Genomic DNA, 72,089 nt, shown 5'->3' on the forward strand with positions numbered 1-72,089 from the left:
TTGCCGACAATCAGTGATGCCCTGGTGTTTGAAATTCATTCCTATTTCGTGCATGGGACCTAAGCATGCACCCAAGGACACATATTTGATTTTTCAACCAATTTATATGCACATAAATGCATTGAAGACCCAGCTAATGCATAAAAATGTCTAAACGAACCCTGAACCTGCCCCAAATGCAAGAATATTTGTACCACGGCATGTTGATGCCGCTCCATGATAGCATGCAAAGTTTCATGAATTTCAGACGAGTTTTGGATTTACTATAATTTTGAAACCAGGCATCTCAATGTTTTGCCGGCAATCAACCGTGCCCTGGTGTTTGAAATTCATTCCCATTTCTTGCATGGGACCTAAGAACGCACCCAAGGACACAGATTTGACTTTTTGCCCAATTTATATGCACTGGAGCATGTGCATGTAGTTCGAATTTGAATTATGCACATAAATTCATTGAAACTCAGGTAATGCATAAAAATGTCGAAACGAACCCCGAATAATCACAAAAATTCACACAACACTTCTGTTGTTCTAAGTTGACACGAGAAAAAAAATTGAAAGCAATAAGAGGCAATGGATATCGTTTCATCCCCAAAGGTGGGACGTTCCCTACCGAAAACCATCATGCTTGTTGTGAGAAGTTCCGGTTTGTGAGATGCATATACCGAAACCTGCCCCAAATACAAGAATATTTGTACCATGGCATGTTGATTCCACTCCATGATAGCATGCCAAGTTTCATGAATTTCAGACGAGTTTTGGATTTACTAGAATTTAAAAACCAGGCATCTCAATGTCTTGCGGCAATCAATGGTGCCCTGGTGTTTGAAATTCATTCCTATTTCTTGCATGGGACCTAAGCATGCACCCAAGGACACATATTTGATTTTTCAACCAATTTATATGCACTGGAGCATGTGCATGTAGTTCAAATTTGAATTATGCACATAAATGCATTGAAAACCCAGCTAATGCATAAAAATGTCCAAACGAACCCCGAAAAATCACAGAAATTCACATAACACTCCTGTTGTTCTATGTTGACACGAGAATTTTTTTTAAAGCAATAAGAGGCAATGGATATCGTTTCGTCCCTAAAGGTGAGACGTTCCCAACCGAAAAACATCATGCTTGTTGCGAGAAGCTCCGCTTTGTGAGAAGCATATACCCAAACCTGCCCCAAATGGGACAAAATTTGTACCACGACATGTTGATGCCGCTCCATGATAGCATGCCAAGTTTCATGAATTTCAGACGAGTTTTGGATTTACTAGAATTTAAAAACCAGCCATCTCAATGTTTTGCCGGCAATCAACGGTGCCCTGGTGTTTGAAATTCACTCCCATTTCTTGCATGGGACCTAAGCATGTGTACCCAAGGACACAAAGTTGATTTTTGAACCGATTTATATGCACTGGAGCATGTGCGTGTAGTTCAAATTTGAATTATGCACATAAATGCATTGAAAACCCAGCTAATGCATAAAAATGTCCAAACGAACCCGAAAAAATCACAAAAATTCACACAACACTCATGTTGTTCTATGTTGACACGAGAAAAAAATTTTGAAAGCAATACGAAGCAATGGATATCGTTTCGTCCCCAAAGGTGGACGTTCCCTACCGAAAACCATCATGCTTGTTGTGAGAAGCTCTGGTTTGTGAGAAGCATATACCCAAACCTGCCCCAAATGGGGAGAAAATTTGTCCCACAGCATGTTGATGCCGCTCCATGATAGCATGCCAAGTTTCATGAATTTCAGACGAGTTTTGGTTTTACTAGAATTTAAAAACCAGGCATCTCAATATTTTGCTGGCAATCAACGGTGCCCTAGTGTTTGAAATCATTCCCATTTCTTGCATGTACCTAAGCATGCACCCAAGGACACATATTTGATTTTTCGACCAATTTATATGCACTAGAACATGTGCATTTAGTTCAAATTTGAATTACACACATAAATGCATTGAAAACTCAGTTAATGCATAAAAATGTCCAAACGAAAGCCGAAAAATCACAAAAATTCACACAACACTCCTGTTGTTCTATGTTGACCCAAACCTGCCCAAATGGGACAAAATTTGTACGACGACATGTTGATGCCGCTCCATGATAGCATGCCAAGTTTCATGCATTTCAGACGAGTTTTGGATTTACTAGAATTAAAAACCAGGCATCTCAATGTTCTGTCGGCAATCAACGGTGCCCTGGTGCTTAAAATTTATTCTCATTTTTTGAATGAAACCTAAGCATGCACCCAAGGACAGAGATTTGACTTTTCGACCAATTTATATGCACTGGAGAATGTGCATGTAGTTCAAATTTGAATTATGCACATAAATGCATTGAAAACTCAGTTAATGCATAAAGATGTCCAAACGAACCCCGAAAAATCACAAAAATTCACACAACACTCCTGTTGTTCTATGTTCAGACGACAAAAAAAAATTAAAAGCAATAAGAGGCAATGGATATCATTTCGGCCCCAAAGGTGGACGTTCCCTACCGAAAACCATCAAGCTTGTTGTGAGAAGCTCCGGTTTGTGAGAAGCATATACGCAATACTGCCCCAAATGGGACAAAATTTGTACCACGACATGTTGATGCCGCTCCATGATAGCATGCCAAGTTTCATGAATTTCAGCCGAGTTTTGGATTTACTATAATTTAAAACCAGGCATGTCAATGTTTTTCCAGCAATCAACGGTGCCCTGGTGTTTGAAATTCATTCCCATTTCTTGCGTGGGACCTCAGCATGCACCCTAGGACACAGATTTGATTTTTCGAGCAATTTATATGCACTGGAGCATGTGCATGTAGTTCAAATTTGAATTATGCACATAAATGCATTGAAAACTCAGTTAATGCATAAAAATTTCCAAACGAACCCCCAAAAATCACAAAAATTCACACAACACTCCTGTTGTTCTATGTTGACACGAGAAAAATTATTAGAGCAATAAGAGGCAATGGATATCGTTTCGTCCCCAAAGGTGCGACGTTCCCTATCAAAAACCGTCATGCTTGTTGTGAGAAGCTCCGGTTTGTGAGAAGCATATACCCAAACCTGCCCCAAAGGGGACAAAACTTGTACCACGGCATGTTGATTCCGCTCCATGATAGCATGCCAAGTTTCATGAATTTCAGACGAGTTTTGGATTTACTAGAATTTAAAAACCAGGCATCTCAATGTTTTGCCGGCAATCAATGGTGCCCCGGTGTTTGAAATTCATTCCAATTTCTTGCATGGGACCTAAGCATGCACCCAAGGACACATATTTGATTTTACAACCAATTCATATGCATTGGAGCATGTGCATGTAGTTCAAATTTGAATTATGCACATAAATGCATTGAAAACCCAGCTAATGCATAAAAATGTCCAAACGAACCCAGAAAAATCACAAAAATTCACACAACACTCCTGTTGTTCTATGTTGACACAAGAAAAAAATTTGAAAGCAATAAGAAGCAATGGATATCGTTTGTCCCCAAAGGTGGGACGTTCCCTACCGAAAACCATCATGCTTGTTGTGAGAAGCTCCGGTTTGTGAGAAGCATATACCCAAACCTGCCCCAAATGGGACAATATTTGTACCACGGGATGTTGGTGCCGGTCCTTGATAGCATGCCAAGTTTCATGAATTTCAGACGAGTTTTGGATTTGCTAGAATTTAAAAACCAGGCATCTCAATGTTTTGCGGGCAATCAACGGTGCCCTGGTGTTTAAAATTCATTCCCATTTCCCGAATGGGACATAAGCATGCACCCAAGGACAGAGATTTGACTTTTCGACCAATTTATATGCACTGGAACATGTGCATGTAGTTAGAATTTGAATTATGCACATAAATGCATTCAAAACTCAGTTAATTCATAAAAATGTCCAAACGAACCCCGAAAAATCACAAAAATTCACACAACACTCCTGTTGTTCTATGTTGACAGGAGAAAAAAATTTGAAAGCAATAAGAAGCAATGGATATCGTTTCGTCCCCAAAGGTGGGACGTTATCTACCGAAAACCATCATGCTTGTTGTGAGAAGCTCCGGTTTGTGAGAAGCATATACCCAAACCTGCCCCAAATGGGACAAAATTTGTACGACGACATGTTGATGCCGCTCCATGATAGCATGCCAAGTTTCATGCATTTCAGACGAGTTTTGGATTTACTAGAATTTAAAAACCAGGCATCTCAATGTTCTGTCGGCAATCAACGGTGCCCTGGTGCTTAAAATTTATTCTCATTTTTTGAATGAAACCTAAGCATGCACCCAAGGACAGAGATTTGACTTTTCGACCAATTTATATGCACTGGAGCATGTGCATGTAGTTCGAATTTGAATTATCCAAATAAATGCATTAAAAACTCAGTTAATGCATAAAGATGTCCAAACGAACCCCGAAAAATCACAAAAATTCACACAACACTCCTCTTGTTCTATGTTGACACGAGAATTTTTTTTAAAAGCAATAAGAGGCAATGGATATCGTTTCGTCCCCAAAGGTGAGACGTTCCCTACCGAAAACCATCATGCTTGTTGTGAGAAGCTCCGGTATGTGAGAAGCATATACCCAAACCTGCCCCAAATGGGACCTAAGCATGCACCCAAGGACACATATTTGATTTTTGATACAATTTATATGCACTGGAGCATGTGCGTGTAGTTCAAATTTGAATTATGCACATAAATGCATTGAAAACCCAGCTAATGCATAAAAATGTCCAAACGAACCCCGAAAAATCACAAAAATTCACACAACACTCATGTTGTTCTATGTTGACACGACAAAAAAATTTGAAAGCAATACGAAGCAATGGATATCGTTTCGTCCCCAAAGGTGGGACGTTACCTACCGAAAACCGTCATGCTCGTTGTGAGAAGCTCCGGTTTGTGAGAAGCATATACCCAAACCTGCCCCAAATGGGACAAAATTTGTACCATGGCATGTTGATGCCGCTCCATGATAGCATGCCAAGTTTCATGAATTTCAGACGGGTTTTGGATTTACTAGAATTTAAAAACCAGGCATCCCAATGTTTTTCCGACAATCAACGGTGCCCTGGTGTTTGAAATTCATTCCCATTTCTTGCATGGGACCTAAGCATGCACCCAAGGACACATATTTGATTTTTCGACCAATTTATATGCACTGGAACATGTGCATTTAGTTTAAATTTGAATTACGCACATAAATGCATTGAAAACTCAGTTAATGCATAAAAAATGTCCAAACGAACCCCAAAAGATCACAAAAATTCAAACAACACTCATGTTGTTCTATGTTGACACGAGAAAAAAATTTGAAAGCAATAAGAGGCAATGGATATCGTTTCGTCCCCAAAGGTGGGACGTTCCCTACCGAAAACCATCATGCTTGTCGTGAGAAGCTCCGGTTTGGAAGAAGCATATACCCAAACCTGCCCCAAATGGGACAAAATTTGTACCACGACATGTTGATTCCGCTCCATGATAGCATGCCAAGTTTCATGAATTTCAGACAAGTTTTGGATTTACTAGAATTTAAAAACCAGGCATCTCAATGTTTTGTCGGCAATCAACGGTGCCCTGGTGTTTGAAATTCATTCCCATTTCTTGCATGGGACCTAAGCATGCACCCAAGGACACAGATTTGATTTTTCAACCAATTTATATGCACTGGAGCATGTGCATGTAGTTCAAACTTGAATTATGCACATAAATGCATTGAAAACTCAGTTAATGCATAAAAATGTCCAAACGAACCCCGAAAAATCACAAAAATTCACACAACACTCCTGTTGTTCTACGTAGACACGAGAAAAATTTATTAAAGCAATAAGAGGCAATGGATATCGTTTCGTCCCCAAAGGTGGGACGTTCCCTACCGAAAACTGTCATGCTTGTTGTGAGAAGCTCCGGTTTGTGAGAACATATACCCAAACCTGCCCCAAATGGGACAAAATTTGTACCACGGCATGTTGATGCCGCTCCATGATAGGATGCCAAGTTTCATGAATTTCAGACGAGTTTTGGATTTACTAGAATTTAAAAACCAGGCATCTCAATGTTTTGCGGGCAATCAACGGTGCCCTGGTGTTTGAAATTCATTCCCATTTCTTGCATGGGACCTAAGCATGCACCCAAGGACACATATTTGATTTTTCGACCAATTTATATGCACTGGAGCATGTGCATTTAGTTCAAATTTGAATTACGCACATAAATGCATTTAAAACTCTATTAATGCATAAAAATGTCCAAACGAAGCCCAAAAATCACAAAAATTCACAGAACAATCCTATCATTCTATGTTGACACGAGAAAATAATTTGAAAGCAATAAGAGGCAATGGATATCGTTTCGTCCCCAAAGGTGGGACGTTCCCTACCGAAAACCATCATGCTTATTGTGAGAAGCTCCGGTTTGTGAGAAGCATATACCCAAACCTGCGCCAAATGGGACAAAATTTGTACCACGGCATGTTGATGCCGCTCCATGATAGCATGCCAAGTTTCATGAATTTCATACGAGTTTCGGATTTACTAGAAATTAAAAACCAGGCAACTCAATGTTTTGCCGGCAATCAACGGTGCCCTCGTGTTTAAAATTCATTCCCATTTCTCGAATGGGACCTAAGCATGCACCCAAGGACACATATTTGATTTTCCGACCAATTTATATACACTGGAGCATATGCATGTAGTTAGAATTTGAATTATGCACATAAATGCATTGAAAACTCAGTTAATGCATAAAAATGTCCAAACGAACCCAAAAAAATCACAAAAAATCACACAACACTCCTGTTGGTCTATGTTGACACGAGAAAAAAAAATTGAAAGCATTAAGAGGCAATGGATATCGTTTCGTCCCCAAAGGTGGGGCGTTCCCTACCGAAAACCATCATGCTTGTTGTGAGAAGCTCCTGTTTGTGAGAAGCATATACCCAAACCTGCCCCAAATGGGACAAAATTTGTACGATGACATGTTGATGCCGCTCCATGATAGCATGCCAAGTTTCATGAATTTCGGACTTGTTTTAGATTTACTAGAATTATAAACCAGACATCTCAATGTTTTGCGGCAATCAACGGTGCCCTGGTATTTTAAATTCATTCCCATTTCGTGCATGGGACCTATGCATGCACCCAAGGACACATATTTGATTTTTCGACCAATTTATATGCACTGGAGCATGTGCATGTAGTTCAAATTTGAATTATGCACATAAATGCATTGAAAACCCAAGTAATGCATAAAAATGTCCAAACGAACCCCGGAAAATCACAAAAATTCAGACAACACTCCTGTTGTTCTATGTTGACACGAGAAAAAAATTTGAAAGCAATAAGAAGCAATGGATATCGTTTCGTCCCCAAAGGTGGGACGTTCCCGACAGAAAATCATCATGCTTGTTGTGAGAACCTCCGGTTTGTGAGAAGCATATACCCAAACCTGCCCCAAATGGGACAAAATTTGTACGACGACATGTTGATGCCGCTCCATGATAGCATGCCAAGTTTCATGCATTTCAGACGAGTTTTGGATTTACTAGAATTTAAAAACCAGCCATCTCAATGTTCTGCCGGCAATCAACGGTGCCCTGGTGTTTAAAATTCATTCCCATTTATTGAATGAGACCTAAGCATGCACCCAAGGACAGAGATTTGACTTTTCGACAAATTTATATGCACTGGAGCATGTGCATGTAGTTCGAATTTTAATTATCCACATAAATGCATTGAAAACTCAGTTAATGCATAAAGATGTCCAAAGAACCCCAAAAAATCACAAAAATTCACACAACACTCCTGTTGTTCTATGTTGACACGAGAAAAAAATTGAAAGCAATAAGAGGCAATGGATATCGTTTCGTCCCCAAAGGTGGGACGTTCCCTACCTAAAACCATGATGCTTGTTGTGAGAAGCTCCGGTTTGTGAGAAGCATATACCCAAACCTGCCCCAAATGGGACAAAATTTGTACCACGACATGTTGATGCCGCTCCATGATAGCATGCCAAGTTTCATGAATTTCAGACGAGTTTTCGATTTACTAGAATTTAAAAACCAGGCATCTCAATGTTTCGCCGGCAATCAATAGTGCCCTGGTGTTTGAAATTCATTCCCATTTCTTGCATGGGACCTAAGCATGCACCCAAGGACACAGATTTGATTGTTCGACCAATTTATATGCACTGAAGCATGTGCATGTAGTTCGAATTTGAATTATGCACATAAATGCATTGAAAACTCAATTAATGCATAAAAATGTCCAAACAAACCCCAAAAAATCACAAAAATTCACACAACACTCCTGTTGTTCTATGTTGCCACGAGAAAAAAATTTGAAAGCAATAAGAGGCAATGGATATTGTTTCGTCCCCAAAGTGGGACGTTCCCTACCGAAAACCATCATGCTTGTTGTGAGAAGCTTCGGTTTGTGAGAAGCATACACCCAAACCTTCCCCAAATGGGACAAAATTTGTACCACGGCATGTTGATGCCGCTCCATGATGTTATGCCAAGTTGCATGAATTTCAGATGAGTTTTGGATTTACTAGAATTTAAAAAGAAGGCATCTCAATGTTTTGAGGGCAATCAACGGTGCCCTGGTGTTTTAAATTAATTCCCATTTCTTGCATGGTACCTAAGGATGCACCCAAGGACACATATTTATTTTTCAACCAATTTATATGCAGTGTAGCATGTGCATGTAGTTCAAATTTGAATTATGCACATAAATGCATTGAAAAGCCAGCTAGTGCATAAAAATGTCCTAACGAACGCCGAAAAATCACAAAAATTCACACAACACTCCTATTGTTCTATGTTGACACAAGAAAAAAATTTGAAAGCAATAAGAAGCAATGGATATCGTTTCGTCCCCAACGGTGGGACGTTCGCTAGCGAAAATCATCATGCTTGTTGTGAGAAGCTCCGGTTTGTGAGAAGCATATACCCAAACCTGCCCCAAATGGGACAAAATTTGTACAACGACATGTTGATGCCGCTCCATGATAGCATGCCAAGTTTCATGCGTTTCAGACGAGTTTTGGATTTACTAGAATTTAAAAACCAGGCATCTCAACGTTCTGCCGGCAATCAATGGTGCCCTGGTGTTTAAAATTCATTCCCATTTTTTGAATGAGACCTAAGCATGCACCCAAGGACAGAGATTTGACTTTTCGACCAATTTATATGCACTGGAGCATGTGCATGTAGTTCAAATTTGAATTATGCACATAAATGCATTAAAAACTCAGTTAATGCCTAAAGATGTCCAAAAGAACCCCGAAAAATCACAAAACTTCAGACAACACTCCTGTTGTTCTATGTTGACACGAGAAAAAAAATTAAAAACAATAAGAGGCAATGGATATCATTTCAGCCCCAAAGGTGGGACGTTCACTACCGAAAACCATCATGCTTGTTGTGAGAAGCTCCGGTTGGTGAGAAGCATATACCCAATCCTGCCCCAAATGGGAGAAAATTTGCACCAGACATGTTGATGCCGCTCCATGATAGCATGCCAAGTTTCATGAATTTGAAACGAGTTTTGGATTTACTAGAATTAAAAAACCAGGCATCTGAATGTTTTGCCGGCAATCAACGGTGCCCTGGGTTTGAAATTCATTCCCATTTCTTGCATGGGACCTAAGCATGCACCCAAGGACACAGATTTGATTTTTCAACCAATTTATATGCACTGGAGCATGTGCATGTAGTTCATATTTGAATTACGCACATAAATGCATTGAAAACTCAGTTAATGCATAAAAATGTCCAAACTAACCCCGAAAAATCACAAAACTTCACACAACACTCCTGTTGTTCTATGTTGACACGAGAAAAAATTATTAAAGCAATAAGAGGCAATGGATATCGTTTCGTCCCCAAAGGTGGGACGTTCCCTGTCGAAAACCGTCATGCTTGTTGGGAGAAGCTCCGGTTTGTGAGAAGCATATACCCAAACCTACCCCAAATGGGACAAAATTTGTACCACGGCATGTTGATGCCGCTCCATGATAGCCTGCCAAGTTTCATGAATTTCAGACGAGTTTTGCATTTACTAGAATTTAAAAACCAGGCATCTCATTGTTTTGCCGGCAATCAACGGTTCCTTGGTGTTTTAAATTCATTCCCATTTCTTGCATGGGACCTAAGCATGCACCCAAGGACACAGATTTGATTTTTCAACCAATTTATATGCACTGGAGCATGTGCATGTAGTTCAAATTTCAATTATGCACATAAATGCATTAAAAACTCAGTTAATGGATAAAAATGTCCAAACGAACCCCGAAAAATCACAAAAATTCACACAACACTCCTGTTGTTCTATGTTGACACGAGAAAAAAATTTAAAAACAATAAGAGGCAATGGATATCGTTTCGTCCCCAAAGGTGGGACGTTCCCTACCGAAAACTGTCATGCTTGTTGTGAGAAGCTCCGGTTTGTGAGAACCATATACCCAAACCTGCCCAAAATGGGACAAAATTTGTACCACGGCATGTTGATGCTGCTCCATGATAGGATGCCAAGTTTCATGAAATTCAGACGAGTTTTGGTTTTACTAGAATTTAAAAACCAGGCATCTCAATGTTTTGCGGGCAATCAACGGTGCCCTGGTGTTTGAAATTCATTCGCATTTCTTGCATGGGACCTAAGCATGCACCCAAGGACACATATTTGATTTTTCGACAAATTTATATGCACTGGAGCATGTGCATTTAGTTCAAATTTTAATTACGCACATAAATGCATTGAAAACTCAGTTAATGCATAAAAATGTCCAAACGAACCCCAAAAAATCACAAAAATTCATAGAACACTCCTGTCGTTCTATGTTGACACGAGAAAATAATTTGAAAGCAATAAGAGGCAATGGATATAGTTTCGTCCCCAAAGGTGGGAAGTTCCCTACCGAAAACAATCATGCTTGTTGTGAGAAGCTCTGGTTTATGAGAAGCATATACCCAATCCTGCCCCAAATGGGACAAAATTTGTACCACGGCATGTTGATGCCGCTCCATGATAGCATGCCAAGTTTCATGTATTTCAGACGATATTTGGATTTACTAGAATTTAAAAACCAGGCATCTCAATGTTTTGCCGGCAATCAACGGTGCCCTGGTGTTTGAAATTCATTCCCATTTCTTGGATGGGACCTAAGCATGCACCCAAGGACACAGATTTGATTTTTCGACCAATTTATATGCATTGGAGCATGTGCATGTAGTTCAAATTTGAATTATGCACATAAACTCAGTTAATGCATAAAAATGTCCAAATAGACCCCGAAAAATCACAAAAATTCCAAAACACTCATGTTGTTCTATGTTGACACAAGAAAAAAAATTGAAAGCAATAAGAGGCAATGGATATCTTTTCGTCCCCAAAGGTGGGAAGTTCCCTACCGAAAACCATCATGCTTGTTGTGAGAAGCTCCGGTTTGTGAGAAGCATATACCCAATCCTGCCCCAAATGGGACAAAATTTGTACCACGACATGTTGATGCCGCTCCATGATAGCATGCCAAGTTTCATGAATTTCAGACGAGTTTTGGATTTACTAGAATTTAAAAACCAGGCATCTCAATGTTTTTTCAGCAATCAATGGTGCCCTGGTGTTTGAAATTCATTCCCATTTCTTGTGTGGGACCTAAGCATGCACCCAAGGACACAAATTTGTTTTTTCATCCAATTTATATGCACTGGAGCATGTGCATGTAGTTCAATTTGAATTATGCACATAAATGCATTGAAAGCTCAGTTAATGCATAGAAATGTCCAAACGAACCCCGAAAAATTACAAAAAATTCACACAACACTCCTGTTCTTCTATCTTGACACGAGAAAAAAATTTGAAAGCAATAAGAGGCAATGGATATCGTTTCGTCCCCAAAGGTGGGACGTTCCCTACCGAAAACCATCATTCTTGTTGTGAGAAGCTCCGGTTTGTGAGAAGCATATACCCAAACCTACCCCAAATGGGACAAAATTTGTACCACGACATGTTGATGCCGCTCCATGATAGCATGCTAAGTTTCATGAATTTCAGACGAGTTTTGGATTTACTTGAATTTAAAAACCAGGCATCTCAATATTTTGCCGGCGATCAACGGTGCCCTGGTGGTTGAAATTCATTCCCATTTCTTGCATGGGACCTAAGTATGCACCCAGGGACACATATTTGATTGTTCGACCAATTTATATGCACTAGAGCATGTGCAGGTAGTTCGAATTTGAATTATGCACATAAATGCATTGAAAACTCAGTTAATGCATAAAAATGACCAAACGAACCCCGAAAAATCACAAAAATTCACACAACACTCTTGTTGTTCTATGTTGACACGAGAAAAAAAATTGAAAGCAATAAGAGGCAATGGATATCGTTTCGTCCCTAAAGGTGGGATGTTCCCTACCGAAAACCATCATGCTTGTTGTGAGAAGCTCCGGTCTCTGTGAAGCATATACCGAAAGCTACCCGAAATGGGACAAAATTTGTACCACGGCATGTTGATGCCGCTCCATGATAGCCTGCCAAGTTTCATGAATTTCAGATGAGTTTTGGATTTACTAGAATTTAAAACCCATGCATCTCAATGTTTTGCCGGCAATCAACGGTGCCCTGGTGTTTTAAATTCATTCCCATTTCTTGCATGGGACCTAAGCATGCACCCAAGGACACATATATGATTTTTCAACCAATTTATATGCACTGGAGCATGTGCATGTAGTTCAAATTTGAATTATGCACATAAATGCATTGAAAACCCAGCTAATGCATAAAAGTGTCCAAATGAACCCCGAAAAATCACAAAAATTCACACAACACTCCTATTGTTCTATGTTGACACGAGAAAAAAAATTTGAAAGCAATACGAAGCAATGGATATCGTTTCGTGTCCCAAGGTGGGACGTTCCCTACGAAAACAATCATGCTTGTTGTGAGAAGCTCCGGTTTGTGAGAAACATATACCCAAACCTACCCCAAATGGGACAATATTTGTACCACGAGATGTTGACGCCGCTCCATGATAGCATGCCAAGTTTCATGAATTTCAAACGAGTTTCGGATTTCCTAGAATTTAAAAACCAGGCATCTCAATGTTTTTTCGGCAATCAACGGTGCCCTGGTGTTTAAAATTCATTCCCATTTCTTGCGTGGGACCTAAGCATGCACCCAAGGACACATATTTGATTTTTCGACCAATTTATATGCACTGGAGCATGTGAATGTAGTTCAAATTTGAATTATGCACATAAATGCATTGAAAGCTTAGTAAATGCTTATAAATGTCCAAACGAACCCCGAAAAATTACAAAAATTCACACAACACTCCTGTTGTTCTATGTTGACACGAGATAAAAATTTGAAAGTAATAAGAGGCAATGGATATCGTTTCGTCCCCAAAGCTGGGACGTTCCCTACCGAAAACCGTCATGCTTGTTGTGAGAAGCTCCGGTTTGTGAGAAGCATATACCCAAACCTGCCCCAAATGGGACAAAATTTGTACCACGACATGTTGATGCCGCTCCATGATAGCATGCCAAGTTTCATGAATTTCAGACGAGTTCTGGATTTACTAGAATTTAAAACCCAGGCATCTCAATGTTTTGCCGGCAATCAACGGTGCCCTGGTGTTTGAAATTCATTCCCATTTCTTGCATGGGACCTAAGCATGCACCCAAGGACACATATTTGATTTTTCAACCAATTTATATGCACTGGAGCATGTGCATGTAGTTCAAATTTGAATTATGCTCATAAATGCATTGAAAACCCAGCTAATGCATAAAAGTGTCCAAACGAACCCCGAAAAATCACAAAAATCACACAACACTCCTGTTGTTCTATGTTGACACGAGAAAAAATTTTGAAAGCAATACGAAGCAATGGATATCGTTTCGTGCCCAAAGGTGGGACGTTGCCTACCGAAAACCATCATGCTTGTTGTGAGAAGCTCCGGTTTGTGAGAAGCATATACCAAAACCTACCCCAAATGGGACAATATTTTTACCACGAGATGTTGACGCCGCTCCATGATAACATGCCAAGTTTCATGAATTTCACACGAGTTTTGGAGTTACTAGAATTTAAAAACCAGGCATCTCAATGTTTTGCCGGCAATCAACGGTGCCCTGGTGTTTGAAATTCATTCCCATTTCTTGAATGGGACCTAAGCATGCACCGAAGGACACAGATTCGATTTTTCGACCAATTTATATGCACTGGAGCATGTGCATTTAGTTCAAATTTGAATTACGCACATAAATGCATTGAAAACTCAGTTAATGCATAAAAATGTCCAAACGAACCCCAAAAAATAAAAAAAAATTCACAAAACACTCCTGTTGTTCTATGTTGACACGAGAAAAAAATTTGGAAGCAATAAGAGGCAATGGATATAATTTCGTCCCCACAGGTGGGACGTTCCCTACCGAAAACCATCATGCTTGTTGTGAGAAGCTCCGGTTTGTGAGAAGGATATACCCAAACCTGCCCCAAATGGGACAAAATTTGTACCACGGCATGTTGATACCGCTCCATGATAGCCTGCCAAGTTTCATGAATTTCAGACGAGTTCTGGATTTACTAGAATTTAAAACCCAGGCATCTCAATGTTTTGCCGGCAATCAACGGTGCCCTGGTGTTTGAAATTCATTCCCATTTCTTGCATGGGACCTAAGCATGCACCCAAGGACACATATTTGATTTTTCAACCAATTTATATGCACTAGAGCATGTGCATGTAGTTCAAATTTGAATTATGAACATAAATGCATTGAAAAACAGCTAATGCATAAAAGTGTCCAAACGAACCCCGAAAAATCACAAAAATCACACAACACTCCTATTGTTCTATGTTGACACGAGAAAAAAATTTGAAACCAATACGAAGCAATGGATATCGTTTCGTGCCCAAAGGTAGAACGTTGCCTACCGAAAACCATCATGCTTGTTGTGAGAAGCTCCGGTTTGTGAGAAGCATATACCAAAACCTACCCCAAATGGGATAATATTTGTACCACGAGATGTTGACGCCACTCCATGATAACATGCCAAGTTTCATGAATTTCACACGAGTTTTGGATTTACTAGAATATAAAAATCAGGCATCTCAATGTTTTGCCGGCAATCAACGGTGCCCTGGTGTTTGAAATTCATTCCCATTTCTTGCATGGGACCTAAGCATGCACCCAAGGACTCAGATTTGATTGTTTGACCAATTTATATGCATTGGAGCATGTGCAGGTAGTTCGAATTTAAATTATGCACGTAAATGCATCGAAAACTCAGTTAATGCATAAAAATGTCCAAACGAACCCCGAAAATCACAAAAATTCACACAACACTCCTGTTGTTCTATGTTGACACGAGAAAAAAATTGAAAGCAATAAGAGGCAATGGATATCGTTTCGTCCCCAAAGGTGGGACCTTCCCTACCGAAAACCATCATGCTTGTTGTGAGAAGCTCCGGTTTGTGAGAAGCATATACCCAAACCTACCCCAAATGGGACAATATTTGTACCACGAGATGTTGACGCCGCTCCATGATAGCATGCCAAGTTTCATGAATTTTAGACGAGTTTTGGATTTAATAGAATTTAAAAACCAGGCATCTCAATGTTTTGCCGGCAATCAGCGGTGCCCTGGTGTTTAAAATTCATTCCCATTTCTTGCATGGGACCTAGGCATGCACCCAAGGACACATATTTGATTTTTCGACCAATTTATATGCACTAGAGCATGTGCATGTAGTTCAAATTTGAATTACGCACATAAATGCATTGAAAAATCAGTTAATGCATAAAAATGTCCAAACGAACCCCAAAAATTCACACAACACTCCTGTTGTTCTATGTTGACACGCAAAAAAAATTGAAAGCAATAAGAGGCAATGGATATCGTTTCGTCCCCAAAGGTGGGACGTTCCCTACTGAAAACCATCACGCTTGTTGTGAGAAGCTCCATTTTGTAAGAAGCATATACCCAAACCTGCCCCAAATGGGACAAAATGTGTACCACGACATGTTGATTCCGCTCCATGATAGCATGCCAAGTTTCATGAATTTCAGACGAGTTTTGGATTTACTAGAATTTAAAAACCAGGCATCTCAATGTTTTGCCGGCAATCAACGGTGCCCTGGTGTTTGAAATTCATTCCCATTTCTTGCATGGGACCTAAGCATGCACCCAAGGACACAGATTTGAATTTTTCAACCAATTTATATGCACTTGAGCATGTGCATGTAGTTCAAAATTGAATTATGCACATAAATGCATTCAAAACTCAGTTAATTCATAAAAATGTCCAAACGAACCCCGAAAAATCACAAGAATTCACACAACACTCCTGTTGTTCTATGTTGACACGAGAAAAAAATTTGAAAGCAATACGAAGCAATGGATATCGTTTCGTCCCCAAAGGTGGGACGTTGCCTACCGAAAACCATCATGCTTGTTGTGAGAAGCTCCGGTTTGTGAGAAGCATATACCCAAACCTACCCCAAATGGGACAATATTTGTACCACGAGATGTTGACACCGCTCCATGATAACATGCCAAGTTTCATGAATTTCACACGAGTTTTGGATTTACTAGAATTTAAAAACCAGGCATCTCAATGTTTTGCCGGCAATCAACGGTGCCCTGGTGTTTGAAATTCATTTCCATTTCTTGCATGGGACCTAAGCATGCACCCAAGGACACAGATTTGATTTTTCAACCAATTTATATGCACTTGAGCATGTGCATGTAGTTCAAAATTGAATTATGCACATAAATGCATTCAAAACTCAGTTAATTCATAAAAATGTCCAAACGAACCCCGAAAAATAACAAAAATTCACACAACACTCTTGTTGTTCTATGTTGACATGAGAAAAAAAATTGAAAGCAATAAGAGGCAATGGATATCATTTCGTCCCCAAATGTGGGACCTTCCCTACCGAAAACCATCATGCTTGTTGTGAGAAGCTCCGCTTTGTGAGAAGCATATACCCAAACCTGCCCCAAATGGGACAAAATGTGTACCACGGCATGTTGATGCCGCTCCATGATAGCATGCCAAGTTTCATGAATTTCAGACGAGTTTTGGATTTACTAGAATTTAAAAACCAGGCATCTCAATGTTTTGCCGGCAATCAACGGTGCCCTGGTGTTTGAAATTCATTCCCATTTATTGCATGGGACCTAAGCATGCACCCAAGGACACATATTTGATTTTTCAACCAATTTATATGCACTTGAGCATGTGCATGTAGTTCAAAATTGAATTATGCACATAAATGCATTCAAAACTCAGTTAATTCATAAAAATGTCCAAACGAACCCCGAAAAATCACAAAAATTCACACAACACTCGTGTTGTTCTATGTCGACACGAGAAAAAAATTGAAAGCAATAAGAGCCAATGGATATCGTTTTGTCCCCAAAGGTGGGACGTTCCCTACCGAAAACCATCATGCTTGTTGTGAGAAGCTCCGGTTTGTGAGAAGCATATACCCAAACCTACCGCAAATGGGACAATATTTGTACCACGAGATGTTGACGCCGCTCCAAGATAGCATGCCAAGTTTCATGAATTTCAGACGAGTTTTGGATTTACTAGAATTTAAAAACCAGGCATCTCAATGTTTTGCCGGCAATCAATGGTGCCCTGGTGTCTCAAATTCATTCCCATTTCTGGCATGGGACCTAGGCATGCACCCAAGGACACATATTTGATTTTTCGACCAATTTATATGCACTGGAGCATGTGCATGTAGTTCAAATTTGAATTACGCACATAAATGCATTGAAAACTCAGTTAATGCATAAAAATATCCAAACAAACCCCAAAAATACACACAACACACCTGTTGTTCTATGTTGACACGCAAAAAAAAATTGAAAGCAATAAGAGGCAATGGATATCGTTTCGCCTCCAAAGGTGGGACGTTCCCTACTGAAAACCATCAAGCTTGTTGTGAGAAGCTCCGGTTCGTAAGAAGCATATACCCAAACCTGCCCCAAATGGGACAAAATCTGTACCACGACATGTTAATTCCGCTCCATGATAGCATGCCAAGTTTCATGAATTTCAAACGAGTTTTGGATTTACTAGAATTTAAAAACCAGGCATCTCAATGTTTTGCCGGCAATCAACGGTGCCCTGGTGTTTGAAATTCATTTCCATTTCTTGCATGGGACCTAAGCATGCACCCAAGGACACAGATTTGATTTTTCAACCAATTTATATGCACTTGAGCATGTGCATGTAGTTCAAAATTGAATTATGCACATAAATGCATTCAAAACTCAGTTAATTCATAAAAATGTCCAAACGAACCCCGAAAAATAACAAAAATTCACACAACACTCCTGTTGTTCTATGTTGACATGAGAAAAAAAATTGAAAGCAATAAGAGGCAATGGATATCATTTCGTCCCCAAAGGTGGGACCTTCCCTACCGAAAACCATCATGCTTGTTGTGAGAAGCTCCGCTTTGTGAGAAGCATATACCCAAACCTGCCCCCAAATGGGACAAAATGTGTACCACGGCATGTTGATGCCGCTCCATGATAGCATGCCAAGTTTCATGAATTTCAGACGAGTTTTGGATTTACTAGAATTTAAAAACCAGGCATCTCAATGTTTTGCCGGCAATCAACGGTGCCGTGGTGTTTGAAATTCATTCCCATTTATTGCATGGGACCTAAGCATGCACCCAAGGACACAGATTTGATTTTTCAACCAATTTATATGCACTTGAGCATGTGCATGTAGTTCAAAATTGAATTATGCACATATATGCATTCAAAACTCAGTTAATTCATAAAAATGTCCAAACGAACCCCGAAAAATCACAAAAATTCACACAACACTCCTATTGTTCTGTGTTGACACGAGAAAAAAAATTGAAAGCAATACGAAGCAATGGCGTTGCCTACCGAAAACCATCATGCTTGTTGTGAGAAGCTCCGGTTTGTGAGAAGCATATACCCAAACCTACCCCAAATGGGAGAATATTTGTACCACGAGATGTTGACGCCGCTCCATGATAACATGCCAAGTTGCATGAATTTCACACGAGTTTTGGATTTACTAGAATTTAAAAACCAGGCATCTCAATGTTTTGCCGGCAATCAATGGTGCCCTGGTGTTTGAAATTCATTCCCATTTCTTGTGTGGGACCTAAGCATGCACCCAAGGACACAAATTTGTTTTTTCATCCAATTTATATGCACTGGAGCATGTGCATGTAGTTCAATTTGAATTATGCACATAAATGCATTGAAAGCTCAGTTAATGCATAGAAATGTCCAAACGAACCCCGAAAAATTACAAAAAATTCACACAACACTCCTGTTCTTCTATCTTGACACGAGAAAAAAATTTGAAAGCAATACGAAGCAATGGATATCGTTTTGTCCCCAAAGGTGGGACGTTCCCTACCGAAAACCATCATGCTTGTTGTGAGAAGCTCCGGTTTGTGAGAAGCATATACCCAAACCTACCGCAAATGGGACAATATTTGTACCACGAGATGTTGACGCCGCTCCAAGATAGCATGCCAAGTTTCATGAATTTCAGACGAGTTTTGGATTTACTAGAATTTAAAAACCAGGCATCTCAATGTTTTGCCGGCAATCAATGGTGCCCTGGTGTTTAAAATTCATTCCCATTTCTTGCATGGGACCTAGGCATGCACCCAAGGACACATATTTGATTTTTCGACCAATTTATATGCACTAGAGCATGTGCATGTAGTTCAAATTTGAATTACGCACATAAATGCATTGAAAACTCAGTTAATGCATAAAAATATCCAAACGAACCCCAAAAATACACACAACACACCTGTTGTTCTATGTTGACACGCAAAAAAAAATTGAAAGCAATAAGAGGCAATGGATATCGTTTCGCCTCCAAAGGTGGGACGTTCCCTACTGAAAACCATCAAGCTTGTTGTGAGAAGCTCCGGTTTGTAAGAAGCATATACCCAAACCTGCCCCAAATGCGACAAAATGTGTACCACGACATGTTAATTCCGCTCCATGATAGCATGCCAAGTTTCATGAATTTCAAACGAGTTTTGGATTTACTAGAATTTGAAAACCAGGCATCTCAATGTTTTGCCGGCAATCAACGGTGCCCTGGTGTTTGAAATTCATTCCCATTTCTTGCATGGGACCTAAGCATGCACCCAAGGACACAGATTTGATTTTTCAACCAATTTATATGCACTTGAGCATGTGCATGTAGTTCAAAATTGAATTATGCACATAAATGCATTCAAAACTCAGTTAATTCATAAAAATGTCCAAACGAACCCCGAAAAATCACAAAAATTCACACAACACTCCTGTTGTTCTATGTTGACATGAGAAAAAAAATTGAAAGCAATAAGAGGCAATGGATATCATTTCGTCCCCAAAGGTGGGACCTTCCCTACCGAAAACCATCATGCTTGTTGTGAGAAGCTCCGCTTTGTGAGAAGCATATACCCAAACCTGCCCCAAATGGGACAAAATTTGTACCACGGCATGTTGATGCCGCTCCATGATAGCATGCCAAGTTTCATGAATTTCAGACGAGTTTTGGATTTACTAGAATTTAAAAACCAGGCATCTCAATGTTTTGCCGGCAATCAACGGTGCCCTGGTGTTTGAAATTCATTCCCATTTCTTGCATGGGACCTAAGCATGCACCCAAGGACACAGATTTGATTTTTGAACCAATTTATATGCACTTGAGCATGTGCATGTAGTTCAAAATTGAATTATGCACATAAATGCATTCAAAACTCAGTTAATTCATAAAAATGTCCAAACAAACCCCGAAAAATCACAAAAATTCACACAACACTCCTGTTGTTCTATGTTGACACGAGAAAAAAAATTGAAAGCAATACGAAGCAATGGATATCGTTTCGTCCCCAAAGGTGGGACGTTGCCTACCGAAAACCATCATGCTTGTTGTGAGAAGCTCCGGTTTGTGAGAAGCATATACCCAAACCTACCCCAAATGGGACAATATTTGTACCACGAGATGTTGACGCCGCTCCATGATAACATGCCAAGTTTCATGAATTTCACACGAGTTTTGGATTTACTAGAATTTAAAAACCAGGCATCTCAATGTTTTGCCGGCAATCAACGGTGCCCTGGTGTTTGAAATTCATTCCTATTTCTTGCATGGGACCTAAGCATGCACCCAAGGACACATATTTGATTTTTCGACCAATTTATATGCATTGGAACACGTGCATTTAGTTCAAATATGAATTACGCACATAAATTTATTGAAAACTCAGTTAATGCATAAAAATGTCCAAACGAACCCCGAAAAATCACAAAAATTCACACAACACTCCTGTTGTGCTATGTTGACACGAGAAAAAAATTGAAAGCAATAAGAGGCAATGGATATCGTTTCGTCCCCAAAGGTGGGACTTTCCCTACCGAAAACCATCACGCTTGTTGTGAGAAGCTCCGGTTTGTAAGAAGCATATACCCAAACCTGGCCCAAATGGGACAAAATGTGTACCACGACATGTTGATTCCGCTCCATGATAGCATGCCAAGTTTCATGAATTTCAGAAGAGTTTTGGATTTACTAGAACATAAAAACCAGGCATCTCAATGTTTTGCCGGCAATCAACGGTGCCCTGGTGTTTGAAATTCATTCCCATTTCTTGCATGGGACCTAAGCATGCACCCAAGGACACAGATTTGATTGTTCGACCAATTTATATGCACTGGAGCATGTGCAGGTAGTTCGAATTTAAATTATGCACGTAAATGCATTGAAAACTCAGTTAATGCATAAAAATGTCCAAACGAACCCCGAAAATCACAAAAATTCACACAACACTCGTGTTGTTCTATGTCGACACGAGAAAAAAATTGAAAGCAATAAGAGGCAATGGATATTGTTTCGTCCCCAAAGGTGGGACGTTCCCTACCGAAAACCATCATGCTTGTTGTGAGAAGCTCCGGTTTGTGAGAAGCATATACCCAAACCTACCCCAAATGGGACAATATTTGTACCACGAGATGTTGACGCCGCTCCAAGATAGCATGCCAAGTTTCATGAATTTCAGACGAGTTTTGGATTTACTAGAATTTAAAAACCAGGCATCTCAATGTTTTGCCGGCAATCAACGGTGCCCTGGTGTTTAAAATTCATTCCCATTTCTGGCATGGGACCTAGGCATGCACCCAAGGACACATATTTGATTTTTCGACCAATTTATATGCACTAGAGCATGTGCATGTAGTTCAAATTTGAATTACGCACATAAATGCATTGAAAACTCATTTAATGCATAAAAATATCCAAACGAACCCCAAAAATTCACACAACACACGTGTTGTTCTATGTTGACACGCAAAAAAAATTGAAAGCAATAAGAGGCAATGGATATCGTTTCGTCTCCCAAGGTGGGACGTTCCCTACTGAAAACCATCAAGCTTGTTGTGAGAAGCTCCGGTTTGTAAGAAGCATATACCCAAACCTGCCCCAAATGGGACAAAATGTGTACCACGACATGTTAATTCCGCTCCATGATAACATGCCAAGTTTCATGAATTTCAGACGAGTTTTGGATTTACTAGAAATTAAAAACCAGGCATCTCAATGTTTTGCCGGCAATCAACGGTGCCCTGGTGTTTGAAATTCATTCCCATTTCTTGCATGGGACCTAAGCATGCACCCAAGGACACAGATTTGATTTTTCAACCAATTTATATGCACTTGAGCATGTGCATGTAGTTCAAAATTGAATTATGCACATAAATGCATTCAAAACTCAGTTAATTCATAAAAATGTCCAAACGAACCCCGAAAAATCACAAAAATTCACACAACACTCCTGTTGTTCTATGTTGACATGAGAAAAAAAATTGAAAGCAATAAGAGGCAATGGATATCGTTTCGTCCCCAAAGGTGGGACCTTCCCTACCGAAAACCATCATGCTTGTTGTGAGAAGCTCCGCTTTGTGAGAAGCATATACCCAAACCTGCCCCAAATGGGACAAAATGTGTACCACGGCATGTTGATGCCGCTCCATGATAGCATGCCAAGTTTCATGAATTTCAGACGAGTTTTGGATTTACTAGAATTTAAAAACCAGGCATCTCAATGTTTTGCCGGCAATCAACGGTGCCCTGGTGTTTGAAATTCATTCCCATTTCTTGCATGGGACCTAAGCATGCACCCAAGGACACAGATTTGATTTTTCAACCAATTTATATGCACTTGAGCATCTGCATGTAGTTCAAAATTGAATTATGCACATAAATGCATTCAAAACTCAGTTAATTCATAAAAATGTCCAAACGAACCCTGAAAAATCACAAAAATTCACACAACACTCCTGTTGTTCTGTGTTGACACGAGAAAAAAATTTGAAAGCAATACGAAGCAATGGATATCATTTCGTCCCCAAAGGTGGGACGTTGCCTACCGAAAACCATCATGCTTGTTGTGAGAAGCTCCGGTTTGTGAGAAGCATATACCCAAACCTACCCCAAATGGGAGAATATTTGTACCACGAGATGTTGACGCCGCTCCATGATAACATGCCAAGTTTCATGAATTTCACACGTGTTTTGGATTTACTAGAATTTAAAAACCAGGCATCTCAATGTTTTGCCGGCAATCAACGGTGCCCTAGTGTTTGAAATTCATTCCTATTTCTTGCATGGGACCTAAGCATGCACCCAAGGACACATATTTGATTTTTCGACCAATTTATATGCATTGGAACATGTGCATTTAGTTCAAATTTGAATTACGCACATAAATGCATTGAAAACTCAGTTAATGCATAAAAATGTCCAAACGAACCCCGAAAAATCACAAAAATTCACACAACACTCCTGTTGTGCTATGTTGACACGAGAAAAAAAATTGAAAGCAATAAGAGGCAATGGATATCGTTTCGTCCCCAAAGGTGGGACTTTCCCTACCGAAAACCATCACGCTTGTTGTGAGAAGCTCCGGTTTGTAAGAAGCATATACCCAAACCTGGCCCAAATGGGACAAAATGTGTACCACGACATGTTGATTCCGCTCCAAGATAGCATGCCAAGTTTCATGAATTTCAGAAGAGTTTTGGATTTACTAGAATATAAAAACCATGCATCTCAATGTTTTGCCGGCAATCAACGGTGCCCTGGTGTTTGAAATTCATTCCCATTTCTTGCATGGGACCTAAGCATGCACCCAAGAACACAGATTTGATTGTTCGACCAATTTATATGCACTGGAGCATGTGCAGGTAGTTCGAATTTAAATTATGCACGTAAATGCATTGAAAACTCAGTTAATGCATAAAAATGTCCAAACGAACCCCGAAAATCACAAAAATTCACACAACACTCGTGTTGTTCTATGTCGACACGAGAAAAAAATTGAAAGCAATAAGAGGCAATGGATATCGTTTCGTCCCCAAAGGTGGGACGTTCCCTACCGAAAACCATCATGCTTGTTGTGAGAAGCTCCGGTTTGTGAGAAGCATATACCCAAACCTACCCCAAATGGGACAATATTTGTACCACGAGATGTTGACGCCGCTCCAAGATAGCATGCCAAGTTTCATGAATTTCAGACGAGTTTTGGATTTACTAGAATTTAAAAACCAGGCATCTCAATGTTTTGCCGGCAATCAACGGTGCCCTGGTGTTTAAAATTCATTCCCATTTCTGGCATGGGACCTAGTCATGCACCCAAGGACACATATTTGATTTTTCAACCAATTTATATGCACTAGAGCATGTGCATGTAGTTCAAATTTGAATTACGCACATAAATGCATTGAAAATTCAGTTAATGCATAAAAATATCCAAACGAACCCCAAAAATTCACACAACACACCTGTTGTTCTATGTTGACACGCAAAAAAAATTGAAAGCAATAAGAGGCAATGGATATCGTTTCGTCTCCAAAGGTGGGACGTTCCCTACTGAAAACCATCAAGCTTGTTGTGAGAAGCTCCGGTTTGTAAGAAGCATATACCCAAACCTGCCCCAAATGGGACAAAATGTGTACCACGACATGTTATTTCCGCTCCATGATAGCATGCCAAGTTTCATGAATTTCAGACGAGTTTTGGATTTACTAGAATTTAAAAACCAGGCATCTCAATGTTTTGCCGGCAATCAACGGTGCCCTGGTGTTTGAAATTCATTCCCATTTCTTGCATGGGACCTAAGCATGCACCCAAGGACACAGATTTGATTTTTCAACCAATTTATATGCACTTGAGCATGTGCATGTAGTTCAAAATTGAATTATGCACATAAATGCATTCAAAACTCAGTTAATTCATAAAAATGTCCAAACGAACCCCGAAAAATCACAAAAATTCACACAACACTCCTGTTGTTCTATGTTGACATGAGAAAAAAAATTGAAAGCAATAAGAGGCAATGGATATCGTTTCGTCCCCAAAGGTGGGACCTTCCCTACCGAAAACCATCATGCTTATTGTGAGAAGCTCCGCTTTGTAAGAAGCATATACCCAAACCTGCCCCAAATGGGACAAAATTTGTACTACGGCATGTTGATGCCGCTCCATGATAGCATGCCAAGTTTCATGAATTTCAGACGAGTTTTGGATTTACTAGAATTTAAAAACCAGGCATCTCAATGTTTTGCCGGCAATCAACGGTGCCCTGGTGTTTGAAATTCATTCCCATTTCTTGCATGGGACCTAAGCATGCACCCAAGGACACAGATTTGATTTTTCAACCAATTTATATGCACTTGAGCATGTGCATGTAGTTCAAAATTGAATTATGCACATAAATGCATTCAAAACTCAGTTAATTCATAAAAATGTCCACACGAACCCCGAAAAATCACAAAAATTCACACAACACTCCTGTTGTTCTATGTTGACACGAGAAAAATATTTGAAAGCAATACGAAGCAATGGATATCGTTTCGTCCCCAAAGGTGGGACGTTGCCTACCGAAAACCATCATGCTTGTTGTGAGAAGCTCCGGTTTGTGAGAAGCATATACCCAAACCTACCCCAAATGGGACAATATTTGTACCACGAGATGTTGACGCCGCTCCATGATAACATGCCAAGTTTCATGAATTTCACACGAGTTTTGGATTTACTAGAATTTAAAAACCAGGCATCTCAATGTTTTGCCGGCAATCAACGGTGCCCTGGTGTTTGAAATTCATTCCCATTTCTTGCATGGGACCTAAGCGTGCACCCAAGGACACATATTTGATTTTTCGACCAATTTATATGCATTGGAACATGTGCATTTGGTTCAAGTTTGAATTACGCACATAAATGCATTGAAAACTCAGTTAATGCATAAAAATGTCCAAACGAACCCCGAAAAATCACAAAAATTCACACAACACTCCTGTTGTTCTATGTTGACACGAGAAAAAAATTGAAAGCAATAAGAGGCAATGGATATCATTTCGTCCCCATAGGTGGGACGTTCACTACCGAAAACCATCACGCTTGTTGTGAGAAGCTCCGGTTTGTAAGAAGCATATACCCAAACCTGGCCCAAATGGGACAAAATGTGTACCACGACATGTTGATTCCGCTCCATGATAGCATGCCAAGTTTCATGAATTTCAGAAGAGTTTTGGATTTACTAGAATATAAAAACCAGGCATCTCAATGTTTTGCCGGCAATCAACGGTGCCCTGGTGTTTGAAATTCATTCCCATTTCTTGCATGGGACCTAAGCATGCACCCAAGGACACAGATTTGATTGTTTGACCAATTTATATGCACGGGAGCATGTGCAGGTAGTTCGAATTTAAATTATGCACGTAAATGCATTGAAAACTCAGTTAATGCATAAAAATGTACAAACGAACCCCGAAAATCACAAAAATTAACACAACACTCGTGTTGTTCTATGTCGACACGAGAAAAAAATTGAAAGCTATAAGAGGCAATGGATATCGTTTCGTCCCCAAAGGTGGGACGTTCCCTACCGAAAACCATCATGCTTGTTGTGAGAAGCTCCGGTTTGTGAGAAGCATATACCCAAACCTACCCCAAATGGGACAATATTTGTACCACGAGATGTTGACGCCGCTCCATGATAGCATGCCAAGTTTCATGAATTTCAGACGAGTTTTGGATTTACTAGAATTTAAAAACCAGGCATCTCAATGTTTTGCCCGCAATCAACGGTGCCCTGGTGTTTAAAATTCATTCCCATTTCTTGCATGGGACCTAGGCATGCAGCCAAGGACACATATTTGATTTTTCGACAAATTTATATGCACTAGAGCATGTGCATGTAGTTCAAATTTGAATTACGCACATAAATGCATTGAAAACTCAGTTAATGCATAAAAATGTCCAAACGAACCCCAAAAATTCACACAACACTCCTGTTGTTCTATGTTGACACGCAAAAAAAATGAAAGCAATAAGAGGCAATGGATATCGTTTCGTCCCCAAAGGTGGGACGTTCCCTACTGAAAACCATCACGCTTGTTGTGAGAAGCTCCGGTTTGTAAGAAGCATATACCCAAACCTGGCCCAAATGGGACAAAATGTGTACCACGACATGTTGATGCCGCTCCATGATAGCATGCCAAGTTTCATGAATTTCACACGAGTTTTGGATTTACTAGAATTTAAAAACCAGGCATCTCAATGTTTTGCCGGCAATCAACGGTGCCCTGGTGTTTGAAATTCATTCCCATTTCTTGCATGGGACCTAAGCATGCACCCAAGGACACAGATTTGATTTTTCAACCAATTTATATGCACTTGAGCATGTGCATGTAGTTCAAAATTGAATTATGCACATAAATGCATTCAAAACTCAGTTGATTCATAAAAATGTCCAAACGAACCCCGAAAAATCACAAAAATTCACACAACACTCCTGTTGTTCTATGTTGACAGGAGAAAAAAAATTGAAAGCAATAAGAGGCAATGGATATCGTTTCGTCCCCAAAGGTGGGACCTTCCCTACCGAAAACCATCATGCTTGTTGTGAGAAGCTCCGCTTTGTGAGAAGCATATACCCAAACCTGCCCCAAATGGGACAAAATTTGTACCACGGCATGTTGATGCCGCTCCATGATAGCATGCCAAGTTTCATGAATTTCAGACGAGTTTTGGATTTACTAGAATTTAAAAACCAGGCATCTCAATGTTTTGCCGGCAATCAACGGTGCCCTGGTGTTTGAAATTCATTCCCATTTCTTGCATGGGACCTAAGCATGCACCCAAGGACACATATTTGATTTTTTGACCAATTTATATGCACTGGAACATGTGCATTTATTTCAATTTTGAATTACGCACATAAATGCATTGAAAACTCAGTTAATTCATAAAAATTTCCAAACAAACCCCAAAAAATCAAAAAAATTCACACAACACTCCTGTTGTTCTATGTTGACACGAGAAAAAATTTGAAAGCAATAAGAGGCAATGGATATCGTTTCATCCCCAAAGGTGGGACGTTCCCTACCGAAAGCCATCACGCCTGTTGTGAGAAGCTCCGGTTTGTAAGAAGCATATACCCAAACCTGCCCCAAATGGGACAAAATGTGTACCACGACATGTTGGTTCCGCTCCATGATAGCATGCCAAGTTTCATGAATTTCAGACGAGTTTTGGATTTACTAGAATTTAAAAACCAGGCATCTCAATGTTTTGCCGGCAATCAACGGTGCCCTGGTATTTGAAATTCATTCCCATTTCTTGCATGGGACCTAAGCATGCACCCAAGGACATAGATTTGATTTTTCAACCAATTTATATGCACTTGAGCATGTGCATGTAGTTCAAAATTGAATTATGCACATAAATGCATTCAAAACTCAGTTGATTCATAAAAATGTCCAAACGAACCCCGAAAAATCACACAACACTCCTGTTGTTCTATGTTGACACGCAAAAAAAAATGAAAGCAATAAGAGGCAATGGATATCGTTTCGTCCCCAAAGGTGGGACGTTCCCTACTGAAAACCATCACGCTTGTTGTGAGAAGCTCCGGTTTGTAAGAAGCATATACCCAAACCTGCCCCAAATGGGACAAAATGTGTACCACGACATGTTGGTTCCGCTCCATGATAGCATGCCAAGTTTCATGAATTTCAGACGAGTTTTGGATTTACTAGAATTTAAAAACCAGGCATCTCAATGTTTTGCCGGCAATCAACGGTGCCCTGGTATTTGAAATTCATTCCCATTTCTTGCATGGGACCTAAGCATGCACCCAAGGACATAGATTTGATTTTTCAACCAATTTATATGCACTTGAGCATGTGCATGTAGTTCAAAATTGAATTATGCACATAAATGCATTCAAAACTCAGTTGATTCATAAAAATGTCCAAACGAACCCCGAAAAATCACACAACACTCCTGTTGTTCTATGTTGACACGCAAAAAAAAATGAAAGCAATAAGAGGCAATGGATATCGTTTCGTCCCCAAAGGTGGGACGTTCCCTACTGAAAACCATCACGCTTGTTGTGAGAAGCTCCGGTTTGTAAGAAGCATATACCCAAACCTGCCCCAAATGGGACAAAATGTGTACCACGACATGTTGATTCCGCTCCATGATAGCATGCCAAGTTTCATGAATTTCAGACGAGTTTTGGATTTACTAGAATTTAAAAACCAGGCATCTCAATGTTTTGCCGGAAATCAACGGTGCCCTGGTGTTTGAAATTCATTCCCATTTCTTGCATGGGACCTAAGCATGCACCCAAGGACACATATTTGATTTTTCAACCAATTTATATGCACTTGAGCATGTCCATGTAGTTCAAAATTGAATTATGCACATAAATGCATTGAAAACTCAGTTAATGCATAAAAATGTCCAAACGAACCCCAAAAATTCACACAACACTCCTGTTGTTCTATGTTGACACGCAAAAAAATGAAAGCAATAAGAGGCAATGGATATCGTTTCGTCCCCAAAGGTGGGACGTTCCCTACTGAAAACCATCACGCTTGTTGTGAGAAGCTCCGGTTTGTAAGAAGCATATACCCAAACCTGCCCCAAATGGGACAAAATGTGTACCACGACATGTTGATTCCGCTCCATGATAGCATGCCAAGTTTCATGAATTTCAGACGAGTTTTGGATTTACTAGAATTTAAAAACCAGGCATCTCAATGTTTTGCCGGCAATCAACGGTGCCCTGGTGTTTGAAATTCATTCCCATTTCTTGCATGGGACCTAAGCATGCACCCAAGGACACAGATTTGATTTTTCAACCAATTTATATGCACTTGAGCATGTGCATGTAGTTCAAAATTGAATTATGCACATAAATGCATTCAAAACTCAGTTGATTCATAAAAATGTCCAAACGAACCCCGAAAAATCACAAAAATTCACACAACACTCCTGTTGTTCTATGTTGACATGAGAAAAAAATTTGAAAGCAATAAGAGGCAATGGATATCGTTTCGTCCCCAAAGGTGGGACGTTCCCTACCGAAAGCCATCACGCCTGTTGTGAGAAGCTCCGGTTTGTAAGAAGCATATACCCAAACCTGCCCCAAATGGGACAAAATGTGTACCACGACATGTTGGTTCCGCTCCATGATAGCATGCCAAGTTTCATGAATTTCAGACGAGTTTTGGATTTACTAGAATTTAAAAACCAGGCATCTCAATGTTTTGCCGGCAATCAACGGTGCCCTGGTGTTTGAAATTCATTCCCATTTCTTGCATGGGACCTAAGCATGCACCCAAGGACACAGATTTGATTTTTCAACCAATTTATATGCACTTGAGCATGTGCATGTAGTTCAAAATTGAATTATGCACATAAATGCATTCAAAACTCAGTTAATGCATAAAAATGTCCAAACGAACCCCGAAAAATCACAAAAATTCACACAACACTCCTGTTGTTCTATGTTGACAGGAGAAAAAAAATTGAAAGCAATAAGAGGCAATGGATATCGTTTCGTCCCCAAAGGTGGGACGTTCCCTACCGAAAGCCATCACGCCTGTTGTGAGAAGCTCCGGTTTGTAAGAAGCATATACCCAAACCTGCCCCAAATGGGACAAAATGTGTACCACGGCATGTTGGTTCCGCTCCATGATAACATGCCAAGTTTCATGAATTTCAGACGAGTTTTGGATTTACTAGAATTTAAAAACCAGGCATCTCAATGTTTTGCCGGCAATCAACGGTGCCCTGGTGTTTGAAATTCATTCCCATTTCTTGCATGGGACCTAAGCATGCACCCAAGGACACAGATTTGATTTTTCAACCAATTTATATGCACTTGAGCATGTCCATGTAGTTCAAAATTGAATTATGCACATAAATGCATTGAAAACTCAGTTAATGCATAAAAATGTCCAAACGAACCCCAAAAATTCACACAACACTCCTGTTGTTCTATGTTGACACGCAAAAAAATGAAAGCAATAAGAGGCAATGGATATCGTTTCGTCCCCAAAGGTGGGATGTTCCCTACTGAAAACCATCACGCTTGTTGTGAGAAGCTCCGGTTTGTAAGAAGCATATACCCAAACCTGCTCCAAATGGGACAAAATGTGTACCACGACATGTTGATTCCGCTCCATGATAGCATGCCAAGTTTCATGAATTTCAGACGAGTTTTGGATTTACTAGAATTTAAAAACCAGGCATCTCAATGTTTTGCCGGCAATCAACGGTGCCCTGGTGTTTGAAATTCATTCCCATTTCTTGCATGGGACCTAAGCATGCACCCAAGGACACATATTTGATTTTTCAACCAATTTATATGCACTTGAGCATGTGCATGTAGTTCAAAATTGAATTATGCACATAAATGCATTCAAAACTCAGTTGATTCATAAAAATGTCCAAACGAACCCCGAAAAATCACAAAAATTCACACAACACTCCTGTTGTTCTATGTTGACATGAGAAAAAAATTTGAAAGCAATAAGAGGCAATGGATATCGTTTCGTCCCCAAAGGTGGGACGTTCCCTACCGAAAGCCATCACGCCTGTTGTGAGAAGCTCCGGTTTGTAAGAAGCATATACCCAAACCTGCCCCAAATGGGACAAAATGTGTACCACGACATGTTGGTTCCGCTCCATGATAGCATGCCAAGTTTCATGAATTTCAGACAAGTTTTGGATTTACTAGAATTTAAAAACCAGGCATCTCAATGTTTTGCCGGCAATCAACGGTGCCCTGGTGTTTGAAATTCATTCCCATTTCTTGCATGGGACCTAAGCATGCACCCAAGGACACATATTTGATTTTTCGACCAATTTATATGCATTGGAACATGTGCATTTAGTTCAAATTTGAATTACGCACATAAATGCATTGAAAACTCAGTTAATGCATAAAAATGTCCAAACGATCCTTGAAAAATCACAAAAATTCACACAACACTCCTGTTGTTCTATGTTGACACGAGAAAAAAAAATTGAAAGCAATAAGAGGCAATGGATATCGTTTCGTCCCCAAAGGTGGGACGTTCCCTACCGAAAACCATCACGCTTGTTGTGAGAAGCTCCGGTTTGTAAGAAGAAAATACCCAAACCTGGCCCAAAGGGGACAAAATGTGTACCACGACATGTTGATTCCGCTCCATGATAGCATGCCAAGTTTCATGAATTTCAGTAGAGTTTTGGATTTACTAGAATATAAAAACAAGGCATCTCAATGTTTTGCCGGCAATCAACGGTGCCCTGGTGTTTGAAATTCATTCCAATTTCTTGCATGGGACCTAACATGCACCCAAGGACACAGATTTGATTGTTTGACCAATTTATATGCACTGGAGCATGTGCAGGTAGTTCGAATTTAAATTATGCACGTAAATGCATTGAAAACTCAGTTAATGCATAAAAATGTCCAAACGAACACCGAAAATCACAAAAATTCACACAACACTCGTGTTGTTCTATGTCGACACGAGAAAAAAATTGAAAGCAATAAGAGGCAATAAGAGGCAATCAACGGTGCCCTGGTGTTTGAAATTCATTCCCATTTCTTGCATGGGACCTAAGCATGCACCCAAGGACACATATTTGATTTTTCAACCAATTTATATGCACTTGAGCATGTGCATGTAGTTCAAAATTGAATTATGCACATAAATGCATTCAAAACTCAGTTAATTCATAAAAATGTCCAAACGAACCCCAAAAATCACAAAAATTCACACAACACTCGTGTTGTTCTATGTCGACACGAGAAAAAAATTGAAAGCAATAAGAGGCAATGGATATCGTTTCATCCCCAAAGGTGGGACGTTCCCTACCGAAAACCATCATGCTTGTTGTGAGAAGCTCCGGTTTGTGAGAAGCATATACCCAAACCTACCCCAAACGGGACAATATTTGTACCACGAGATGTTGACGCCGCTCCATGATAGCATGCCAAGTTTCATGAATTTCACACGAGTTTTGGATTTACTAGAATTTAAAAACCAGGCATCTCAATGTTTTGCCGGCAATCAACGGTGCCCTGGTGTTTGATATTCATCCCCATTTCTTGCATGGGACCTAAGCATGCACCCAAGGACACAGATTTGATTTTTCAACCAATTTATATGCACTTGAGCATGTGCATGTAGTTCAAAATTGAATCATGCACATAAATGCATTCAAAACTCAGTTGATTCATAAAAATGTACAAACGAACCCCGAAAAATCACAAAAATTCACACAACACTCCTGTTGTTCTATGTTTACATGAGAAAAAAATTTGAAAGCAATAAGAGGCAATGGATATCGTTTCGTCCCCAAAGGTGGGACGTTCCCTACCGAAAGCCATCACGCCTGTTGTGAGAAGCTCCGGTTTGTAAGAAGCATATACCCAAACCTGCCCCAAATGGGACAAAATGTGTACCACGACATGTTGCTTCCGCTCCATGATAGCATGCCAAGTTTCATGAATTTCAGAAGAGTTTTGGATTTACTAGAATATAAAAACCAGGCATCTCAATGTTTTGCCGGCAATCAACGGTGCCCTGGTGTTTGAAATTCATTCCCATTTCTTGCATGGGACCTAAGCATGCACCCAAGAACCCCGAAAAATCAGAAAAATTCACACAACACTCCTGTTGTGCTATGTTGACATGAGAAAAAAAATTGAAAGCAATAAGAGGCAATGGATATCGTTTCGTCCCCAAAGGTGGGACTTTCCCTACCGAAAACCATCACGCTTGTTGTGAGAAGCTCCGGTTTGTAAGAAGCATATACCCAAACCTGGCCCAAATGGGACAAAATGTGTACCACGACATGTTGATTCCGCTCCATGATAGCATGCCAAGTTTCATGAATTTCAGAAGAGTTTTGGATTTACTAGAATATAAAAACCAGGCATCTCAATGTTTTGCCGGCAATCAACGGTGCCCTGGTGTTTGAAATTCATTCCCATTTCTTGCATGGGACCTAAGCATGCACCCAAGGACACATATTTGATTTTTCGACCAATTTATATGCATTGGAACATGTGCATTTAGTTCAAATTTGAATTACGCACATAAATGCATTGAAAACTCAGTTAATGCATAAAAATGTCCAAACGATCCTTGAAAAATCACAAAAATTCACACAACACTCCTGTTGTTCTATGTTGACACGAGAAAAAATATTGAAAGCAATAAGAGGCAATGGATATCGTTTCGTCCCCAAAGGTGGGACGTTCCCTACCGAAAACCATCACGCTTGTTGTGAGAAGCTCCGGTTTGTAAGAAGAAAATACCCAAACCTGGCCCAAAGGGGACAAAATGTGTACCACGACATGTTGATTCCGCTCCATGATAGCATGCCAAGTTTCATGAATTTAAGTAGAGTTTTGGATTTACTAGAATATAAAAACAAGGCATCTCAATGTTTTGCCGGCAATCAACGGTGCCCTGGTGTTTGAAATTCATTCCAATTTCTTGCATGGGACGTAAGCATGCACCCAAGGACACAGATTTGATTGTTTGACCAATTTATATGCACTGGAGCATGTGCAGGTAGTTCGAATTTAAATTATGCACGTAAATGCATTGAAAACTCAGTTAATGCATGAAAATGTCCAAACGAACCCCGAAAATCACAAAAATTCACACAACACTCGTGTTGTTCTATGTCGACACGAGAGAAAAATTGAAAGCAATAAGAGGCAATCAACGGTGCCCTGGTGTTTGAAATTCATTCCCATTTCTTGCATGGGACCTAAGCATGCACCCAAGGACACAGATTTGATTTTTCAACCAATTTATATGCACTTGAGCATGTGCATGTAGTTCAAAATTGAATTATGCACATGAATGCATTCAAAACTCAGTTAATTCATAAAAATGTCCAAACGAACCCCAAAAATCACAAAAATTCACACAACACTCGTGTTGTTCTATGTCGACACGAGAAAAAAATTGAAAGCAATAAGAGGCAATGGATATCGTTTCGTCCCCAAAGGTGGGACGTTCCCTACCGAAAACCATCATGCTTGTTGTGAGAAGCTCCGGTTTGTGAGAAGCATATACCCAAACCTACCCCAAACGGGACAATATTTGTACCACGAGATGTTGACGCTGCTCCATGATAGCATGCCAAGTTTCATGAATTTCACACGAGTTTTGGATTTACTAGAATTTAAAAACCAGGCATCTCAATGTTTTGCCGGCAATCAACGGTGCCCTGGTGTTTGATATTCATCCCCATTTCTTGCATGGGACCTAAGCATGCACCCAAGGACACAGATTTGATTTTTCAACCAATTTATATGCACTTGAGCATGTGCATGTAGTTCAAAATTGAATTATGCACATGAATGCATTCAAAACTCAGTTAATTCATAAAAATGTCCAAACGAACCCCGAAAATCACAAAAATTCACACAACACTCGTGTTGTTCTATGTCGACACGAGAAAAAAATTGAAAGCAATAAGAGGCAATGGATATCGTTTCGTCCCCAAAGGTGGGACGTTCCCTACCGAAAACCATCATGCTTGTTGTGAGAAGCTCCGGTTTGTGAGAAGCATATACCCAAACCTACCCCAAACGGGACAATATTTGTACCACGAGATGTTGACGCTGCTCCATGATAGCATGCCAAGTTTCATGAATTTCACACGAGTTTTGGATTTACTAGAATTTAAAAACCAGGCATCTCAATGTTTTGCCGGCAATCAACGGTGCCCTGGTGTTTGATATTCATCCCCATTTCTTGCATGGGACCTAAGCATGCACCCAAGGACACATATTTGATTTTTCAACCAATTTATATGCACTTGAGCATGTGCATGTAGTTCAAAATTGAATTATGCACATGAATGCATTCAAAACTCAGTTAATTCATAAAAATGTCCAAACGAACCCCGAAAATCACAAAAATTCACACAACACTCGTGTTGTTCTATGTCGACACGAGAAAAAAATTGAAAGCAATAAGAGGCAATGGATATCGTTTCGTCCCCAAAGGTGGGACGTTCCCTACCGAAAACCATCATGCTTGTTGTGAGAAGCTCCGGTTTGTGAGAAGCATATACCCAAACCTACCCCAAACGGGACAATATTTGTACCACGAGATGTTGACGCTGCTCCATGATAGCATGCCAAGTTTCATGAATTTCACACGAGTTTTGGATTTACTAGAATTTAAAAACCAGGCATCTCAATGTTTTGCCGGCAATCAACGGTGCCCTGGTGTTTGAAATTCATTCCCATTTCTTGCATGGGACCTAAGCATGCACCCAAGGACACAGATTTGATTTTTCAACCAATTTATATGCACTTGAGCATGTGCATGTAGTTCAAAATTGAATTATGCACATAAATGCATTCAAAACTCAGTTGATTCATAAAAATGTCCAAACGAACCCCGAAAAATCACAAAAATTCACACAACACTCCTGTTGTTCTATGTTGACAGGAGAAAAAAAATTGAAAGCAATAAGAGGCAATGGATATCGTTTCGTCCCCAAAGGTGGGACCTTCCCTACCGAAAACCATCATGCTTGTTGTGAGAAGCTCCGCTTTGTGAGAAGCATATACCCAAACCTGCCCCAAATGGGACAAAATTTGTACCACGGCATGTTGATGCCGCTCCATGATAGCATGCCAAGTTTCATGAATTTCAGACGAGTTTCGGATTTACTAGAATTTAAAAACCAGGCATCTCAATGTTTTGCCGGCAATCAACGGTGCCCTGGTGTTTGAAATTCATTCCCATTTCTTGCATGGGACCTAAGCATGCACCCAAGGACACATATTTGATTTTTTGACCAATTTATATGCACTGGAACATGTGCATTTATTTCAATTTTGAATTACGCACATAAATGCATTGAAAACTCAGTTAATTCATAAAAATTTCCAAACAAACCCCAAAAAATCAAAAAAATTCACACAACACTCCTGTTGTTCTATGTTGACACGAGAGAAAATTTGAAAGCAATAAGAGGCAATGGATATCGTTTCATCCCCAAAGGTGGGACGTTCCCTACCGAAAGCCATCACGCCTGTTGTGAGAAGCTCCGGTTTGTAAGAAGCATATACCCAAACCTGCCCCAAATGGGACAAAATGTGTACCACGACATGTTGGTTCCGCTCCATGATAGCATGCCAAGTTTCATGAATTTCAGACGAGTTTTGGATTTACTAGAATTTAAAAACCAGGCATCTCAATGTTTTGCCGGCAATCAACGGTGCCCTGGTATTTGAAATTCATTCCCATTTCTTGCATGGGACCTAAGCATGCACCCAAGGACATAGATTTGATTTTTCAACCAATTTATATGCACTTGAGCATGTGCATGTAGTTCAAAATTGAATTATGCACATAAATGCATTCAAAACTCAGTTGATTCATAAAAATGTCCAAACGAACCCCGAAAAATCACACAACACTCCTGTTGTTCTATGTTGACACGCAAAAAAAAATGAAAGCAATAAGAGGCAATGGATATCGTTTCGTCCCCAAAGGTGGGACGTTCCCTACTGAAAACCATCACGCTTGTTGTGAGAAGCTCCGGTTTGTAAGAAGCATATACCCAAACCTGCCCCAAATGGGACAAAATGTGTACCACGACATGTTGATTCCGCTCCATGATAGCATGCCAAGTTTCATGAATTTCAGACGAGTTTTGGATTTACTAGAATTTAAAAACCAGGCATCTCAATGTTTTGCCGGAAATCAACGGTGCCCTGGTGTTTGAAATTCATTCCCATTTCTTGCATGGGACCTAAGCATGCACCCAAGGACACATATTTGATTTTTCAACCAATTTATATGCACTTGAGCATGTCCATGTAGTTCAAAATTGAATTATGCACATAAATGCATTGAAAACTCAGTTAATGCATAAAAATGTCCAAACGAACCCCAAAAATTCACACAACACTCCTGTTGTTCTATGTTGACACGCAAAAAAATGAAAGCAATAAGAGGCAATGGATATCGTTTCGTCCCCAAAGGTGGGATGTTCCCTACTGAAAACCATCACGCTTGTTGTGAGAAGCTCCGGTTTGTAAGAAGCATATACCCAAACCTGCTCCAAATGGGACAAAATGTGTACCACGACATGTTGATTCCGCTCCATGATAGCATGCCAAGTTTCATGAATTTCAGACGAGTTTTGGATTTACTAGAATTTAAAAACCAGGCATCTCAATGTTTTGCCGGCAATCAACGGTGCCCTGGTGTTTGAAATTCATTCCCATTTCTTGCATGGGACCTAAGCATGCACCCAAGGACACAGATTTGATTTTTCAACCAATTTATATGCACTTGAGCATGTGCATGTAGTTCAAAATTGAATTATGCACATAAATGCATTGAAAACTCAATTAATGCATAAAAATGTCCAAACGAACCCCAAAAATTCACACAACACTCCTGTTGTTCTATGTTGACACGCAAAAAAAAATGAAAGCAATAAGAGGCAATGGATATCGTTTCGTCCCCAAAGGTGGGATGTTCCCTACTGAAAACCATCACGCTTGTTGTGAGAAGCTCCGGTTTGTAAGAAGCATATACCCAAACCTGCTCCAAATGGGACAAAATGTGTACCACGACATGTTGATTCCGCTCCATGATAGCATGCCAAGTTTCATGAATTTCAGACGAGTTTTGGATTTACTAGAATTTAAAAACCAGGCATCTCAATGTTTTGCCGGCAATCAACGGTGCCCTGGTGTTTGAAATTCATTCCCATTTCTTGCATGGGACCTAAGCATGCACCCAAGGACACATATTTGATTTTTCAACCAATTTATATGCACTTGAGCATGTGCATGTAGTTCAAAATTGAATTATGCACATAAATGCATTCAAAACTCAGTTGATTCATAAAAATGTCCAAACGAACCCTGAAAAATCACAAAAATTCACACAACACTCCTGTTGTTCTATGTTGACATGAGAAAAAAATTTGAAAGCAATAAGAGGCAATGGATATCGTTTCGTCCCCAAAGGTGGGACGTTCCCTACCGAAAGCCATCACGCCTGTTGTGAGAAGCTCCGGTTTGTAAGAAGCATATACCCAAACCTGCCCCAAATGGGACAAAATGTGTACCACGACATGTTGGTTCCGCTCCATGATAGCATGCCAAGTTTCATGAATTTCAGACGAGTTTTGGATTTACTAGAATTTAAAAACCAGGCATCTCAATGTTTTGCCGGAAATCAACGGTGCCCTGGTGTTTGAAATTCATTCCCATTTCTTGCATGGGACCTAAGCATGCACCCAAGGACACATATTTGATTTTTCAACCAATTTATATGCACTTGAGCATGTCCATGTAGTTCAAAATTGAATTATGCACATAAATGCATTGAAAACTCAGTTAATGCATAAAAATGTCCAAACGAACCCCAAAAATTCACACAACACTCCTGTTGTTCTATGTTGACACGCAAAAAAATGAAAGCAATAAGAGGCAATGGATATCGTTTCGTCCCCAAAGGTGGGATGTTCCCTACTGAAAACCATCACGCTTGTTGTGAGAAGCTCCGGTTTGTAAGAAGCATATACCCAAACCTGCTCCAAATGGGACAAAATGTGTACCACGACATGTTGATTCCGCTCCATGATAGCATGCCAAGTTTCATGAATTTCAGACGAGTTTTGGATTTACTAGAATTTAAAAACCAGGCATCTCAATGTTTTGCCGGCAATCAACGGTGCCCTGGTGTTTGAAATTCATTCCCATTTCTTGCATGGGACCTAAGCATGCACCCAAGGACACAGATTTGATTTTTCAACCAATTTATATGCACTTGAGCATGTGCATGTAGTTCAAAATTGAATTATGCACATAAATGCATTCAAAACTCAGTTGATTCATAAAAATGTCCAAACGAACCCCGAAAAATCACAAAAATTCACACAACACTCCTGTTGTTCTATGTTGACATGAGAAAAAAATTTGAAAGCAATAAGAGGCAATGGATATCGTTTCGTCCCCAAAGGTGGGACGTTCCCTACCGAAAGCCATCACGCCTGTTGTGAGAAGCTCCGGTTTGTAAGAAGCATATACCCAAACCTGCCCCAAATGGGACAAAATGTGTACCACGACATGTTGGTTCCGCTCCATGATAGCATGCCAAGTTTCATGAATTTCAGACGAGTTTTGGATTTACTAGAATTTAAAAACCAGGCATCTCAATGTTTTGCCGTCAATCAACGGTGCCCTGGTGTTTGAAATTCATTCCCATTTCTTGCATGGGACCTAAGCATGCACCCAAGGACACAGATTTGATTTTTCAACCAATTTATATGCACTTGAGCATGTGCATGTAGTTCAAAATTGAATTATGCACATAAATGCATTGAAAACTCAATTAATGCATAAAAATGTCCAAACGAACCCCAAAAATTCACACAACACTCCTGTTGTTCTATGTTGACACGCAAAAAAAAATGAAAGCAATAAGAGGCAATGGATATCGTTTCGTCCCCAAAGGTGGGATGTTCCCTACTGAAAACCATCACGCTTGTTGTGAGAAGCTCCGGTTTGTAAGAAGCATATACCCAAACCTGCTCCAAATGGGACAAAATGTGTACCACGACATGTTGATTCCGCTCCATGATAGCATGCCAAGTTTCATGAATTTCAGACGAGTTTTGGATTTACTAGAATTTAAAAACCAGGCATCTCAATGTTTTGCCGGCAATCAACGGTGCCCTGGTGTTTGAAATTCATTCCCATTTCTTGCATGGGACCTAAGCATGCACCCAAGGACACATATTTGATTTTTCAACCAATTTATATGCACTTGAGCATGTGCATGTAGTTCAAAATTGAATTATGCACATAAATGCATTCAAAACTCAGTTGATTCATAAAAATGTCCAAACGAACCCCGAAAAATCACAAAAATTCACACAACACTCCTGTTGTTCTATGTTGACATGAGAAAAAAATTTGAAAGCAATAAGAGGCAATGGATATCGTTTCGTCCCCAAAGGTGGGATGTTCCCTACTGAAAACCATCACGCTTGTTGTGAGAAGCTCCGGTTTGTAAGAAGCATATACCCAAACCTGCTCCAAATGGGACAAAATGTGTACCACGACATGTTGATTCCGCTCCATGATAGCATGCCAAGTTTCATGAATTTCAGACGAGTTTTGGATTTACTAGAATTTAAAAACCAGGCATCTCAATGTTTTGCCGGCAATCAACGGTGCCCTGGTGTTTGAAATTCATTCCCATTTCTTGCATGGGACCTAAGCATGCACCCAAGGACACAGATTTGATTTTTCAACCAATTTATATGCACTTGAGCATGTGCATGTAGTTCAAAATTGAATTATGCACATAAATGCATTCAAAACTCAGTTGATTCATAAAAATGTCCAAACGAACCCCGAAAAATCACAAAAATTCACACAACACTCCTGTTGTTCTATGTTGACATGAGAAAAAAATTTGAAAGCAATAAGAGGCAATGGATATCGTTTCGTCCCCAAAGGTGGGACGTTCCCTACCGAAAGCCATCACGCCTGTTGTGAGAAGCTCCGGTTTGTAAGAAGCATATACCCAAACCTGCCCCAAATGGGACAAAATGTGTACCACGACATGTTGGTTCCGCTCCATGATAGCATGCCAAGTTTCATGAATTTCAGACGAGTTTTGGATTTACTAGAATTTAAAAACCAGGCATCTCAATGTTTTGCCGTCAATCAACGGTGCCCTGGTGTTTGAAATTCATTCCCATTTCTTGCATGGGACCTAAGCATGCACCCAAGGACACAGATTTGATTTTTCAACCAATTTATATGCACTTGAGCATGTGCATGTAGTTCAAAATTGAATTATGCACATAAATGCATTGAAAACTCAATTAATGCATAAAAATGTCCAAACGAACCCCAAAAATTCACACAACACTCCTGTTGTTCTATGTTGACACGCAAAAAAAAATGAAAGCAATAAGAGGCAATGGATATCGTTTCGTCCCCAAAGGTGGGATGTTCCCTACTGAAAACCATCACGCTTGTTGTGAGAAGCTCCGGTTTGTAAGAAGCATATACCCAAACCTGCTCCAAATGGGACAAAATGTGTACCACGACATGTTGATTCCGCTCCATGATAGCATGCCAAGTTTCATGAATTTCAGACGAGTTTTGGATTTACTAGAATTTAAAAACCAGGCATCTCAATGTTTTGCCGGCAATCAACGGTGCCCTGGTGTTTGAAATTCATTCCCATTTCTTGCATGGGACCTAAGCATGCACCCAAGGACACATATTTGATTTTTCAACCAATTTATATGCACTTGAGCATGTGCATGTAGTTCAAAATTGAATTATGCACATAAATGCATTCAAAACTCAGTTGATTCATAAAAATGTCCAAACGAACCCCGAAAAATCACAAAAATTCACACAACACTCCTGTTGTTCTATGTTGACATGAGAAAAAAATTTGAAAGCAATAAGAGGCAATGGATATCGTTTCGTCCCCAAAGGTGGGACGTTCCCTACCGAAAGCCATCACGCCTGTTGTGAGAAGCTCCGGTTTGTAAGAAGCATATACCCAAACCTGCCCCAAATGGGACAAAATGTGTACCACGACATGTTGGTTCCGCTCCATGATAGCATGCCAAGTTTCATGAATTTCAGACGAGTTTTGGATTTACTAGAATTTAAAAACCAGGCATCTCAATGTTTTGCCGGCAATCAACGGTGCCCTGGTGTTTGAAATTCATTCCCATTTCTTGCATGGGACCTAAGCATGCACCCAAGGACACATATTTGATTTTTCAACCAATTTATATGCACTTGAGCATGTCCATGTAGTTCAAAATTGAATTATGCACATAAATGCATTGAAAACTCAGTTAATGCATAAAAATGTCCAAACGAACCCCAAAAATTCACACAACACTCCTGTTGTTCTATGTTGACACGCAAAAAAATGAAAGCAATAAGAGGCAATGGATATCGTTTCGTCCCCAAAGGTGGGATGTTCCCTACTGAAAACCATCACGCTTGTTGTGAGAAGCTCCGGTTTGTAAGAAGCATATACCCAAACCTGCTCCAAATGGGACAAAATGTGTACCACGACATGTTGATTCCGCTCCATGATAGCATGCCAAGTTTCATGAATTTCAGACGAGTTTTGGATTTACTAGAATTTAAAAACCAGGCATCTCAATGTTTTGCCGGCAATCAACGGTGCCCTGGTGTTTGAAATTCATTCCCATTTCTTGCATGGGACCTAAGCATGCACCCAAGGACACATATTTGATTTTTCAACCAATTTATATGCACTTGAGCATGTGCATGTAGTTCAAAATTGAATTATGCACATAAATGCATTCAAAACTCAGTTGATTCATAAAAATGTCCAAACGAACCCCGAAAAATCACAAAAATTCACACAACACTCCTGTTGTTCTATGTTGACATGAGAAAAAAATTTGAAAGCAATAAGAGGCAATGGATATCGTTTCGTCCCCAAAGGTGGGATGTTCCCTACTGAAAACCATCACGCTTGTTGTGAGAAGCTCCGGTTTGTAAGAAGCATATACCCAAACCTGCTCCAAATGGGACAAAATGTGTACCACGACATGTTGATTCCGCTCCATGATAGCATGCCAAGTTTCATGAATTTCAGACGAGTTTTGGATTTACTAGAATTTAAAAACCAGGCATCTCAATGTTTTGCCGGCAATCAACGGTGCCCTGGTGTTTGAAATTCATTCCCATTTCTTGCATGGGACCTAAGCATGCACCCAAGGACACAGATTTGATTTTTCAACCAATTTATATGCACTTGAGCATGTGCATGTAGTTCAAAATTGAATTATGCACATAAATGCATTCAAAACTCAGTTGATTCATAAAAATGTCCAAACGAACCCCGAAAAATCACAAAAATTCACACAACACTCCTGTTGTTCTATGTTGACATGAGAAAAAAATTTGAAAGCAATAAGAGGCAATGGATATCGTTTCGTCCCCAAAGGTGGGACGTTCCCTACCGAAAGCCATCACGCCTGTTGTGAGAAGCTCCGGTTTGTAAGAAGCATATACCCAAACCTGCCCCAAATGGGACAAAATGTGTACCACGACATGTTGGTTCCGCTCCATGATAGCATGCCAAGTTTCATGAATTTCAGACGAGTTTTGGATTTACTAGAATTTAAAAACCAGGCATCTCAATGTTTTGCCGTCAATCAACGGTGCCCTGGTGTTTGAAATTCATTCCCATTTCTTGCATGGGACCTAAGCATGCACCCAAGGACACAGATTTGATTTTTCAACCAATTTATATGCACTTGAGCATGTGCATGTAGTTCAAAATTGAATTATGCACATAAATGCATTGAAAACTCAATTAATGCATAAAAATGTCCAAACGAACCCCAAAAATTCACACAACACTCCTGTTGTTCTATGTTGACACGCAAAAAAAAATGAAAGCAATAAGAGGCAATGGATATCGTTTCGTCCCCAAAGGTGGGATGTTCCCTACTGAAAACCATCACGCTTGTTGTGAGAAGCTCCGGTTTGTAAGAAGCATATACCCAAACCTGCTCCAAATGGGACAAAATGTGTACCACGACATGTTGATTCCGCTCCATGATAGCATGCCAAGTTTCATGAATTTCAGACGAGTTTTGGATTTACTAGAATTTAAAAACCAGGCATCTCAATGTTTTGCCGGCAATCAACGGTGCCCTGGTGTTTGAAATTCATTCCCATTTCTTGCATGGGACCTAAGCATGCACCCAAGGACACATATTTGATTTTTCAACCAATTTATATGCACTTGAGCATGTGCATGTAGTTCAAAATTGAATTATGCACATAAATGCATTCAAAACTCAGTTGATTCATAAAAATGTCCAAACGAACCCCGAAAAATCACAAAAATTCACACAACACTCCTGTTGTTCTATGTTGACATGAGAAAAAAATTTGAAAGCAATAAGAGGCAATGGATATCGTTTCGTCCCCAAAGGTGGGACGTTCCCTACCGAAAGCCATCACGCCTGTTGTGAGAAGCTCCGGTTTGTAAGAAGCATATACCCAAACCTGCCCCAAATGGGACAAAATGTGTACCACGACATGTTGGTTCCGCTCCATGATAGCATGCCAAGTTTCATGAATTTCAGACGAGTTTTGGATTTACTAGAATTTAAAAACCAGGCATCTCAATGTTTTGCCGGCAATCAACGGTGCCCTGGTGTTTGAAATTCATTCCCATTTCTTGCATGGGACCTAAGCATGCACCCAAGGACACATATTTGATTTTTCAACCAATTTATATGCACTTGAGCATGTCCATGTAGTTCAAAATTGAATTATGCACATAAATGCATTGAAAACTCAGTTAATGCATAAAAATGTCCAAACGAACCCCAAAAATTCACACAACACTCCTGTTGTTCTATGTTGACACGCAAAAAAATGAAAGCAATAAGAGGCAATGGATATCGTTTCGTCCCCAAAGGTGGGATGTTCCCTACTGAAAACCATCACGCTTGTTGTGAGAAGCTCCGGTTTGTAAGAAGCATATACCCAAACCTGCTCCAAATGGGACAAAATGTGTACCACGACATGTTGATTCCGCTCCATGATAGCATGCCAAGTTTCATGAATTTCAGACGAGTTTTGGATTTACTAGAATTTAAAAACCAGGCATCTCAATGTTTTGCCGGCAATCAACGGTGCCCTGGTGTTTGAAATTCATTCCCATTTCTTGCATGGGACCTAAGCATGCACCCAAGGACACATATTTGATTTTTCAACCAATTTATATGCACTTGAGCATGTGCATGTAGTTCAAAATTGAATTATGCACATAAATGCATTCAAAACTCAGTTGATTCATAAAAATGTCCAAACGAACCCCGAAAAATCACAAAAATTCACACAACACTCCTGTTGTTCTATGTTGACATGAGAAAAAAATTTGAAAGCAATAAGAGTCAATGGATATCGTTTCGTCCCCAAAGGTGGGACGTTCCCTACCGAAAGCCATCACGCCTGTTGTGAGAAGCTCCGGTTTGTAAGAAGCATATACCCAAACCTGCCCCAAATGGGACAAAATGTGTACCACGACATGTTGGTTCCGCTCCATGATAGCATGCCAAGTTTCATGAATTTCAGACAAGTTTTGGATTTACTAGAATTTAAAAACCAGGCATCTCAATGTTTTGCCGGCAATCAACGGTGCCCTGGTGTTTGAAATTCATTCCCATTTCTTGCATGGGACCTAAGCATGCACCCAAGGACACATATTTCATTTTTCGACCAATTTATATGCATTGGAACATGTGCATTTAGTTCAAATTTGAATTACGCGCATAAATGCATTGAAAACTCAGTTAATGCATAAAAATGTCCAAACGATCCTTGAAAAATCACAAAAATTCACACAACACTCCTGTTGTTCTATGTTGACACGAGAAAAAAAATTGAAAGCAATAAGAGGCAATGGATATCGTTTCGTCCCCAAAGGTGGGACGTTCCCTACCGAAAACCATCACGCTTGTTGTGAGAAGCTCCGGTTTGTAAGAAGAAAATACCCAAACCTGGCCCAAAGGGGACAAAATGTGTACCACGACATGTTGATTCCGCTCCATGATAGCATGCCAAGTTTCATGAATTTCAGTAGAGTTTTGGATTTACTAGAATATAAAAACAAGGCATCTCAATGTTTTGCCGGCAATCAACGGTGCCCTGGTGTTTGAAATTCATTCCAATTTCTTGCATGGGACCTAACATGCACCCAAGGACACAGATTTGATTGTTTGACCAATTTATATGCACTGGAGCATGTGCAGGTAGTTCGAATTTAAATTATGCACGTAAATGCATTGAAAACTCAGTTAATGCATAAAAATGTCCAAACGAACACCGAAAATCACAAAAATTCACACAACCCTCGTGTTGTTCTATGTCGACACGAGAAAAAAATTGAAAGCAATAAGAGGCAATAAGAGGCAATCAACGGTGCCCTGGTGTTTGAAATTCATTCCCATTTCTTGCATGGGACCTAAGCATGCACCCAAGGACACATATTTGATTTTTCAACCAATTTATATGCACTTGAGCATGTGCATGTAGTTCAAAATTGAATTATGCACATAAATGCATTCAAAACTCAGTTAATTCATAAAAATGTCCAAACGAACCCCAAAAATCACAAAAATTCACACAACACTCGTGTTGTTCTATGTCGACACGAGAAAAAAATTGAAAGCAATAAGAGGCAATGGATATCGTTTCGTCCCCAAAGGTGGGACGTTCCCTACCGAAAACCATCATGCTTGTTGTGAGAAGCTCCGGTTTGTGAGAAGCATATACCCAAACCTACCCCAAACGGGACAATATTTGTACCACGAGATGTTGACGCCGCTCCATGATAGCATGCCAAGTTTCATGAATTTCACACGAGTTTTGGATTTACTAGAATTTAAAAACCAGGCATCTCAATGTTTTGCCGGCAATCAACGGTGCCCTGGTGTTTGATATTCATCCCCATTTCTTGCATGGGACCTAAGCATGCACCCAAGGACACAGATTTGATTTTTCAACCAATTTATATGCACTTGAGCATGTGCATGTAGTTCAAAATTGAATCATGCACATAAATGCATTCAAAACTCAGTTGATTCATAAAAATGTCCAAACGAACCCCGAAAAATCACAAAAATTCACACAACACTCCTGTTGTTCTATGTTTACATGAGAAAAAAATTTGAAAGCAATAAGAGGCAATGGATATCGTTTCGTCCCCAAAGGTGGGACGTTCCCTACCGAAAGCCATCACGCCTGTTGTGAGAAGCTCCGGTTTGTAAGAAGCATATACCCAAACCTGCCCCAAATGGGACAAAATGTGTACCACGACATGTTGCTTCCGCTCCATGATAGCATGCCAAGTTTCATGAATTTCAGAAGAGTTTTGGATTTACTAGAATATAAAAACACGGCATCTCAATGTTTTGCCGGCAATCAACGGTGCCCTGGTGTTTGAAATTCATTCCCATTTCTTGCATGGGACCTAAGCATGCACCCAAGAACCCCGAAAAATCAGAAAAATTCACACAACACTCCTGTTGTGCTATGTTGACATGAGAAAAAAAATTGAAAGCAATAAGAGGCAATGGATATCGTTTCGCCCCCAAAGGTGGGACTTTCCCTACCGAAAACCATCACGCTTGTTGTGAGAAGCTCCGGTTTGTAAGAAGCATATACCCAAACCTGGCCCAAATGGGACAAAATGTGTACCACGACATGTTGATTCCGCTCCATGATAGCATGCCAAGTTTCATGAATTTCAGAAGAGTTTTGGATTTACTAGAATATAAAAACCAGGCATCTCAATGTTTTGCCGGCAATCAACGGTGCCCTGGTGTTTGAAATTCATTCCCATTTCTTGCATGGGACCTAAGCATGCACCCAAGGACACATATTTGATTTTTCGACCAATTTATATGCATTGGAACATGTGCATTTAGTTCAAATTTGAATTACGCACATAAATGCATTGAAAACTCAGTTAATGCATAAAAATGTCCAAACGATCCTTGAAAAATCACAAAAATTCACACAACACTCCTGTTGTTCTATGTTGACACGAGAAAAAATATTGAAAGCAATAAGAGGCAATGGATATCGTTTCGTCCCCAAAGGTGGGACGTTCCCTACCGAAAACCATCACGCTTGTTGTGAGAAGCTCCGGTTTGTAAGAAGAAAATACCCAAACCTGGCCCAAAGGGGACAAAATGTGTACCACGACATGTTGATTCCGCTCCATGATAGCATGCCAAGTTTCATGAATTTAAGTAGAGTTTTGGATTTACTAGAATATAAAAACAAGGCATCTCAATGTTTTGCCGGCAATCAACGGTGCCCTGGTGTTTGAAATTCATTCCAATTTCTTGCATGGGACCTAAGCATGCACCCAAGGACACAGATTTGATTGTTTGACCAATTTATATGCACTGGAGCATGTGCAGGTAGTTCGAATTTAAATTATGCACGTAAATGCATTGAAAACTCAGTTAATGCATGAAAATGTCCAAACGAACCCCGAAAATCACAAAAATTCACACAACACTCGTGTTGTTCTATGTCGACACGAGAAAAAAATTGAAAGCAATAAGAGGCAATAAGAGGCAATCAACGGTGCCCTGGTGTTTGAAATTCATTCCCATTTCTTGCATGGGACCTAAGCATGCACCCAAGGACACAGATTTGATTTTTCAACCAATTTATATGCACTTGAGCATGTGCATGTAGTTCAAAATTGAATTATGCACATGAATGCATTCAAAACTCAGTTAATTCATAAAAATGTCCAAACGAACCCCGAAAATCACAAAAATTCACACAACACTCGTGCTGTTCTATGTCGACACGAGAAAAAAATTGAAAGCAATAAGAGGCAATGGATATCGTTTCGTCCCCAAAGGTGGGACGTTCCCTACCGAAAACCATCATGCTTGTTGTGAGAAGCTCCGGTTTGTGAGAAGCATATACCCAAACCTACCCCAAACGGGACAATATTTGTACCACGAGATGTTGACGCTGCTCCATGATAGCATGCCAAGTTTCATGAATTTCACACGAGTTTTGGATTTACTAGAATTTAAAAACCAGGCATCTCAATGTTTTGCCGGCAATCAACGGTGCCCTGGTGTTTGATATTCATCCCCATTTCTTGCATGGGACCTAAGCATGCACCCAAGGACACAGATTTGATTTTTCAACCAATTTATATGCACTTGAGCATGTGCATGTAGTTCAAAATTGAATTATGCACATAAATGCATTCAAAACTCAGTTAATTCATAAGAATGTCCAAACGAACCCCGAAAAATCACAAAAATTCACACAACACTCCTGTTGTTCTATGTTGACATGAGAAAAAAACTTGAAAGCAATAAGAGGCAATGGATATCGTTTCGTCCCCAAAGGTGGGACTTTCCCTACCGAAAACCATCATGCTTGTTGTGAGATGCTCCGCTTTGTGAGAAGCATATACCCAAACCTGCCCCAAATGGGAAAACATTTGTACCACGGCATGTTGATGCCGCTCCATGATAGCATGCCAAGCTTCATGAATTTCAGACGAGTTTTGGAATTACTAGAATTTAAAAACCAGGCATCTCAATGTTTTGCCGGCAATCAACGGTGCCCTGGTGTTTGAAATTCATTCCCATTTCTTGCATGGGACCTAAGCATGCACCCAAGGACACAGATTTGATTTTTCAACCAATTTATATGCACTTGAGCATGTGCATGTAGTTCAAAATTGAATTATGCACATAAATGCATTCAAAACTCAGTTAATTCATAAAATGTCCAAACGAACCCCGAAAAATCACAAATATTCACACAACACTCCTGTTGTTCTATGTTGACACGAGAAAAATATTTGAAAGCAATACGAAGCAATGGATATCGTTTCGTCCCCAAAGGTGGGACGTTGCCTACCGAAAACCATCATGCTTGTTGTGAGAAGCTCCGGTTTGTGAGAAGCATATACCCAAACCTTCCCCAAATGGGACAATATTTGTACCACGAGATGTTGACGCCGCTCCATGATAACATGCCAAGTTTCATGAATTTCACACGAGTTTTGGATTTACTAGAATTTAAAAACCAGGCATCTCAATGTTTTGCCGGCAATCAACGGTGCCCCGGTGTTTGAAATACATTCCCATTTCTTGCATGGGACCTAAGCATGCACCCAAGGACAAATATTTGATTTTTCAACCAATTTATATGCGTTGGAACATGTGCATTTAGTTCAAATTTGAATTACGCACATAAATGCATTGAAAACTCAGTTAATGCCTAAAAATGTCCAAACGAACCCTGAAAATTCACAAAAATTCACACAACACTCCTGTTGTTCTATGTTGACACGAGAAAAAAAATTGAAAGCAATAAGAGGCAATGGATATCGTTTCGTCCCCAAAGGTGGGACGTTCCCTACCGAAAACCATCACGCTTGTTGTGAGAAGCTCTGGTTTGTAAGAAGAAAATACCCAAACCTGGCCCAAATGGGACAAAATGTGTACCATGACATGTTGATTCCGCTACATGATAGCATGCCAAGTTTCATGAATTTCAGAAGAGTTTTGGATTTACTAGAATATAAAAACCAGGCATCTCAATGTTTTGCCGGCAATCAACGGTGCCCTGCTGTTTGAAATTCATTCCCATTTCTTGCATGGGACCTAAGCATGCACCCAAGGACACATATTTGATTGTTTGACCAATTTATATGCACTGGAGCATGTGCAGGTAGTTTGAATTTAAATTATGCACGTAAATGCAAACTCAGTTAATGCATAAAAATGTCCAAACTAACCCCGAAAATCACAAATATTCACACAACACTCGTGTTGTTCTATGTCGACACGAGAAAAAAATTGAAAGCAATAAGAGGCAATGGATATCGTTTCGTCCCCAAAGGTGGGACGTTCCCTACCGAAAACCATCATGCTTGTTGTGAGAAGCTCCGGTTTGTGAGAAGCATATACCCAAACCTACCCCAAACGGGACAATATTTGTACCATGAGATGTTGACGCCGCTCCATGATAGCATGCCAAGTTTCATGAATTTCACACGAGTTTTGGATTTACTAGAATATAAAAACCAGGCATCTCAATGTTTTGCCGGCAATCAACGGTGCCCTGGTGTTTGAAATTCATTCCCATTTCTTGCATGGGACCTAAGCATGCACCCAAGGACACAGATTTGATTGTTTGACCAATTTATATGCACTGGAGCATGTGCAGGTAGTTCAAATTTAAATTATGCACGTAAATGCATTGAAAACTCAGTTAATGCATAAAAATGTCCAAACGAACCCCGAAAATCACAAAAATTCACACAACACTCGTGTTGTTCTATGTCGACACGAGAAAAAAATTGAAAGCAATAAGAGGCAATGGATATCGTTTCGTCCCCAAAGGTGGGACGTTCCCTACCGAAAACCATCATGCTTGTTCTGAGAAGCTCCGGTTTGTGAGAAGCATATACCCAAACCTACCCCAAATGGGACAATATTTGTACCACGAGATGTTGATGCCGCTCCATGATAGCATGCCAAGTTTCATGAATTTCAGACGAGTTTTGGATTTACTAGAATTTAAAAACCAGGCATCTCAACGTTTTGACGGCAATCAACGGTGCCCTGGTGTTTGAAATTCATTCCCATTTCTTGCATGGGACCTAAGCATGCACCCAAGGACACATATTTGATTTTACAACCAATTTATATGCACTTGAGCATGTGCATGTAGTTCAAAATTGAATTATGCACATAAATGCATTCAAAACTCAGTTAATTCATAAAAATGTCCAAACGAACCCCGAAAAATCACAAAAATTCACACAACACTCCTGTTGTTCTATGTTGACAGGAGAAAAAAAATTGAAAGCAATAAGAGGCAATGGATATCGTTTCGTCCCCAAAGGTGGGACCTTCCCTACCAAAAACCATCATGCTTGTTGTGAGAAGCTCCGCTTTGTGAGAAGCATATACCCAATCCTGCCCCAAATGGGACAAAATTTGTACCACGGCATGTTGACGCCGCTCCATGATAGCATGCCAAGTTTCATGAATTTCAGACGAGTTTTGGATTTACTAGAATTTAAAAACCAGGCATCTCAATGTTTTGCCGGCAATCAACGGTGCCCTGGTGTTTGAAATTCATTCCCATTTCTTGCATGGGACCTAAGCATGCACCCAAGGACACAGATTTGATTTTTCAACCAATTTATATGCACTTGAGCATGTGCATGTAGTTCAAAATTGAATTATGCACATAAATGCATTCAAAACTCAGTTAATTCATAAAAATTTCCAAACGAACCCCAAAAAATCATAAAAATTCACACAACAGTCCTGATGTTCTATGTTGACACGAGAAAAAAAATTGAAAGCAATAAGAGGCAATGGATATCATTTCATCCTCAAAGGTGGGACGTTCCCTACCGAAAGCCATCACGCCTGTTGTGAGAAGCTCCGGTTTGTAAGAAGCATATACCCAAACCTGCCCCAAATGGGACAAAATGTGTACCACGACATGTTGGTTCCGCTCCGTGATAGCATGCCAAGTTTCATGAATTTCAGACGAGTTTGGATTTACTAGAATTTAAAAACCAGGCATCTCAATGTTTTGCCGGCAATCAACGGTGCCCTGGTGTTTGAAATTCATTCCCATTTCTTGCATGGGACCTAAGCATGCACCCAAGGACACATATTTGATTTTTTGACCAATTTATATGCACTGGAATATGTGCATTTAGTTCAAATTTGAATTACGCACATAAATGCATTGAAAACTCAGTTAATGGATAAAAATGTCCGAACGGACCCCAAAAATTCACACAACACTCCTGTTGTTCTATGTTGACATGCAAAAAAAATTGAAAGCAATAAGAGGCAATGGGTATCGTTTCGTCCCCAAATGTGGGACGTTCCCTACTGAAAACCATCACGCTTGTTGTGAGAAGCTCCGGTTTGTAATAAGCATATACCCAAACCTGCCCCAAATGGGACAAAATGTGTACCACGACATGTTGACTCCGCTCCATGATAGCATGCCAAGTTTCATGAATTTCAGACGAGTTTTGGATTTACTAGAATTTAAAAACCAGGCATCTCAATGTTTTGCCGGCAATCAACGGTGCCCTGGTGTTTGAAATTCATTCCCATTTCTTGCATGGGACCTAAGCATGCACCCAAGGACACAGATTTGATTTTTCAACCAATTTATATGCACTTGAGCATGTGCATGTAGTTCAAAATTGAATTATGCACATAAATGCATTCAAAACTCAGTTAATTCATAAAAACGTCCAAATGAACCCCAAAAAATCAGAAAAATTCACACAACACTCCTGTTGTTCTATGTTGACACGAGAAAAAAAATTGAAAGCAATAAGAGGCAATGGATATCGTTTCGTTCCCAAAGGTGGGACGTTCCCTACCGAAAACCATCACGCTTGTTGTGAGAAGCTCTGGTTCGTAAGAAGCATATACCCAAACCTACCCCAAACGGGACAATATTTGTACCACGAGATGTTGACGCCGCTCCATGATAGCATGCCAAGTTTCATGAATTTCACACGAGTTTTGGATTTACTAGAATTTAAAAACCAGGCATCTCAATGTTTTGCCGGCAATCAACGGTGCCCTGGTGTTTGAAATTCATTCCCATTTCTTGCATGGGACCTAAGCATGCACCCAAGGACACAGATTTGATTGTTCGACCAATTTATATTCACTGGAGCATGTGCAGGTAGTTCGAATTTAAATTATGCACATAAATGCATTGAAAACTCAGTTAATGCATAAAAATGTCCAAACGAACCCCGAAAATCACAAAAATTCACACAACACTCGTGTTGTTCTATGTCGACACGAGAAAAAAATTGAAAGCAATAAGAGGCAATGGATATCGTTTCGTCCCCAAAGGTGGGACGTTCCCTACCGAAAACCATCATGCTTGTTGTGAGAAGCTCCGGTTTGTGAGAAGCATATACCCAAACCTACCCCAAATGGGACAATATTTGTACCACGAGATGTTGACGCCGCTCCATGATAGCATTCCAAGTTTCATGAATTTCAGACGAGTTTTGGATTTACTAGAATTTAAAAACCAAGCATCTCAATGTTTTGCCGGCAATCAACGGTGCCCTGGTGTTTAAAATTCATTCCCATTTCTTGCATGGGACCTAGGCATGCACCCATGGACACATATTTGATTTTTCGACCAATTTATATGCACTAGAGCATGTGCATGTAGTTCAAATTTGAATTACGCACATAAATGCATTGAAAACTCAGTTAATGCATAAAAATGTCCAAACGAACCCCAAAAATTCACACAACACTCCTGTTGTTCTATGTTGACACGCAAAAAAAAATTGAAAGCAATAAGAGGCAATGGATATCGTTTCATCCCCAAAGGTGGGACGTTCCCTACTGAAAACCATCACCCTTGTTGTGAGAAGCTCCGGTTTGTAAGAAGCATATACCCAAACCTGCCCCAAATGGGACAAAATGTGTACCACGACATGTTGATGCCGCTCCATGATAGCATGCCAAGTTTCATGAATTTCAGACGAGTTTTGGATTTACTAGAATTTAAAAACCAGGCATCTCAATGTTTTGCCGGCAATCAACGGTGCCCTGGTGTTTGAAATTCATTCCCATTTCTTGCATGGGACCTAAGCATGCACCCAAGGACACAGATTTGATTTTTCAACCAATTTATATGCACTTGAGCATGTGCATGTAGTTCAAAATTGAATTATGCACATAAATGCATTCAAAACTCAGTTAAATCATAAAAATGTCCAAAAGAACCCCAAAAATTCACAAAAATTCACACAGCACTCCTGTTGTTCTATGTTGACATGAGAAAAAAAATTGAAAGCAATAAGAGGCAATGGATATCGTTTCGTCCCCAAAGGTGGGACCTTCCCTACCGAAAACCATCATGCTTGTTGTGAGAAGCTCCGCTTTGTGAGAAGCATATACCCAAACCTACCCCAAATGGGACAATATTTGTACCACGAGATGTTGACGCCGCTCCATGATAGCATGCCAAGTTTCATGAATTTCAGACGAGTTTTGGATTTACTAGAATTTAAAAACCAGGCATCTCAATGTTTTGCCGGCAATCAACGGTGCCCTGGTGTTTGAAATTCATTCCCATTTCTTGCATGGGACCTAAGCATGCACCCAAGGACACATATTTGATTTTTCGACCAATTTACATGCACTGGAACATGTGCATTTAGTTCAAATTTGAATTACGCACATAAATGCATTGAAAACTCAGTTAATTCATAAAAATTTCCAAACGAACCCCAAAAAATCATAAAAATTCACACAACACTCCTGTTGTTCTATGTTGACACGAGAAAAAAAATTGAAAGCGATAAGAGGCAATGGATATCGTTTCATACCCAAAGGTGGGACGTTCCCTACCAAAAGCCATCACGCCTGTTGTGAGAAGCTCCGGTTTGTAAGAAGCATATACCCAAACCTGCCCCAAATGGGACAAAATGTGTACCACGACATGTTGGTTCCGCTCCATGATAGCATGCCAAGTTTCATGAATTTCAAACGAGTTTTGGATTTACTAGAATTTAAAAACCAGGCATCTCAATGTTTTGCCGGCAATCAACGGTGCCCTGGTGTTTGAAATTCATTCCCATTTCTTGCATGGGACCTAAGCATGCACCCAAGGACACATATTTGATTTTTCGACCAATTTATATGCACTGGAATATGTGCATTTAGTTCAAATTTGAATTACGCATATAAATGCATTGAAAACTCAGTTAATGCATATAAATGTCCGAACGGACCCCAAAAATTCACGCAACACTCCTGTTGTTCTATGTTGACACGCAAAAAAAAATGGAAAGCAATAAGAGGCAATGGATATCGTTTCGTCCCCAAAGGTGGGACGTTCCCTACTGAAAACCATCACGCTTGTTGTGAGAAGCTCCGGTTTGTAAGAAGCATATACCCAAACCTGCCCCAAATGGGACAAAATGTGTACCACGACATGTTCATTCCGCTCCATGATAGCATGCCAAGTTTCATGAATTTCAGACGAGTTTTGGATTTACTAGAATTTAAAAACTAGGCATCTCAATGTTTTGCCGGCAATCAACGGTGCCCTGGTGTTTGAAATTCATTCACATTTCTTGCATGGGACCTAAGCATGCACCCAAGAACACAGATTTGATTTCTCAACCAATTTATATGCACTTGAGCATGTGCATGTAGTTCAAATTTGAATATGCACGTAAATGCATTGAAAACTCAGTTAATGCATAAAAATGTCCAAACGAACCCCGAAAAATCACAAAAATTCACACAACACTCCTGTTCTTCTATGTTGACACGAGAAAAAAAATGAAAGCAATAAGAAGCAATGGATAGTGTTTCGTCCCCAAAGGTGGGACGTTCCCTACCGAAAACCATCATGCTTGTTGTGAGAAGCTCTGGTTTGTGAGAAGCATATACCCAAACCTACCCCAAATGGAACAAAATTTGTACCACGGCATGCTGATGCCGCTCCGTGATAGCATGCCAAGTTTCATGAATTTCAGACGAGTTTTGGATTTACTAGAATTTAAAAACCAGGCATCTCAATGTTTTGCCGGCAATCAACGGTGCCCTGGTGTTTGAAATTCATTCCATTTCTTGCATGGGATCTAAGCATGCACCCAAGGACACATATTTGATTTTTTGACCAATTTATATGCACTGGAAGATGTGCATTTAGTTTAAATTTGAATTACGCACATAAATGCATTGAAAATTCAATTAATGCATAAAAATGTCCAAACGAACCCCAATAAATCACAAAAATTCACACAACACTCCTGTTGTTCTATATTGACAAGAGAAAAAAATTTGAAAGCAATAAGAGGCAATGGATATCGTTTCGTCCCCAAAGCTGGGACGTTCCCTACCGAAAACCATCACGCTTGTTGTGAGAAGCTCCGGTTTGTAAGAAGCATATACCCAAACCTGCCCCAAATGGGACAACATGTGTACCACGACATGTTGATTCCGCTCCATGATAGCATGCCAAGTTTCATGAATTTCAGACGAGTTTTGGATTTACTAGAATTTAAAAACCAGGCATCTCAATGTTTTGTCGGCAATCAACGGTGCCCTGGTGTTTGAAATTCATTCCCATTTCTTGCATGGGACCAAAGCATGCACCCAAGGACACATATTTGATTTTTCAACCAATTTATATGCACTGGAGCATGTGCATGTAGTTCAAATTTGAATTATGCACATAAATGCATTGAAAACTCAGTTAATGCATAAAAATGTCCAAACGAACCCTGAAAAATCACAAAAATTCACACAACACTCCTGTTGTTCTATGTTGACACGAGAAAAAAAATTGAAAGCAATAAGAGGCAATGGTTATCGTTTCGTCCCCAAAGGTGGGACGTTCCCTACCGAAAACCATAATGCTTGTTGTGAGAAGTTCCGGTTTGTGAGAAGCATATACCCAAACCTGCCCCAAATGGGACAAAATTTGTACCACGGCATGTTGATGCCGCTCCATGATAGCATGCCAAGTTTCATGAATTTCAAACGAGTTTTGGATTTACTAGAATTTAAAAACCAAGCATCTCAATGTTTTGCGGGCAATCAACGGTGCCCTGGTGTTTGAAATTCATTCCCATTTCTTGCATGGGACCTAAGCATGCACCCAAGGACACATATTTGATTTTTCGACCAATTTATATGCACTGGAGCATGTGCATTTAGTTCAAATTTGAATTACGCACATAAATGCATTGAAAACTCAGTTAATGCATAAAAATGTCCAAACGAACCCCAAAAAATCACAAAAAATCACACAACACTCCTGTTGTTCTATGTTGACATGAGAAAAAAATTTGAAAGCAATAAGAGGCAATGGATATCATATCGTCCCCAAAGGTGGGACGTTCCCTACCGAAAGCCATCACGCTTGTTGTGAGAAGCTCCGGTTTGTAAGAAGCCTATACCCAAACCTACCCCAAATGGGACAAAATGTGTACCACGACATGTTGGTTCCGCTCCATGATAGCATGCCAAGTTTCATGAATTTCAGACGAGTTTTGGATTTACTAGAATTTAAAAACCAGGCATGTCAATGTTTTGCCGGCAATCAACGGTGCCCTGGTGTTTGAAATTCATTCCCATTTCTTGCATGGGACCTAAGCATGCACCCAAGGACACATATTTGATTTTTGACCAATTTATATGCATTGGAACATGTGCATTTAGTTCAAATTTGAATTACGCACATAAATGCATTGAAAACTCAGTTAATTCATAAAAATTTCCAAACGAACCCCAAAAAATCATAAAAATTCACACAACACTCTTGATGTTCTATGTTGACACGAGAAAAAAAATTGAAAGCAATAAGAGGCAATGGATATCATTTCATCCTCAAAGGTGGGACGTTCCCTACCGAAAGCCATCACGCCTGTTGTGAGAAGCTCCGGTTTGTAAGAAGCATATACCCAAACCTGCCCCAAATGGGACAAAATGTGTACCACGACATGTTGGTTCCGCTCCGTGATAGCATGCCAAGTTTCATGAATTTCAGACGAGTTTGGATTTACTAGAATTTAAAAACCAGGCATCTCAATGTTTTGCCGGCAATCAACGGTGCCCTGGTGTTTGAAATTCATTCCCATTTCTTGCATGGGACCTAAGCATGCACCCAAGGACACATATTTGATTTTTTGACCAATTTATATGCACTGGAATATGTGCATTTAGTTCAAATTTGAATTACGCACATAAATGCATTGAAAACTCAGTTAATGCATAAAAATGTCCGAACGGACCCCAAAAATTCACACAACACTCCTGTTGTTCTATGTTGACATGCAAAAAAAATTGAAAGCAATAAGAGGCAATGGATATCGTTTCCTCCCCAAATGTGGGACGTTCCCTACTGAAAACCATCACGCTTGTTGTGAGAAGCTCCGGTTTGTAATAAGCATATACCCAAACCTGCCCCAAATGGGACAAAATGTGTACCACGAGATGTTGACTCCGCTCCATGATAGCATGCCAAGTTTCATGAATTTCAGACGAGTTTTGGATTTACTAGAATTTAAAAACCAGGCATCTCAATGTTTTGCCGGCAATCAACGGTGCCCTGGTGTTTGAAATTCATTCCCATTTCTTGCATGGGACCTAAGCATGCACCCAAGGACACAGATTTGATTTTTCAACCAATTTATATGCACTTGAGCATGTGCATGTAGTTCAAATTTGAATTATGCACGTAAATGCATTGAAAACTCAGTTAATGCATAAAAATGTCCAAAAAAACCCCAAAAAATCACAAAAATTCACACAACACTCCTGTTGTTCTATGTTGACACGAGAAAAAAAATTGAAAGCAATAAGAGGCAATGGTTATCGTTTCGTCCCCAAAGGTGGGACGTTCCCTACCGAAAACCATCATGCTTGTTGTGAGAAGCTCTGGTTTGTGAGAAGCATATACCCAAACCTACCCCAAATGTAACAAAATTTGTACCACGGCATGTTGATCCCGCTCCGTGATAGCATGCCAAGTTTCATGAATTTCAGACGAGTTTTGGATTTACTAGAATTTAAAAACCAGGCATCTCAATGTTTTGCCGGCAATCAACGGTGCCCTGGTGTTTGAAATTCATTCCCATTTCTTGCATGGGACCAAAGCATGCACCCAAGGACACATATTTGATTTTTCAACCAATTTATATGCACTGGAGCATGTGCATGTAGTTCAAATTTGAATTACGCACATAAATGCATTGAAAACTCAGTTAATGCATAAAAATGTCCAAACGAACCCTGAAAAATCACAAAAATTCACACAACACTCCTGTTGTTCTATGTTGACACGAGAAAAAAAATTGAACGCAATAAGAGGCAATGGTTATCGTTTCGTCCCCAAAGGTGGGACGTTCCCTACCGAAAACCATCATGCTTGTTGTGAGAAGTTCCGGTTTGTGAGAAGCATATACCCAAACCTGCCCCAAATGGGACAAAATTTGTACCACGGCATGTTGATGCCGCTCCATGATAGCATGCCAAGTTTCATGAATTTCAAACGAGTTTTGGATTTACTAGAATTTAAATACCAAGCATCTCAATGTTTTGCGGGCAATCAACGGTGCCGTGGTGTTTGAAATTCATTCCCATTTCTTGCATGGGACCTAAGCATGCACCCAAGGACACATATTTGATTTTTCGACCAATTTATATGCACTGGAGCATGTGCATTTAGTTCAAATTTGAATTACGCACATAAATGCATTGAAAACTCAGTTAATGCATAAAAATGTCCAAACGAACCCCAAAAAATCACAAAAAAATCACACAACACTCCTGTTGTTCTATGTTGACATGAGAAAAAAATTTGAAAGCAATAAGAGGCAATGGATATCATATCGTCCCCAAAGGTGGGACGTTCCCTACCGAAAGCCATCACGCTTGTTGTGAGAAGCTCCGGTTTGTAAGAAGCCTATACCCAAACCTGCCCCAAATGGGACAAAATGTGTACCACGACATGTTGGTTCCGCTCCATGATAGCATGCCAAGTTTCATGAATTTCAGACGAGTTTTGGATTTACTAGAATTTAAAAACCAGGCATCTCAATGTTTTGCCGGCAATCAACGGTGCCCTGGTGTTTGAAATTCATTCCCATTTCTTAAATGGGACCTAAGCATGCACCCAAGGACACATATTTGATTTTTGACCAATTTATATGCATTGGAACATGTGCATTTAGTTCAAATTTGAATTACGCACATAAATGCATTGAAAACTCAGTTAATTCATAAAAATTTCCAAACGAACCCCAAAAAATCATAAAAATTCACACAACACTCCTGTTGTTCTATGTTGACACGAGAAAAAAATTTGAAAGCAATAAGAGGCAATGGATATCATTTCATCCTCAAAGGTGGGACGTTCCCTACCGAAAGCCATCACGCCTGTTGTGAGAAGCTCCGGTTTGTAAGAAGAATATACCCAAACCTGCCCCAAATGGGACAAAATGTGTACAACGACATGTTGGTTCCGCTCCGTGATAGCATGCCAAGTTTCATGAATTTCAGACGAGTTTGGATTTACTAGAATTTAAAAACCAGGCATCTCAATGTTTTGCCATCAATCAACGGTGCCCTGGTGTTTGAAATTCATTCCCATTTCTTGCATGGGACCTAAGCATGCACCCAAGGACACATATTTGATTTTTTGACCAATTTATATGCACTGGAATATGTGCATTTAGTTCAAATTTGAATTACGCACATAAATGCATTGAAAACTCAGTTAATGCATAAAAATGTCCGAACGGACCCCAAAAATTCACACAACACTCCTGTTGTTCTATGTTGACATGCAAAAAAAATTGAAAGCAATAAGAGGCAATGGATATCGTTTCGTCCCCAAATGTGGGATGTTCCCTACTGAAAACCATCACGCTTGTTGTGAGAAGCTCCGGTTTGTAATAAGCATATACCCAAACCTGCCCCAAATGGGACAAAATGTGTACCACGACATGTTGACTCCGCTCCATGATAGCATGCCAAGTTTCATGGATTTCAGACGAGTTTTGGATTTACTAGAATTTAAAAACCAGGCATCTCAATGTTTTGCCGGCAATCAACGGTGCCCTGGTGTTTGAAATTCATTCCCATTTCTTGCATGGGACCTAAGCATGCACCCAAGGACACAGATTTGATTTTTCAACCAATTTATATGCACTTGAGCATGTGCATGTAGTTCAAATTTGAATTATGCACGTAAATGCATTGAAAACTCAGTTAATGCATAAAAATGTCCAAACGAACCCCAAAAAATCACAAAAATTCACACAACACTCCTGTTGTTCTATGTTGACACGAGAAAAAAAATTGAAAGCAATAAGAGGCAATGGTTATCGTTTCGTCCCCAAAGGTGGGACGTTCCCTACCGAAAACCATCATGCTTGTTGTGAGAAGCTCTGGTTTGTGAGAAGCATATACCCAAACCTACCCCAAATGTAATAAAATTTGTACCACGGCATGTTGATCCCGCTCCGTGATAGCATGCCAAGTTTCATAAATTTCAGACGAGTTTTGGATTTACTAGAATTTAGAAACCAGGCATCTGAATGTTTTGCCGGCAATCAACGGTGCCCTGGTGTTGAAATTCATTCCCATTTCTTGCATAGGATCTAAGCATGCACCCAAGGACACATATTTGATTTTTTGACCAATTTATATGCACTGGAACATGTGCATTTAGTTTAAATTTGAATTACGCACATAAATGCATTGAAAACTCAGTTAATGCATAAAAATATCCAAACGAACCCCAATAAATCACAAAAATTCACACAACACTCCTGTTGTTCAATATTGACATCAGAAAAAAAATTGAAAGCAATAAGAGGCAATGGATATCGTATCGTCCCCAAAGGTGGGACGTTCCCTACCAAAAACCATCACGCTTGTTGTGAGAAGCTCCGGTTTGTAAGAAGCATATACCCAAACCTGCCCCAAATGGGACAACATGTGTACCACGACATGTTGATTCCGCTCCATGATAGCATGCCAAGTTTCATGAATTTCAGACGAGTTTTGGATTTACTAGAATTTAAAAACCAGGCATCTCAATGTTTTGCCGGCAATCAACGGTGCCCTGGTGTTTGAAATTCATTCCCATTTCTTGCATGGGACCTAAGCATGCACCCAAGGACACATATTTGATTTTTCAACCAATTTATATGCACTGGAGCATGTACATTTAGTTCAAATTTGAATTATGCACATAAATGCATTGAAAACTCAGTTAATTCATAAAAATGTGCAAACGAACCCTGAAAAATCACAAAAATTCACACAACACTCCTGTTGTTCTATGTTGACACGAGAAAAAAAATTGAAAGCAATAAGAGGCAATGGTTATCGTTTCGTCCCCAAAGGTGGGACGTTCCCTACCGAAAACCATCATGCTTGTTGTGAGAAGTTCCGGTTTGTGAGAAGCATATACCCAAACCTGCCCCAAATGGGACAAAATGTGTACCACGACATGTTGGTTTCGCTCCGTGATAGCATGCCAAGTTTCATGAATTTCAGACGAGTTTGGATTTACTAGAATTTAAAACCAGGCATCTCAATGTTTTGCCGGCAATCAACGGTGCCCTGGTGTTTGAAATTCATTCCCATTTCTTGCATGGGACCTAAGCATGCACCCAAGGACACATATTTGATTTTTTGACCAATTTATATGCACTGGAATATGTGCATTTAGTTCAAATTTGAATTACGCACATAAATGCATTGAAAACTCAGTTAATGCATAAAAATGTCCGAACGGACCCCAAAAATTCACACAACACTCCCGTTGTTCTATGTTGACATGCAAAAAAAATTGAAAGCAATAAGAGGCAATGGATATCGTTTCGTCCCCAAATGTGGGACGTTCCCTACTGAAAACCATCACGCTTGTTGTGAGAAGCTCCGGTTTGTAATAAGCATATACCCAAACCTGCCCCAAATGGGACAAAATGTGTACCACGACATGTTGACTCCGCTCCATGATAGCATGCCAAGTTTCATGAATTTCAGACGAGTTTTGGATTTACTAGAATTTAAAAACCAGGCATCTCAATGTTTTGCCGGCAATCAACGGTGCCCTGGTGTTTGAAATTCATTCCCATTTCTTGCATGGGACCTAAGCATGCACCCAAGGACACAGATTTGATTTTTCAACCAATTTATATGCACTTGAGCATGTGCATGTAGTTCAAATTTGAATTATGCACGTAAATGCATTGAAAACTCAGTTAATGCATAAAAATGTCCAAACGAACCCCAAAAAATCACAAAAATTCACACAACACTCCTGTTGTTCTATGTTGACACGAGAAAAAAAATTCAAAGCAATAAGAGGCAATGGTTATCGTTTCGTCCCAAAAGGTGGGACGTTCCCTACCGAAAACCATCATGCTTGTTGTGAGAAGCTCTGGTTTGTGAGAAGCATATACCCAAACCTACCCCAAATGTAACAAAATTTGTACCACGGCATGTTGATCCCGCTCCGTGATAGCATGCCAAGTTTCATGAATTTCAGACGAGTTTTGGATTTACTAGAATTTAAAAACCAGGCATCTCAATGTTTTGCCGGCAATCAACGGTGCCCTGGTGTTTGAAATTCATTCCCATTTCTTGCATGGGACCAAAGCATGCACCCAAGGACACATATTTGATTTTTCAACCAATTTATATGCACTGGAGCATGTGCATGTAGTTCAAATTTGAATTATGCACATAAATGCATTGAAAACTCAGTTAATGCATAAAAATGTCCTAACGAACCCTGAAAAATCACAAAAATTCACACAACACTCCTGTTGTGCTATGTTGACACGAGAAAAAAAATTGAAAGCAATAAGAGGCAATGGTTATCGTTTCGTCCCCAAAGGTGGGACGTTCCCTACCGAAAACCATCATGCTTGTTGTGAGAAGTTCCGGTTTGTGAGAAGCATATACCCAAACCTGCCCCAAATGGGACAAAATTTGTACCACCGCATGTTGATGCCGCTCCATGATAGCATGCCAAGTTTCATGAATTTCAAACGAATTTTGGATTTACTAGAATTTAAAAACCAAGCATCTCAATGTTTTGCGGGCAATCAACGGTGCCCTGGTGTTTGAAATTCATTCCCATTTCTTGCATGGGACCTAAGCATGCACCCAAGGACACATATTTGATTTTTCGACCAATTTATATGCACTGGAGCATGTGCATTTAGTTCAAATTTGAATTACGCACATAAATGCATTGAAAACTCAGTTAATTCATAAAAATTTCCAAACGAACCCCAAAAAATCATAAAAATTCACACAACACTCCTGTTGTTCTATGTTGACACGAGAAAAAAAATTGAAAGCAATAAGAGGCAATGGATATCATTTCATCCTCAAAGGTGGGACGTTCCCTACCGAAAGCCATCACGCCTGTTGTGAGAAGCTCCGGTTTGTAAGAAGCATATACCCAAACCTGCCCCAAATGGGACAAAATGTGTACCACGACATGTTGGTTCCGCTCCGTGATAGCATGCCAAGTTTTATGAATTTCAGACGAGTTTGGATTTACTAGAATTTAAAAACCAGGCATCTCAATGTTTTGCCGTCAATCAACGGTGCCCTGGTGTTTGAAATTCATTCCCATTTCTTGCATGGGACCTAAGCATGCACCCAAGGACACATATTTGATTTTTTGACCAATTTATATGCACTGGAATATGTGCATTTAGTTCAAATTTGAATTACGCACATAAATGCATTGAAAACTCAGTTAATGCATAAAAATGTCCGAACGGACCCCAAAAATTCACACAACACTCCTGTTGTTCTATGTTGACATGCAAAAAAAATTGAAAGCAATAAGAGGCAATGGATATCGTTTCGTCCCCAAATGTGGGATGTTCCCTACTGAAAACCATCACGCTTGTTGTGAGAAGCTCCGGTTTGTAATAAGCATATACCCAAACCTGCCCCAAATGGGACAAAATGTGTACCACGACATGTTGACTCCGCTCCATGATAGCATGCCAAGTTTCATGAATTTCAGACGAGTTTTGGATTTACTAGAATTTAAAAACCAGGCATCTCAATGTTTTGCCGGCAATCAACGGTGCCCTGGTGTTTGAAATTCATTCCCATTTCTTGCATGGGACCTAAGCATGCACCCAAGGACACAGATTTGATTTTTCAACCAATTTATATGCACTTGAGCATGTGCATGTAGTTCAAATTTGAATTATGCACGTAAATGCATTGAAAACTCAGTTAATGCATAAAAATGTCCAAACGAACCCCAAAAAATCACAAAAAATCACACAACACTCCTGTTGTTCTCTGTTGACACGAGAAAAAATATTGAAAGCAATAAGAGGCAATGGTTATCGTTTCGTCCCCAAAGGTGGGACGTTCCCTACCGAAAACCATCATGCTTGTTGTGAGAAGCTCTGGTTTGTGAGAAGCATATACCCAAACCTACCCCAAATGTAATAAAATTTGTACCACGGCATGTTGATCCCGCTCCGTGATAGCATGCCAAGTTTCATGAATTTCAGACGAGTTTTGGATTTACTAGAATTTAGAAACCAGGCATTTGAATGTTTTGCCGGCAATCAACGGTGCCCTGGTGTTTGAAATTCATTCAATTTCTTGCATAGGATCTAAGCATGCACCCAAGGACACATATTTGATTTTTTGACCAATTTATATGCACTGGAACATGTGCATTTAGTTTAAATTTGAATTACGCACATAAATGCATTGAAAACTCGGTTAATGCATAAAAATATCCAAACGAACCCCAATAAATCACAAAAATTCACACAACACTCCTGTTGTTCAATATTGACATCAGAAAAAAATTTGAAAGCAATAAGAGGCAATGGATATCGTATCGTCCCCAAAGGTGGGACGTTCCCTACCGAAAACCATCACGCTTGTTGTGAGAAGCTCCGGTTTGTACGAAGCATATACCCAAACCTGCCCCAAATGGGACAACATGTGTACCACGACATGTTGATTCCGCTCCATGATAGCATGCCAAGTTTCATGAATTTCAGACGAGTTTTGGATTTACTAGAATTTAAAAACCAGGCATCTCAATGTTTTGCCGGCAATCAACGGTGCCCTGGTGTTTGAAATTCATTCCCATTTCTTGCATGGGACCTAAGCATGCACCCAAGGACACATATTTGATTTTTCAACCAATTTATATGCACTGGAGCATGTACATTTAGTTCAAATTTGAATTATGCACATAAATGCATTGAAAACTCAGTTAATTCATAAAAATGTCCAAACGAACCCTGAAAAATCACAAAAATTCACACAACACTCCTGTTGTTCTATGTTGACACGAGAAAAAAAATTGAAAGCAATAAGAGGCAATGGTTATCGTTTCGTCCCCAAAGGTGGGACGTTCCCTACCGAAAACCATCATGCTTGTTGTGAGAAGTTCCGGTTTGTGAGAAGCATATACCCAAACCTGCCCCAAATGGGACAAAATGTGTACCACGACATGTTGGTTTCGCTCCGTGATAGCATGCCAAGTTTCATGAATTTCAGACGAGTTTGGATTTACTAGAATTTAAAAACCAGGCATCTCAATGTTTTGCCGGCAATCAACGGTGCCCTGGTGTTTGAAATTCATTCCCATTTCTTGCATGGGACCTAAGCATGCACCCAAGGACACATATTTGATTTTTTGACCAATTTATATGCACTGGAATATGTGCATTTAGTTCAAATTTGAATTACGCACATAAATGCATTGAAAACTCAGTTAATGCATAAAAATGTCCGAACGGACCCCAAAAATTCACACAACACTCCCGTTGTTCTATGTTGACATGCAAAAAAAATTGAAAGCAATAAGAGGCAATGGATATCGTTTCGTCCCCAAATGTGGGACGTGCCCTACTGAAAACCATCACGCTTGTTGTGAGAAGCTCCGGTTTGTAATAAGCATATACCCAGACCTGCCCCAAATGGGACAAAATGTGTACCACGACATGTTGACTCCGCTCCATGATAGCATGCCAAGTTTCATGAATTTCAGACGAGTTTTGGATTTACTAGAATTTAAAAACCAGGCATCTCAATGTTTTGCCGGCAATCAACGGTGCCCTGGTGTTTGAAATTCATTCCCATTTCTTGCATGGGACCTAAGCATGCACCCAAGGACACAGATTTGATTTTTCAACCAATTTATATGCACTTGAGCATGTGCATGTAGTTCAAATTTGAATTATGCACGTAAATGCATTGAAAACTCAGTTAATGCATAAAAATGTCCAAATGAACCCCAAAAAATCACAAAAATTCACACAACACTCCTGTTGTTCTATGTTGACACGAGAAAAAAAATTCAAAGCAATAAGAGGCAATGGTTATCGTTTCGTCCCAAAAGGTGGGACGTTCCCTACCGAAAACCATCATGCTTGTTGTGAGAAGCTCTGGTTTGTGAGAAGCATATACCCAAACCTACCCCAAATGTAACAAAATTTGTACCACGGCATGTTGATCCCGCTCCGTGATAGCATGCCAAGTTTCATGAATTTCAGACGAGTTTTGGATTTACTAGAATTTAAAAACCAGGCATCTCAATGTTTTGCCGGCAATCAACGGTGCCCTGGTGTTTGAAATTCATTCCCATTTCTTGCATGGGACCAAAGCATGCACCCAAGGACACATATTTGATTTTTCAACCAATTTATATCCACTGGAGCATGTGCATGTAGTTCAAATTTGAATTATGCACATAAATGCATTGAAAACTCAGTTAATGCATAAAAATGTCCAAACGAACCCTGAAAAATCACAAAAATTCACACAACACTCCTGTTGTTCTATGTTGACACGAGAAAAAAAATTGAAAGCAATAAGAGGCAATGGTTATCGTTTCGTCCCCAAAGGTGGGACGTTCCCTACCGAAAACCATCATGCTTGTTGTGAGAAGTTCCGGTTTGTGAGAAGCATAGACCCAAACCTGCCCCAAATGGGACAAAATTTGTACCACAGCATGTTGATGCCGCTCCATGATAGCATGCCAAGTTTCATGAATTTCAAACGAATTTTGGATTTACTAGAATTTAAAAACCAAGCATCTCAATGTTTTGCGGGCAATCAACGGTGCCCTGGTGTTTGAAATTCATTCCCATTTCTTGCATGGGACCAAAGCATGCACCCAAGGACACATATTTGATTTTTCGACCAATTTATATGCACTGGAGCATGTGCATTTAGTTCAAATTTGAATTACGCACATAAATGCATTGAAAACTCAGTTAATTCATAAAAATTTCCAAACGAACCCCAAAAAATCATAAAAATTCACACAACACTCCTGTTGTTCTATGTTGACACGAGAAAAAAAACTTGAAAGCAATAAGAGGCAATGGATATCATTTCATCCTCAAAGGTGGGACGTTCCCTACCGAAAGCCATCACGCCTGTTGTGAGAAGCTCCGGTTTGTAAGAAGCATATACCCAAACCTGCCCCAAATGGGACAAAATGTGTACCACGACATGTTGGTTCCGCTCCGTGATAGCATGCCAAGTTTTATGAATTTCAGACGAGTTTGGATTTACTAGAATTTAAAAACCAGGCATCTCAATGTTTTGCCGTCAATCAACGGTGCCCTGGTGTTTGAAATTCATTCCCATTTCTTGCATGGGACCTAAGCATGCACCCAAGGACACATATTTGATTTTTTGACCAATTTATATGCACTGGAATATGTGCATTTAGTTCAAATTTGAATTACGCACATAAATGCATTGAAAACTCAGTTAATGCATAAAAATGTCCGAACGGACCCCAAAAATTCACAGCAACACTCCTGTTGTTCTATGTTGACATGCAAAAAAATTGAAAGCAATAAGAGGCAATGGATATCGTTTCGTCCCCAAATGTGGGATGTTCCCTACTGAAAACCATCACGCTTGTTGTGAGAAGCTCCGGTTTGTAATAAGCATATACCCAAACCTGCCCCAAATGGGACAAAATGTGTACCACGACATGTTGACTCCGCTCCATGATAGCATGCCAAGTTTCATGAATTTCAGACGAGTTTTGGATTTACTAGAATTTAAAACCAGGCATCTCAATGTTTTGCCGGCAATCAACGGTGCCCTGGTGTTTGAAATTCATTCCCATTTCTTGCATGGGACCTAAGCATGCACCCAAGGACACAGATTTGATTTTTCAACCAATTTATATGCACTTGAGCATGTGCATGTAGTTCAAATTTGAATTATGCACGTAAATGCATTGAATAACATTCAGTTAATGCATAAAAATGTCCAACGAACCCAAAAATCACAAAAATTCACACAACACTCCTGTTGTTCTCTGTTGACACGAGAAAAAATATTGAAAGCAATAAGAGGCAATGGTTATCGTTTCGTCCCCAAACCAGTTGGGACCCGTCTCCCTACCGAAAACCATCATGCTTGTTGTGAGAAGCTCTGGTTTGTGAGAAGCATATACACAACCCTAACCACGAATCGTAATAAAATCTTTGTACCACGGCATGTTGATCGAGCTCCCGTGATAGCATGCCAAGTTTCATGAATTTCAGACAAGTTTTGGATTTACTAGAATTTAGAAACCAGGCATCTGAATGTTTTGCCGGCAATCAACGGTGCCCTGGTGTTTGAAATTCATTCAATTTCTTGCATAGGATCTAAGCATGCACCCAAGGACACATATTTGATTTTTTGACCAATTTATATGCACTGGAACATGTGCATTTAGTTTAAATTTGAATTACGCACATAAATGCATTGAAAACTCGGTTAATGCATAAAAATATCCAAACGAACCCCAATGAATCACAAAAATTCACACAACACTCCTGTTGTTCAATATTGACATCAGAAAAAAATTTGAAAGCAATAAGAGGCAATGGATATCGTATCGTCCCCAAAGGTGGGACGTTCCCTACCGAAAACCATCACGCTTGTTGTGAGAAGCTCCGGTTTGTAAGAAGCATATACCCAAACCTGCCCCAAATGGGACAACATGTGTACCACGACATGTTGATTCCGCTCCATGATAGCATGCCAAGTTTCATGAATTTCAGACGAGTTTTGGATTTACTAGAATTTAAAAACCAGGCATCTCAATGTTTTGCCGGCAATCAACGGTGCCCTGGTGTTTGAAATTCATTCCCATTTCTTGCATGGGACCTAAGCATGCACCCAAGGACACATATTTTGATTTTTCAACCAATTTATATGCACTGGAGCATGTACATTTAGTTCAAATTTGAATTATGCACATAAATGCATTGAAAACTCAGTTAATTCATAAAAATGTCCAAACGAACCCTGAAAAATCACAAAAATTCACACAACACTCCTGTTGTTCTATGTTGACACGAGAAAAAAAATTGAAAGCAATAAGAGGCAATGGTTATCGTTTCGTCCCCAAAGGTGGGACGTTCCCTACCGAAAACCATCATGCTTGTTGTGAGAAGTTCCGGTTTGTGAGAAGCATATACCCAAACCTGCCCCAAATGGGACAAAATGTGTACCACGACATGTTGGTTTCGCTCC

The sequence above is a fragment of the Aegilops tauschii genome, chromosome 5 (assembly GCF_002575655.3).
Source record: "Aegilops tauschii subsp. strangulata cultivar AL8/78 chromosome 5, Aet v6.0, whole genome shotgun sequence".
Lineage (NCBI taxonomy): Eukaryota > Viridiplantae > Streptophyta > Magnoliopsida > Poales > Poaceae > Aegilops > Aegilops tauschii.